At 42.7% G+C, this 72,089-nt stretch overlaps 2 long non-coding RNA genes across 2 annotated transcripts; both read left to right on the top strand.

Moving 5' to 3' along the window:
- Positions 1-41,037: 41,037 nt before the first annotated feature.
- Positions 41,038-42,866, top strand: LOC147683943 (uncharacterized). Its single transcript, XR_015301071.1, has 6 exons — positions 41,038-41,103; positions 41,613-41,676; positions 41,761-41,860; positions 41,950-42,029; positions 42,130-42,193; positions 42,467-42,866. It is a non-coding gene; the product is annotated as an uncharacterized LOC147683943 (long non-coding RNA).
- Positions 42,867-47,247: 4,381 nt separating this feature from the next.
- On the top strand, positions 47,248-49,076 carry LOC147683942 (uncharacterized). The gene is made up of 6 exons (XR_015301070.1): positions 47,248-47,313; positions 47,823-47,886; positions 47,971-48,070; positions 48,160-48,239; positions 48,340-48,403; positions 48,677-49,076. It is a non-coding gene; the product is annotated as an uncharacterized LOC147683942 (long non-coding RNA).
- The last annotated feature ends 23,013 nt before the right edge of the window (positions 49,077-72,089 follow it).

Raw genomic sequence — 72,089 nt, 5'->3', positions numbered from 1 at the left:
TAAGAGTAATGCAAAACCTTGATAAATCCAAGCCAGAGTTTCTCTTGTACTACTTTGGAGAGCTCTGGGAGAAATGTTTGAATGTCTGCATAGCTAGCACGGCATAACCTGACATTATTAAATTTGATTCATAAAAATATAGTGCATGTCCTAATCCATGTTTCTCCTGGAGAAAAAGTATCTGGAGGAAATGTGAAAGCACTGTTACCCATGGTAATGTGTGAGCTGTATGGAACATGGGACCATATTTATCATTTTTTCACATAGCACAACACAGCAAACCACCTTGCCACACTGAGTTGTGAAAGGGAAAGAGCAGGAATGTGTGCGATTTATTATTATACAGTGCATTCTTGTCCTTTCCTAGTGCTGGCGCACTTTCGGCTGCCTAATTCCAATGCAGACACCCTTGTGTCTTGTTGCAAGGGTGCCTGTGTCATAGGTAGGGTTGTTTGTTTGCAGAAAGATACACCTTCATGCACAAAAACAATCCTCATAGGCATTTTGCTCTTTCTACGTGTGCTGCAGGATACACCACACGTAGAAAGAGGAAAAAAAGAGGAGCAATAATGATATTTCTCCTAACCTCACCTGGGAAGGCATATCATTTTGATTAATTCCCAGGTCTACCACTAATGCTAAGTCTGATAATGTGCCAAAATTAATGGGTGAATGCGTGGCAAAACCCATTTTACACCCATGTAACGTCTCCTTGGAGCAGAGTAACGCTAGGGTGGGATTTGCACTGCCTTGCGCTTGTCCATATTTATGAAGTCATCCAGGGCAATGCAAAGTGGCCTTGCGTGGCTTGATAAATCTTACTTAGGTTTTGTGTCGCCCTTACGCCCCCCTGACTGGCACAAGGGTGATACAAAACCTTGATAAATCTGGTCCAGGGTTTTTGAGCGAGCTCACAGTCACATTGCATGTACTAGTTTCCTTGCATACTGTACAATTACTTAGAATTTCTCACTTTACAAAAGAGACACTTTTTGTTGTGGTCAGGTTTATAGTAGGGTGTGTGTAAAATGTGTGTAATATGCTTTCGGGTAATTGTCTAAAATGCAAGGGAAATTACTTGTAATGATGCAAAATTCAAGTTAGTCATTTAAAACTGTATGTTGGTGCAAAATGCGTCCTTACATCAACTCTTGATGCAAGCATGCATTTTGCATTAAACAAATAGCACAAAAAAACACATTTTCCATGAACAACAGCATCTTATGTTCCTGTTATTTGCATTGTTCCCATGCTCCTGTACTATGGCGTTACTGTGAATGATGGCACAATTATTTCACTGGCCTAATGGCATAATTTCAGAAAACAAGAAGGTCTGTGAATTACACAATTTACGTCAGCTTAAATAACATTTAAGACTAGGTTGTAGCTATAGAAAGTTATTCTTAATTGGGAGGGTGCAGTTCGTAAGGTCTCTTTCAATTTGATATAAAGTTCATTCTTTTTTTATTTTACGGAGTTTTATATAGCGTGAACTTGACCTGAAGATATCGGTTATCCAAGCGATTTACATAGCACCAGTTGCGTTAAATGAGGACACATTCATTTTTGTTAGGTACAGGGAGTTTGAGTGATTTACCCAGAATCACACGATGTTCAGTGTAGTTGCCAATAGGGTGCCCAAATGGCATTGTTGCAAATTCAGGACGGTGAGTGTAAAAAATCAGGACAAAGGGTCAAAATTTAGGATACGAATTCAGGACAGGAGGTCAAAATTCAGGACAAAACTTCAGGACAATTGGATAAGTTTTACAGACACATCAGAGGTCGCTCAATAGTATATAAGTATGCCCAGCCATATCCAAACATATTCAACCATTTGTAAACCTATCCATCATGTATCTTCCATCTATCATATCACTCATCCATACCTCCATCCACCCTTTCACTCATCCATCCATTATCCGTTCATCCACCCTTTCACCCTATCCAGCTGTACACTCATCCATCCAGCCATTTACCCTTTCACCCATCCAGCCATCCTTTCACTTACTCATCCATCCACCCAGTCACTCATCTTTCCACCCATTCACCATTCCAGTCATCCAACCATCCTCCCTTTCTCTCTCCATCGACCCTTTCACTTAGCAATCCTTCCTTTCATCCATCCACCCACCCATCCATCTATTCATCCACTCATGAATCCATCAATTGACCCTATCACTCATCCATCCTTCCTCTCATCCATTTATCCTTTCACTCCTTCACTCATCTATTCATCCTTTTGTTCATCTACCCTCCTTTTCACTCACTCATCCATCCTTACATCCACCCTGTCACTCATACGTCCATTCATTCACCCTTGCACTTATCAATTCATCCATCCATCCATCATTTCACTCATCCATCCACCCACTCAAACACCATCCACCTTTTCACTCACCCATCCTTTCACTCATCCATCCACCCTTTTACCCAACCAGCTACCTTTCCATCCATACATCCAGCTATTTACCTTTTCTCTCTTCCATCCTTCCACTCACTCATCAATCTATCCATCCTCTCGCACTATCCATCTATTCAATCTATCATTCATCCATTCACCCTTTCACTAATTAAACTAGCCATCCACCCATTCATTCACTTACTCACTTGCCCACCTTTTCATATTAATTTTGAGCTGAGCCTTTTTGAGAAGAGGCCCATCAAGAACTTCACCCTCGCTGCAGGAGTCCTTCCAGGACTGGGACAGAAGCCACCAAGGACAGAGACAAGATCCACCACAGGGGGGGACAGGAGCCCTCACAGACGGGGGGACAGGAGACACCACATGGGGGGACAGGAGCCATCACTGTGGGGTGGCAGGAGCCATCACAGGAGGGGGAACAGGATCCACCAGGGTTGGCACGGCGTTGGGAATTCAGTATTCTAGTATCATCTTGGTCTCTTCCAGGGTGGGGTAGGGCTCCTCACACCCTCCCCGACAAGACAACGAGAAGACAGGCTCTCTTTCCAAAATATTAGTTTTGCCATCCCTCACTATGGTGTACAGGTGTAATGACGTCTTCATCATTGTTACTGGTGCAATGCTGTTCTGCAGTTGCATTAGCCCCTTATCTTTCCAATCGTACCTCCACAGGCTCTGAAGTTGTCTTGCAATGTGAGACGTGATGACAAACAGGCATGTTTCACTGCAGGCATACTTCACTGCAGTGCTTGTTGTCAGAAAGATTTATTGGTGGCTCATCACGTGGGTTAAAGTGACATCTTCCTTTGAGGCACCTTGACACAGATACAGTCTCTGAGTTTCACTTCACGGCGGTATTCAGTCAGGCTTGAGGAAAAAGATTCCTTTACCTATGTGTGAAAGCACTATTTCTAATGAGTGCATGATAAAAATCCAAAGACACGTCATCTAGCAAATGAAAATGTACATATATGGAGGTACAAGTGGTATAAAAAGGAGGATGATTGGCACCTCTTATTAAAAGTTTTTATGCAATCATAGTTAAGTTTTATGGCTGTGGGTGGCCTTTATGCTCAGAGGAGTACTAAAGTCATGTAATTTACTCTCCCATATCACAACTAATAACAGTAAAAAAAAATCGTCACTTGACGCTATGTTCTATCTCAAAATACGTCGCTGCATGAATATTTGGTATGATGACAAATTTCACTCTAAATAAAATCATGCGAAAACACAATTCTAGTGAGCGATAGCTCCTGGTGTTCTGTTTGTTCTCACTGTTTTTTGCCCCCACACCGTACTCTTACCTTGAACAGCAGTGTAATAATGTGATTGGTGCAATGACGTAATCTGCGAATTTTGCGTACAAGCATACTGGGAGATTTAAATAAAAAGACTTTGGTGTACTTTAAAGTAGAAACAGTGGTGGCCGGGATGGCTCGCTGGTGGCTGGCTGGCTGGTCATACGGGGGAGGGGTCGCGTGGGGCGGTCGCACAGAGGGGGGTGTATAAAAAATTGTATTTTTTTTTAAACGTACCTCTGCGCCGGGTCCCACGTCTCGGCTCCTGCTCTTCCTCTTCTCTGTTGGAAACACAGCCAGGTCCCACTGACCTATCACAAAGCTGCAATGCAGCCTTGTGATTGGTAGGCACCCAGGCTCCCCTGACTAATCACAATGCTGCAGTGCAGCATTGCGATTGGTTCTGAGCATCCAAGTTTGATGCTCAACCAGGGAATGGGGGCGTGGGCTTGCTCTCCACGCAGGCTGGAATACAGCTTGCATGGAGAACGGCGAAAGTGCGCATGACTGGTTTGGATGTCCTGAGAGGGCTGACCAAACAGTCATTGTGCACATTGTGCTCTGAGTGCCAAGCTGCCCTGCCCACCCGCCCACAAAGCTGAAATGTTTCAGCGCTCCATCCATCATCTCCTTGTGTTTGCTTTGTTTGCCCTAAGTTGGCAGGGTATGCCCAGACGAGGGTCCCTTGCTCACTTTGCCACTGGATTCAAGCTAGCCTAGCTAATGAGGGGTACCAAAACCAGCCTCAGGATACTTGTTTCCGGTTCAGGGAAGACCTGGCTTGGCAGTTTGGGCTGGACTGTTCTCATGAGGCACAGGGTCAAGACTGATTTGCATATAGCGGTGTCTCAATTGGTGTAGCGAAGTGAGCTAAAGAACGATGATGGATTCAACCCAGACCCTGGGACTGTGGGTGAGTGTCTGAAACGTTTGAAAACTCCGTTCATCATCTCTTTGTGTTTGCTTTGTTCGCAAAGCAGCAAGAAGCATAAAATGATAATAGCTTGAATTTATTATCATTTATTGCTTCTTCACACTGCTTCAAAGCAGTGGGGCGAAGCTCCTCAGCCATAAATCCCTACAAATCATTTTTGACACTGTGCTATTCAACTCCACTTGAGAAAGTAGACATAAAAGCTAAATCATTATTGGTAATAACAACCTATAGCTAATTTTTTAAAGTCTCTTTGAACTTCGGAAATGGACCTCGAGGTTTGGGATGGGCTACTAAGTTTGTCCTCACTGCCCTTCCTACATTGCTTGCTTGTCAGATAAAGGAGGTGTAACAATACTGATGGGCCATAAACTTCTAGTGATATGCAAATCAATGTGTGCTAATAGCTTATTAACTTCTAACCATGATGTAAGTGAGCCACATTAGTTTAAAGAATCCTAAGGGTCACCAATCATAAATAATTAAATGGACTGGGCAAGATCCCTGGAGATCTTTATTGGTAAGAATCGGTTGTATGGGGTTTTATATTGAATGCTTTATTGAATGCCATAGGTAGACGAGCGGAGATACCAGAATCCTGTTGAGGAGCAGATATCATCCTGATCTATAAAAAGGGAGATAGTAACAACCCAACTATTCACAGACCAATTATCTTGATAGATAATGCCAAAAACAATATATAGTAGACAATTATTGGCTAAAATTCAAACAAGGACAGAGGGATATCAAGTGTTGTCACACCTTCAGGCAGGCTTTTTGTCCTATACGAGCACTTTTGATCAGGAGCTTCTCTTTATTTTGATCCTTTGGAAGACCATGAATTTAGACAAAGGCTTGTGTTAGTGTTTGTGGTCTTATATGCAGCTTTTGATCTGATACCTCGGGCAAAACTATTGGTTGCACTCAGACCTACGGGGATGCCAGTTAATCTGCTTGACCTAGAAATGTGCTTGTACATTGACAACTTTGCTTAAGTGAGATGGAGAAAGGAGGGTGAACTGATGGACCATATTAGTGTTGAAAGAGTGGTCTATCAGGGTTGCGTACTAGCCCAACTTGTTTACATGTTACATTAGTAGGGTGATTAGAATGCTGTATGACTCCAAGGGCTACCCTCCCAAATTGGCTGATCAGAGTATTCCTGCCCTACTATTTGCAGATGATACGTTACTGATTTTGAAAACTCCCATGAGGCTGCAGAACTAAATTGACAAATGTTCTATTACCTGCGAACAGAACAGCTTGGAAATCAATGTTTCTAAACCAAACTGAATGGTGAAGATGAGATATTTTTACTTAGAGCAAGTCAGGGAGTTTGATTATCTGGAAGACCAGATAGTGAGTACACTATACTGGGTTCTTCAAATAATGAAAAGTAAAATCTCAATGCAACATACGGGGTCAGCGATTGTGAAGAAATTGAATGCATCTAGTTACCCACCAATATCTTCTGCTTTAGAGCGTAACTGTGCAAGAGGTCGTGGTGCAGCATTGTACGGTGCAGAGGTATGAAGTATGGATGAAATCAAGAGTTTGGTTAAAAATGAGTGTAGGTTTGCTGACGGCATGCTACCATTTACGAATGTATGACAACAGGGGCATGCCCCCTCATCCCTAGTGCACACTGGTGCATTTTTGCCAGGACATTACATTTTTTACACACAAATATCCCAGAGCGATCAGAAACTCATTTTAGTTCTGTGTTTCATTATAATTTTTTCTCTGTTCTAGGTAATATTCCTTCAGCACCACCCTTTGCTGCTATTCTTCCTTCATTGCAGGTTGATGATGAGGAAAGATGCTTTGATTCATTCTGTTGTTCAATGTTATTTCTTATATAGTCCCTGATGGTATAGATTAGTGTCTTTTACTTTAGGTTAGAATGAAAGATTCACAAATGGGTTCAAAGAATCTCAACACGAGACTCACACCAAAAAAACATACATGATTTTGATACAGAGGTCTGAGAGCTGAAGTGAAAAGCATATAATGAAAGAAAAGAAGAACAATGCTAAATTAGAGAAGCCAACACAAGGGACGAGGCCATTATTGTATACAGCAAATGCAGCATTGCAGGTAGTATTGAGATCTGATGCAGTCTGACAGAGAGTTAATTACTCTGGGCCTGCAGATATCAATACTCAGGGGCTGATTCCGACTCGGGAAAAAAAGCGTCCGTCCGAATCGTATTCAGAGCCCTTTCCGTACGAATCATACATGTCCATCCGAATTCCGTAGTATGATCCGTATCTCGTCAATCCGTCCGAATTGTCACGAACCGTACAAATTGCAAGGCTTAAACCGTACTGTACGACACAAACCCTCACAGTGAACCGTGCGATTCGTAAACATGCTGTATGACCCGACGAGTATGATCCGGACCGGGGTATGAGGACGCGATTCGTAAGGTCCATGTCAGGTAAGGACGATTCGTACAGACAACCACACAATCACATTTACACCGTACGGTGGATACACCCCATGATCGCAGGGGTACGCGTACAGCGGTTCCGAGGGAGAATCGTACAGAGATTTGAGTCGTACGGTCTTTGTACGATTCGTACGGAGTCTTGCTCCCGGTAAGAATCGTACTTCATCGTACATACGTGGATGTTGCAGGGTACGATTTCTGTGGGGAAAATGCTCTGTACGGCTATTCAGAGTGGTTTTTCCTGAATCGGAATCGGCCCCTCAGTGTTTAGGGTTTGGTCTTAGGAATACACACACATCTACTCACTCACCCATACAGCCTCTCATACACCCACACACTCACTAATACAGCCACTGACATATCCACTCATATACCCTTACAGCTACTCACACACTGTCAGTTACCCATAGAGCTACTCATTCACCCATACAGTCAATCACACAGCCACTTACTCACCCATACACTTGCACACACACACCCAATCACTTACTCATTCAGATACTAACACATACCCACTCACCTAAACAGTCACTGACACAAGCACACACTCACCCATACAGCCACTCGCACAATCACTCACTCACCCATTCATTCACTCATAGACCCCAACATTCAACCATACTGCTTTTTATATACTCTGTTACATGCCCATATACCACTGACACATCCACTCACTCACTGACACAGCCATACACATACTCACTCACCCATACAATCAGTCACACACACCCTCACCCAACCACACAGACACTCAGACACCTATACAGGTACTCAGACAAACAATCCCTCACCCAACTAGCCACTCAAACACCCCCTCACACAACCATACACCCACTTAGATACTAACTGACACACTGATACAGACATTCACACAACCAGTCAATAACCCATACATTTACTGAGACACCTTATCACACACTTATACACTCAGTCACACACCCACTGAATTATCCATATAGGCCCTTATACACCCACTGATTTACCAACACACCTTGGTATATGTATGTAATACTCATAAACTTTTTAAAAACACTCACACTCATGGATGACGTCATTAGTGATGTCATTTGAGATGTAATCATTGGTATTACTGGCCATTGCTTGTCAGTGAATATATGTATAAGCATTCTGCAACAACTGTGATGTGTACTATAACATGATTATTAATCACATTTTTTGAGCTTCACTTATATCCCTCTCTATAAGTGTGCCCCCTCTATAACAAAAAGATCTGGCAGGCTAACGTCGTCATAAGTGTGTCTTGAGGAGCCACAACATCCACTAATGAAAACGTTGGGATACTCTTTGACAGTGGGGCCTGTTGGAAAATGGCCCTCTCTGAAGGGCGACCCCAAACTTTTTCCCTTCCTTCTCCTGTTTTTTACTGAATTCTTTTTGTTGGCCTTAAGACTCTGAGCATTTTACCACTGCTAAGCAATGCTAAAGTGCATTTGCGTCTCCCCTAACATGGTGATACTGGTGTATACCTAACTGGCATATTAGGTTACTTGTAATCCCCTTGTAAAGTGGTACTCCATATGCTCAGGGTCTGTAATCTAAGAGTAACCTTTGGCCCTGCAGCACGGGTTACATATAGGTTAAAAGGTCTGAATTATAGTTCCGCAGATGTGTTACTGCGTCACAAATGTGAAGACTATATGTCCACATCAATACATGTGCCAATAAATATAATGCACTTGTAATAGGTTGGACTGGATATCCATCTCCTTTTTAACAGAGTAGCATAACTGTTAAACTATAAATCAGGCCCACTGGAAATTATGACTTTGTATTATCACAGATGGCATACCTATGACATTAATGAAGGAGTGTGCTATCATAAAAATTGAAACCTGGCCTTTCATCAAGTAGCTTATGAGACTCACACTCATGTGGTACTCATAAAAATGATTTGACATGCTCATATCTCTATTAAACAAGATGTGTTGCCATTTCGGACTAATAGTATTCTGTGACATGGCCATTACTTCAGGCTGAATTTTGGATTCAACATCCAAGTCCTGTGCAAGTGTATGAGCACCCCACTGTTACACACGTTGCCTAAACCTTCACACAGACACATATTTTGATTGAGGTTAGGTTATATATCCATAAAATGTTATTGCAGATATGTACAAATGTGAATTCTGGACTTAGACTATAATTATATACTATGAGCAGAACAATACTGTCAACAATATTTAAAAGCAACAAGTGCCTGATTTACATTTTGGCAGAGGGGGTACTCCTTTCCAAACATGACACAAAACACATACACAGTTTTCCAAGTGCAATTAAGCAAACCTAATCTGCAATCCAATGGATGTAATATTTGCTATGTGTATTTGTAAAGCACACTGTAAGAAGCAGATAATACATTACTTTCAATGTAGTGGTAGCTGAGCAATTAGGCTTTTCACAGGGTAGTGTGAATGCATTTGGTGTACATTCTCATGCAAGGTGGTATCACACACTCAATGACTGACCCCAGGCCAATGTTTGTAGAAGGATATTAATTTAGTTACTTTTATTTCTAGGAACCAAGTTGACCTCAGTTACAAGTACTTTTTCGATTTCAATATTCTCAAATTACTGGCAATAGGTTTGTATACTATCAATCAATAATTTGCATGTGCAAGAAATGCGTCTTAGAAATACTTTCAGGCTTGTCAATCAGAAAAAGTAACACTGGGTACTTGAAACAGGTAGGTTGTCAGATACAACACTTAGAAGGCAATGCAATCCTAAGGAAGGCAAGGTAGGGTTATGCATCAGTGGGTAAGTACACAACTTACTTTTCCAGCTCCAGGGTTTTAGACCAGTACTGGGCAAGGGTCAGTTTAAGGGAGGTTCTAGGGCGGTACTGTGGTGGCCAGGTGCAGGGTTCGCAGGGCTAAGGGCTGGTAAATGGAGGCTAGGGGCACCTGAAGAACTGTGGGGTCAGTATCTATGCCGTGGCGGTCTATACCGGCAATTGTATTTACTTTCACGATCAGAGGTTAATGGGATTCAGTAAATTGTCAACTCTGCACCGTCGTGATCGTCGTCAGCAAGTCACTGTAGCCGGAAGGGAGGCACCACCAGCCCAGCAGTTGCGCTTATGGGGATGGAGATGCCAGGGCTTTGAGGAGTTCCACCAAGGTTGGGCCTACTTCGCGAGGCCGTAGTCGAGTAGGCAAGGCCAGAAGAGGCCGACAAGGCCACTTGGAGAGGGTACAGGCTCTCAGAATTGAAGCTGTGATCCGCTTGGGTCATTACGTCGAGAGGATCCCTTTGGGCTGTGGAAGCTGTCCTGCTGCTGTGCTTTCTTCTGGCAGGGCGGAGTCACACTGACAGGAGTGTCAGTCCTCTGACACTGTGGTCTTCGAGTTCCTTTGCAGTATTTAAGCATCAACACAAATTACGGTCATCCGCAACTGTGGTCTTGGTACTGGCAGTCACCAGGAACTAGCACCTCTAGACCAAAGGGAGGTTTTTGGAGATTTGATGAAGGCAGAAAGATCCCCAGGGGTTCTTGGAGGCCTTGCAGGATCTCTGGAAGGACAGTAGGTCCCATTGTCAAACTGGTTACCGGTGGTGGGGTTGTTGTCGGGTTCTTTCTGAAGCTGTTCAGTTCCTAGTTAAGCATGGGCGAATTTTGCGAATCTCGCGTTCGCGAATTTTGCGGATTTGCGAACTCGCAATCCGCAAAATCCGCGAATTCTCGCGAATTTGCGGATTTTTTTTTTTGTGTTTGCGCGGGTTTCTGCCAGTTCGCGAGGGTTTTGTACAATGTCGCAAATTGCGAACTTACCTGTCGGGTCGCAAGTTTCGCGAACTTGTTGTTTCTTAGTGTCCAGCCTGTTTGGGACACTCTTCTTCATCACTGCCACTCTCTGTCACCACTGCCACTCTCTGACTACTCATGCCACCCTCTGGCCCACCCATGCCACCCTCTGTTTCATCACAGCACCCTCTGGTGTACATTATTGTGGCAAAGCAAAGCACACCTTCCCTGCCTCAAGTGACCTGAATTAATTTGGGGCTGATTAATGTGTCACAGAATATTTTTTTAGCTGGCACCTGCTTCCTTAGTGCTTCCTGATTAGTGATCTTTTGCACTTGCTAAGTGCTTTCATTGTTGCAAAATTAGTTACAACACCTGCCCTGCCCCAACTGACAATAATGAATTAGGGGCTGATTAATGGATTTGAACTTCCAGCCTGGCTCCTGCTTGTCTCCCTTAGCTGTAATTCAGGACCTTTGTGGCATATGTGTAACTATTCTAAGGTTCAGAGCAGGGTCACATAATAGTTGCAACTGGCAACTGAACTCTGGAGGGGCCCCTCAGGAAGCACTACAGGAAATGGCTACTAATGATGAGCCTGAACTTTTGAACCTGGTAAGTAGTTTCAGTTTTGCTAAGATCGTATTTCTGCAATTTTGCACTTATTCGCGGGGCGCGAAGTTGTACTGGGAAGCCGCGAACTCACGCGAACAGTGCGAGCAAAATCCGCTGCTCGCGGATTTGCGGATTTTGCGGGAGATTCGCGAATCTCGCGGATTGCGAATTTACCGAAAATTCGCAAAATCCGCAAGCGAAACGGATTTTCCGCCCATGCTTATTCCTAGTCTTCCATCTTCTTCTTTCGTCCATCGAACCCGAGGAACGAGGTTCACGGAAGCCCTTAAATGCTACATTTAAGGGCATTACTGAGGTTGGGGGGAAGTAACCAATGTCTATTGTTCCATATGCTGACTACACCCTTTGCGTGCCCCCTCCCTTTGGGGAGAGTGGCACATCCCTGTTCCTATTGGCCCTAATTCTCCAATTCAAAAATGGAGAATTTCCTAGAGAGGTGTTCACTTCAGCTCCTGGTGATCCTAGGGATGTGCCAGGTTGAGTGGGTCACTCCTCCTTTGGTACCTAGTTTTCCTGCCTGTCCTGCTGCCTAAAGTCGGGCCTAGACATTGGGGGGAGCATCTTCACCATTTGGAGCTGCCCAAATCAGCACATCACAAGGAGAGAGCCTTTGAGGCTTACTGCCAAGTGTTGCTGTTCCTACCAGGGGGAGGTGTGAAGCACCTCCTCCAAGAGCAGGTTTTGTTCCTTGCCTCAGAGAGTACAAAGGCTCTCACCCCATGTGGTCAGAAAACTGTCTGGTGGTGGTTGGCTGTCGGGGTCCAGTCACCCAATACACTAGATGTTGGTCGTTTTTCAGTGGGCATCCCTAAGATGCCCTCTGAGTGTATTTTGAAATAAATCCAACACTGGCATGAGTATGGGTTTATTATGCTGAGACTCAACATGGCTTCACTGCACTTATAATGTCTGTGAATGGCACAAACACTGGAGGTGTATATTACTCATACAGCTATGCCCTCACCTGTGGTAGGGTGCACCCTGTCATAGGGCTGTAAGTCCTGTTAGAGGGGTGACTTACCCATGCCACAGGCAGTGTTGGTGTGTATGGCACACAGGGATGTGTGCCATGTCAAATCTTCAGCTTGGTCTGCTCCAAAACATGCTGTCTGCAATAGCAGTGTGTAGGTGTTAAGGTGAGGGGTCTCTGAGGATTGCATAATACATGCTGCAGCCCTAAGAGGCCCTCTCTGGTCACAAGGCCCTTGGTGCCAGGGTTGCCTTTCACAAGGGACATACGGTTAGCCCAGAGGTGTGCCTATTGTGGAAACAAAGGTGTAGGTGCATGTTTGGGAAAGAACACAGGTGCTGGGGCCTGGTTAGCAGTGTCCCAGCACACACTTATTCAAGTTAGCATCAGATATCATGCAAAAAGTTAGGGGTAAGCATGCAAAAAGGGAATTTTTCCTACACAATCCCCCACCCCTCAAATAAAACAGGATGAGACTATACTTTCACAAGACAGCCTTTATTGTCTCAGTGTAAGAACATAGAAAGTCCATCTGCATTGGCATGGGCAGTGGGAGGTTTGTGTTCCACTGTAAAGTTCATTCCATGTAGGGAGATGGACTACCTCAACAGTGTGGGATTTTCACTTTTCATTTGCATAAGCCATCTGAGATGTCAATGGTCAATTTGGATTAGAAAGTGAGTCCCAAACAGGTAGGGTCTCAGCTTTTTCATGGACCAAACCACTACAAAGGCACACCTCTCAATGACATTACTATGCTGTTCCCTACAGAGTAGCCTCCTGGTTATAAAAGCAACAGGTTTGTCTTGGCCTTCATCATTGGTCTGGGATAGGACCAATCCTATCCCTAGCTCAGAGGCATCTGTCTGCACAATGAACTGCTTGGAGCAGTCTAGAACTTTGAGAATAGGTCCTGAGCACATTGCCTTTTATAGGGTGTCAAATCCTTTTGCCGAGTAACTGTCCAGTTAACTTCCTTTGGCATCTTCTTGGAGGTAAGTTCTGTGTGGGGGGTCACAATGGACCAATACCCCTTCACAGTCCTCCTTTAGTATCTAGTGAAGCCAAGGAATGCCCAGACTTGTGTCTGGGTTGTGGAAGCTTCCCAGTCCAGGACTGTCTGGATCTTGGGTTGTAAGTGTTGCACTCGGCCTCCATCTACAAGGTGGACAAAGTACAAAACAGTTACCTGCTCTATCTGGCACTTGGATGCCTTGATAGCTAAGGCTGCAGATTTCAGGGCCTGTAAAACCTTCCCCAGGTGGACCAGGTGATCCTGCCATGAGGAGCTAAAGACAGCAACATTGTAAAGATGTACTGCAGTAAAGGTCTCCAATCCAGCGGGGACTTGATTCACAATCCTTTGGAAGGTAGCAGGGGCATTCTTTAAATCCAAGGGTAAAAAGTAAACTGATAATGCCCATAAGGTGTAGAAAATGCAGTTTCTATTTCGCTCCTGGGGTCATGCCAATCTGCCAGTACCCTGCAGTCAAGGTAAAAGTGCGGCAATATTTTGCAGCCCCTAATCTGTTTACCAGCTCGTTAAACATGGGTATGTGTTGTGCATTTGTCTTAGTGACAGCACTAAGCCATCTATAGTCCACACAGAACCTCTTATCTCTTTTTCCTCTCTGGGGGTGAGGTTTGGGGACTTTCAGAGGTCTCAATCACCCCTAACTCTTGCTCGCTTCAGCTTTGATGTTTTTCTTAACTTGGTCAGACTGCTGATAGATTTTTGCCTTGAAAGACAAGCTATCCCCAGTGTCCACGTCATGGGTACACCAGTGTGTCTGGCCAGGGGTTAAAGAGAAGAGACAGTATACTGTTGCAAGACATGCCTACAATCAGCCTGCTGTTGAGCAGTGTTTTATTTTGAGTAGATAACACCATCAACTGACCTTTCTTTTGGACTGTCAGAGAGGAGGTCAGGGAGAGGTTCAATGTCTGTCTCCTGGTCCTCATCAGTGACCAACAGCATTGACACATCAGCCCTGTCACAGAAAAGTTTCAGGTGGTTCACATGGATCACACTCCTGGGGTGCCCGGAGGGAATATAGCATGTTACTACGCATGCTATTACCTCACGTTCTATTACAACAACCGCATTGTTAGAACGCAATACCTTTACATCGCAAGTCATTAGATCGACTTGTTGTAGCGGGGATGCTGGACTTAGGAATAGTATAATTTACTATTCCAACTCCATTGTGCGCAACATTAGGGAAGGTGTTGGAATAGTATATTATACTATTCCTTAGATTAGAGCGCCCCCTACAGCAAGTCAGTCTAATGACTTGCGATGTAAAGGTATTGCGTTCTAACAACGCAGTTGTTTTAATGACCAAGTTCTAAAAGGAACGCGATGTAATGGCGGTGTTGTAAAAGCTGTTTCCCAGCTGCACGGCCTATGGTGCCACAGGCTCCAAAGCCCACACCTTCTGCCCTAGTTGGAACTCCACCAGTTCAGCTTTTTGGTCATACCATAGCTTCTGTGTCACTTTCCTATAAGCGAAAAGCAGGCATGGCAAGAGGACATCCCATCTCCTTTTGAGCTTTTCAGGGAGCTCCATGATTGTGCCTTCCAATGTCTTGTTTAGTGTCACATCAAGGCCATTGTTTGTAGGTGGTAAGGTGTAGTACATTTGTAATTCACTCATTCAGTGTGTTTCAGGTAGGCAAACATGAAGTTGGTACCTCTATCTGACACCACCTCCTTAGGAATCCTACCCTGGTGAAAAGACCAATGAAGGCATTGGCTACTGTGGGTGCTATAGTAGACCTAAATGTAATTGCTTCAGGATACCTGGTAGAGAGTTACAAAAACATCAAAATCCTGTGTGTCAAGAGGGACCGAGGGTAAAACCATATGTTTACTAGAGACATAGGTCTCTACCAAACAGCATACAAAGCATAAGCACAGAACTACAAATTAGTGCTGTGTTGTTGTATCCAAATGGAAAGGATTGTGTTTATTCAATATACAGTAAAAGGAACAATACATTAACAATCTAGTGGGAAGCGTATCAGGATATGGAAATCAACAGATTTCCAGACCTCAGGCATTCACTTCTAAAAGTGACATTAGCAATAGATTTTCAAGAAAGTCACAATGCGAAAGGTCAACTCTACTCCACATGAATGATCATACATTTGGAGTCACGGTGTGGGTGTTGATGACGTTTTGATCCCTTCTGAAAAGTAGGGGGATCATCATCAGGACAAGAGCTTATTTATATGACTGAGAGAGCCTAAATAATGGCAAGGAAAGAAGGAGAGGAAAAACAGGGAAAAAAGAGAAGAAGAAACAGGGTTAGAGGAGGGCAGTTAAGTAGTCACAATAAAGTGAGTTACACATGCCGAGTTAAGAAGTGCTGTGATGTAATAAGAGCCGAAAAGTGCTCAAGTACATGGGGAAATTAGAAGTACTATGACCGGTGTGGTGGCGGGCAGGGTGCTCTACTGTGTGTGAAGTAGTCCGTTGGTGGGACCAACCTGTTTTCCAAAACCCTGAGTAGGGATGGAATCCATTGCACTCAGGACATTCGGTCTCTCATCCCTCAACTACAGAAGCATGGTCTTGACAATATTGTGACTACTCAACTTCCCTCCTTCTTTCTAAATAACTTGTTTTCTTGATGATAAGCGGAGGTGTCTAGGTTGTTTGCATAAGGAGGTATGACTGCCCAGATGGGTGGGGCCTGAGTTGTGTAGTGTAGAAGACCACCCCACATCCCTGCCTACCCAACCTTCACCTTCCCCCAAAGTCAGCTTCTGAGCCAACGTTTTTGTAGTTGTTGGTTCCATAGTATCTCCAGATCTAGCAGGTAGTGAGACACTAATTTGGTTCAGTTTACATTATTTCTCTAACAAAGTCATCAGGAGCCGAAATACTGACACATTAGCTAGATATACAAGAAAGGGAAAAACGATTTTATCAATATAAACAATTACACATTTGGGTGTAATAAATTAATTGAATGGACTACCAGTCAGATATAATAATGAAAAACATTGGAGCATCTTTACAAGGGGATAGCGCCACCAAAATGTCACTTTTAGCAACATTCTGAGGGTGCTATGCCTTTTTCCATACCTACAAACTGGCATTAAGCCACTGTTTGTGGTTTATCACCACCTTGTAAATACAGCCCCTTTACACGCATCACTTAGCGTGAATGGGGTATGCAATTGGTGTTGCTGTGATATGCAACACCCATTCTTTTTTGACGTTTGTAAGCACTGGGGGTCTCTAGTTCGCAGAGGTAGGTACCTTTGACCAAATAGGGACCCTTGCTTCTACTCAGGGTAAGAGGGATACACACTTTAGATAAACCCTGCACACCACCTTGGCAGCTTGGCACAAGAACACATGCTTATCCCAAAGCCAATGTGTACAGTATTTGTACCAACACTCACAGTAACACAGTGAAAATACCACAAATGGACACGACTACAGTTTAGAAAAAAAGTATCTTTATCTAAACTACACAAGACCAAAATGACACTAATCCAACATACACAGTTTAAAAATGTAACTTTAGAAAGGTTTCAAGAACTTGTACTATAGAAATCTATGGATGTGTGACTTTGCACCAAAGAACCTGGAGATGTGACAAAAGTTCCCAAGCCAAACAGCTGCAGCATCGAAAAACAAAGAGATGTGACACTCCGGAGACCCCGAGGAGTCAATGTGACAGCCCCGCTTCAAGCAGCAGATAGGTTGCTTGAGTCCGGGCTGTAGGGGGAGCGATGCATCGAGTCTTTGTGCCGGTTCAGGTTCGCAGGTGATGCGTTGGGAAAGCATCTCGCACAGGTACGATGTGTAGATTTTCAAGATGCGAAAGCATTTGATATGGCAGCGTTGAACGGCGTCAGTCCTCTTCAGTCGCAATCCGCTGATGCGTCGGTTCTTGCAGCGGTGACAGGCGCTGCAAGGATCTTTGCAGCAGCACTGCGATGGAAATCTTCAGAGATGCAATGGGTTTTGCAGTTCTTTTCTCGCTTCTTCTTCTTCCAGCTCCCAAACAGCAGCAACAACCTCCAGAGGCCCCACAACTTGATCATCACTCTAGGCATTTCAGAACTTACACAGCAGAGTTCAGGCGGAGCTGGGAGTGAAGTCCTTTTGTTACTGGGACTTCAAAACAGGAGGCCAGCTCTCCTCAAGCCCTTGGAGATCTTCTTCAAGAAGGGGACACAGCACACAGCAAAGTCATTCCCCTAACCTTGGCAGAATAGCAAATACAGGTTAACCCCAGAACACACAGGAAGGGAATTCCTTCTCTTCAGTTTCTCCAGCTCTTCTCCTCTGCAAAGGTTCCGCTTGAATTCCAGGATGATCTACACTTCAGGGGTTTCAGATCTCATATTTATACCCCAAAAGTCTTTGTTCTCTAGGTATAAGGGGTCCTAGACCCAGTCCAAACCAGTTCTGGGTGCACAACTTCTTCCTTTGTGAATGTGGGCCAGGGTCTTCAGACACACAACAGGAGGTAAAGCCAGCATTGTGGAAGGCAGGCACAACCCTATTCAGGCCCAGGTGCTTCTCCTCCCACCACTCCAAATGCAGATCGGTCTATTGAGCCTAGTGCCGACTCACCCAGACTCCTGGAGCCACCCCAGTTCCTGTCACTCTCAAGCCAGACAGTCAATCCACAAACAGGCAAAGGCACACAGAAAGTTTGAACAAGAAAATGGCCACTTTCTAAAAGTGCTACTTTCAGCACAGAATTAAAAAAACATCATTACTAAACAATGTGTTATTAAATTCTGAATTCAGGGATATCAGACTCCAACTTTCCATCTCACTCCTATGGGACGATATGCAGGTAAACATGTTACGCAGCATTCCCCATTCTGTCCTATGGGCAACATAGCCTTTCAATAGTGAAAAACAAAATTGGCAGTAATTCACTATCAGGACATGTTACACACACTGGTACATGTTCTACCTTTCACATACACTGCACCCTGCCCAGGGGGGTACCTTGGGCCTTCCATAAAGGTGTCCTAAGTGTAAGAAAAGGGAAAGGTAAGGCCTGGCATGTGGCCAGGTCGACATGGCAGTTAACAAACTGCGCACAGTCACTGTGGCAGCAGGCCAAAGACATCTTTCAGGGCTACTTATGTGGATGGCACAATCAGTGCTGCAAGCCCACTAATGCGAAAAAGAGAACAAGGGAAACCCTACTCACGACGGAACCAGGGTAATGCGTTTATCCAGAAAACAATGGGTCCTGTGGCATTTTACTTACATAATACTTGGTCAATGTAACAAGCTCAATGGCAATTCAATTATTGGAGGGAGGTTGGCAAAAAGAAAAAAACACACTTGTACCAGTATAAAATGTTTTTTTGTATTTCAAACAAGACAGATAATACTGCAATTATATCTGCAACATACACACAATACATCAAAGTGCAATGTGTCCCAAGTGATATTGTGAGCGAAACAAAAACGCGTAAAATTAAGTGAACTATACAAGTTTCAGCTGTGAATATTTACAAGGAAGGAAAATTGACCAAGAACAATCATTTAACCAATTATTAAACAGCCGCTATCTACAGTCATAGACACTGTATTAGTCTGGTTCGTTTCCTATTACGTCGACGGCGTTTCGACCCTTAAAATAGGGGTCGTCAGGACTGGGCAGTGAGGGACATCTAAAAGAAAAAATGTGTAGAATAGTAACTTCATGTGCAGTCGCCCTGAATATTATGTATTCACGGGTAGGGTATAAGAAATGTACCTTGCAGTGGGGTATGTTCCAATATGTAACCCATGCGTGAAGAAGTAAAATAAATTTACTTACAGTGAACCCAGCCGGGCACTGTCGAGAAGTAAACAGAGGGATACACAGTTAACCACACGTCAAGAGGTGTAAATTGCGTGAGGACAAAGTGGGACTAACCCAACCGCTAGACTTACCACTGTGGATAACAACGGGGAGTCGTCCTATTTTAGATATGGTGGTCAGTGCCGTCAGTACGAAGAGTATTCAGGGGAATGCCTGTGGTAAAAAACGCTATTTAGATAAAGTAATCGAATTGTTGGAATTACTAAAAGTCTGTGAGTAAAGGAGTTGTATAAATTGGCCTAATAATATTGTTATTGTATATATATACTTTAATGGTATATTTGTGCTGCACGCCTTGCCCTGCTAAAACGAGATGATCTACACAGTACCCGTACATGTGGTCATTAAAATATGCCGAGTATTCATAATGCACAAATCTGTTGGACCCGACTTGTAAACAATGCACCCGAGTCCTTTACTCACCGCGACTGCGCACGCATTTTACGTATCACGTTATAACCGTGATGACGTGACACCACGGAACACAAACTCTGTAATCTCACAGACGATCGGAAGAAGCGATTGAGCTCAACCGAAATTGCGCACAGGTACGATAGTGACTTTAATCTGAAACAGAGACTTTTAGTAATTTCACCAATTCGATTACTTTATCTAAATAGCGTTTTTTACCACAGGCATTCCCCTGAATACTCTTCGTACTGACGGCACTGACCGCCATATCTAAAATAGGACGACTGCCCGTTGTTATCCACAGTGGTAAGTTTAGCGGTTGGGTTAGTCCCACTTTGTCCTCACGCAATTTACACCTCTTGACGTGTGGTTAACTGTGTATCCCTCTGTTTACTTCTCGACAGTGCCGGGCTGGGTTCACTGTAAGTACATTTATTTTACTTCTTCACGCATGGTTTACATATTGGAACATACCCCACTGCAAGGTACATTTCTTATCCCCTACCCGTGAATACATAATATTCAGGGCGACTGCACATGAAGTTACTATTCTACACATTTTTTCTTTTAGATGTCCCTCACTGCCCAGTCCTGACGAGACCCCTATTTTAAGGGTCGAAACGCCGTCGACGTAATAGGAAACTAACCAGACTAATACAGTGTCTATGACTGTAGATAGCCACTGTTTAATAATTGGTTAAATGATTGTTCTTGGTCAATTTTCCTTCCTTGTAAATATTCACAGCGGAAACTTGTATAGTTCACCTAATTTTACACGTTTTTGTTTCGCTCACAATATCACTTGGGACACATTGCACTTTGATGTATTGTGTGTATGTTGCAGATATAATTGCAGTATTATCTGTCTTGTTTGAAATACAAAAAACATTTTATACTGGTACAAGTGTGTTTCTTTCTTTTTGCCAACCTCCCTCCAATAATTGAATTGCCATTGAGCTTGTTACATTGACCAAGTATTATATAAGTAAAATGCCACAGGAACCATTGCAAGCCCACTAATAGCATTTGAGTTACTAGCCCTTACACACTCAGTGCACTTTACTAGGGACCTACTGGTAAGGCTAACATGACAATCATGGATAACCAATCACAATAACAATTTACCCCGGGAGCACTTGCACTTTGACACTGATCAGCAGTGGCAAAGTGCCCAAAGCATCTATACCAGCAAAAACGAAATTCAGCTTAGCATCAAAACACAGGAGGTAGAGGCAAAAAGTCAGGGAGAACCACGCCAAGGTTGCCAGGTCTAACAACGCTGCTCCAGATTTACAAGGAGGTGTAAATCTGAGGCAGTGTCAAAAACTAATGCCAGAGCAGGAGTTAGAACAGCGAAATGAGGAGAAATACTATTATTTCTCCTAATGTTTGCTTTTTCTATATGTGCTGCATTCTGTAGCACACTTAGAATTAGCAAAATGTCATTAATGATTGTTTATGTGCAGGATGGTGTCGCTTCCTGCAAAAACCACATTTGATGGACAGAATGCAGAACAATGTCATACATTCACCCCAGTACAGAGATCTGGGCCTAAATCCATCGTTTTTTTGCACTCCACACCACCCCAGTTGAGACATGGCCATATGCAAATCAGTCTGACCCTGTGCCTAATGGGAACAGTCCAGCCCGAACAGCAAAGCCATGCCTTTCCTGGACCAGAAACAAGCTTCCGAGGACCGGTTTCTGGCATTCCAGCCGTCTTCAGCCCGGCTTGCTTGAATCCAGTGGTGTGGAGTGCATGGGACTCACGTCTGAGCATACTCATCCCACTCGGGGTGACAAATGCAAAAACCACAGTTGATGGACAGAATGCAGAACAATGTCATACATTCACCCCAGTACTGAGATCTGGGCCTAAATCCATCGTTTTTTGCACTCCACACCACCCCAGTTCAGACATGGCCATATGCAAATCAGTCTGACCCTGTGCCTCATGGGAACAGTCCAGCCTGAACTGCCAAGCCATGCCTTCCCTGGACCGGAAACAAGCTTCCGAGGACTGGTTTCTGGCATTCCAGCCGTCTTCAGCCCGGCTTGCTTGAATCCAGTGGTATGGAGTGCATGGGACTCACGTCTGAGCATACCCATCCCACTCGGGGTGACAAATGCAAAAACCACAGTTGATGGACAGAATGCAGAACGATGTCATACATTCACCCCAGTACAGAGATCTGGGCCTAAATCCATCGCTTCCTGCACATAAACAATCATTAAATAATGATGATTTGTTACTTCTGAGTGTGCTGCAGCACACACAGCACAAAGGCACACAGAAGTAACAAATCACCATTATGGATTGTTCAAGTACTGGAAGGGATGCCTTCTCCACATAAACAACCATTCTCTGCAACGCAGGCACCTTGCACTATGAGGAAAGGGTGCCTGTGTTAGCACTAGGCAGTCAATTTTGTTGCCAGCACTAGGGAAAACGCAGGGGTGCACCATATTGTTGTAAATAAGGCACATCCGAGCATGGCCCTGCCAATTTCGAGCATCTCCTCTCTCCTACATTTCCTTGTACATATGGTCCATAGGTTCCAAAATGTAAGTGACAAACATTTGGTAGATAGTGTAACAACTGCCAGATGCCAGATGTCATTATTAATGTGCTGACAGTGGACAACAGTGGTTGCTTTATGGCAATAATCTGACCGGAGACAGAGAAATACATAGGGGAGTAAGCAATAAAAATGTTTACAAGGTGATCATATATAAAGGGTTAAAATTCTATTTTGAAAACCCACAAAATTTGATTTCCAGCAAGTTACGATAATGAGTAACAGATATCTTACTACCCTTTCTGTGTGAAGTCTAAGAGCCATTTAATAAGATAATAGATAACAACTAACACAAACGCATAACATATTGAGCATGTTGCCAATAGGTATGTGTAACAAAAGACATACACCTATCCTAAACACAGTTGTTAGATCCAAAGGGAAAAGAGCAGACATGTGTTAGCCCTTCTGTGCAAAAAAAAAAAGTCGAAATGTTCATTAACCATAGCGTGCAGAGCAAATAATCTACAATCGAATTCACATACGCATAGTGTCATAAAGCAATTCTAATTGAAACGCATTTGCTGTGACAATGTAAACGTATGTTTTCCTGGCTTAGGATAGTGGGCCTCAATGTCATCTTGTCAAAAATGGATGCCACATCATCATTTTTATTCTCTGTATTTCTGCCTTGAACTGCATGCAGCGAATTAAGGATTTTGTTTATTTCTGAATAAAACTATAATCATTATCAAATATACACCACTTTAGTATTGTCGGAAAAAGGAAGCCCATATAGCAGGCGGAGAGGACAGCCTGCTTGAGGGGGTTGAGACAGAGACATAATCCAGTTGGCCCTCCAGAAAATACTACAGCTGGGTGACTCCTGGAGAACTTCTCCTTAAGCTGCCTCCTCTCATCTTGTCCTTTTTTAATGTCCCTCACAGTATAGGCCTCCTCCCGAATGCTATGCCATGAGGCTGTCTCCTGTGTCCCACTAAGAGTGGATAGAGGTAGCTTATGTACTTATTTGTGGTGTTTTACCACAAATATCAACACTTTGAATGTCTTCTCCTCTGTAAAATTCAATTTCCTGTTTGGGTGGTGATCTGCATGCGTCTTTCTAGGTGGATTGCACAGACTGAAGAAGTTGAAGAGGAAAAAAACATATCCTCTGGTGAGATGAGTATTTATATTATTAGAAGTAAATGTGAGTCAAGTGTGTAGAATTGGATTCAGGTGTAATTATCCTATTGCCTTCTATTTTGAGGTCTCCGTTTCAATAGCGGAGGTCTCATAAAGTGTGCAAAATATAAAAATATGCTCTGAAGGTCACTTGAAGTAAGGATACAGTCAGATTTTATGTTTTTTCAGGCTCCAGTCCTTAAATTGAGTGGATGGAGTCACGTAAGTCAATACTTAGTATTAACTTTACCCTCAGATATGGTAAATAGTTCAAAGTAGTAAAGTTACTTCAAACTGTGACAGTAACCCGTTGTTAGACCGGTCAGCCTTAGGGTGGTCTTCCCCCAAATATTTTGCTTGCTTGCCTCCAATTTTTCAGAATTTTTTTTCGTTGGCCTTAGGACACTGTGCAGTTTACCACTGCTAACCAGTGCTAAAGTGCTTGTGCTCACTCCCTTAAACCTGGCTTGATTGACTTATCACAATTGCCATATTTATATTACCTATAAGTCCCTAGTTAAATGCTACTAGTGGGCCTGCACTGATTATGCCACTCACTTAAGTAGCCCTTTTAAACATGTCTCAGGCCTACCACTGCAGAGGCTGTGTGTGCAGCTTACACTGCCGCATCAGTGTGGTATTTTAAGCCCCTGCCAAGCCTTAAACTCCCCTTTTATCCATATACGTTACCCCTTAGGAATGCCATAGATAGCCCATGGCACAGGGTGCGGTGTAACTAAAAGGTAGGACATGTACTTTTAACATTTACATATCCTGGTAGTGAAAAACGCCCATATTTGTTTTTCGATACTGTGAGGCCTAACCCTCCCATAGGGGATTCCTTATTACATTTAATAAGCTGTATTTCCTGATTGAGAGTAGGTAGATCTCTCATGTTTAATAGGTATGGAATTGTAATGATAAATGCTCTTTAAGGGCAAATTTATCATTACAATTTTGACAATGCCACTTTTAGAAAGTGTGTGCCTGTAGCCTGTTTTTGATTGCATGTCTGAGTTGGATAGCAGCTGGGTATGTGTATTCCCCCTAGACAGCCACACACAATGATAATTTAGGTGTTACTTGATGGATCATCCTAGGAGGACGGAAGGGAGGAACTGGGCACAACCTCACACTCACACCTGAATCGGCTATGTCCTGTCTCCACATAAACAGTGTCCATTTGTAGTGCGTTTGGAGCCAGGATAGGAAGGGAGGACCTCTGTGCATTTTATAAACCCTTCTTTGAAGTCTCCTTCACCTCAAAGGCATGAATGGGTTTAAAGAACTGGACTTCGGACCCTACATATTCCATACACTTCTGGACCTATGGATATTCTGCCTGGAAGAAGGACTTCTGTGCTGTTGAAGGACTGGCACTCAGTTGGGCTGCTGCTCAGGACAAATTGCTTTTATTCTGTACTGACCTGCTGCCCTTCTGCAGTGGGCTAGAAGGACTGGACCTGCATCACTTGACCCCTTGAACCCAGAGTGACTGTTAGCTGGCCTGATTTGAAGTCTCAGGGACATAAAAGACTTTAAAATATCCTTCTTCTGCACCTGAACTCTGCCATCTGTGAGTCTACTCTGCCAAGTGGTTCCACCCCAGTCTTGGACTCCTGGAAGTGGGCCTTAGGTAATTGATCAACACTTTACCATCGCTGCAGAGACAAAACCGATGCATTGGCGCTACTGCATGGTCAGCAATTACGCATCTTTGACGCAACATGGATCCGAACCGGCACATCGCCCCTGTTGTGAGGACCAGAACTGACGCCTTGTTTCTTTTTCATGGCTCGGAGCCTCCGCTCTGCTTTTCGAACCTCCACTGAGCGATGCTCTGCAAATAAAGTCCTTGCATCCCCATTGACGACAGCAAAGATGTTGAAGCTTAACTTCGCATTGCATTGGAGCCGACTCATCATCGCTGTTACGTGACCAAGACCAGTGCATCGCTAACGACGACCCACTTGTGGGACACCCCCGCGCCGCACGGCCACCAGCTGCTGCGTGTGTTCCCCTCTGCCTGCCTTCTGCCTCGCTGACGCCGTGGTCGCTCCCCTCTGGTTTCCCAGTTGTTTTGCCCTAAATTTGTGCTTGTCTGTTTCTGCCGTCTGCTCGCGTATTTTGCTGTTTTTCCTTGTTTTGCCCTAAATTTGTGCTTGTCTGTTTCTGCCGTCTGCTCGCGTATTTTGCTGTTTTTCCTTGTTTTGCCCGTAATTTGTGCTTGTCTGTTTCTGCCGTCTGCTCGCGTATTTTGCTGTTTTTCCTTGTTTTGCCCGTAATTTGTGCTTGTCTGTTTCTGCCGTCTGCTCGCGTATTTTGCTGTTTTTCCTCGTTTTGCCCGTAATTTGTGCTTGTCTGTTTCTGCCGTCTGCTCGCGTATTTTGCTGTTTTTCCTCGTTTTGCCCGTAATTTGTGCTTGTCTGTTTCTGCCGTCTGCTCGCGTATTTTGCTGTTTTTATTTGTTTTGCCCTAAATTTGTGCTTGTCTGTTTCTGCCGTCTGCTCGCGTATTTTGCCGTTTTTATTTGTTTTGCCCTAAATTTGTGCCTGTTAATTTCTTTGTATCCCCTGTGCCGTGTCCAGTTTCCTTCCTGATTGGCCGCCTACCTCGCCGCCCTCCGCTCTCGCTTCCCGCCACCGACATTGGCCCCGCCCCTTTTTCTCTTCTGTTCCCTCCCCGCTCCCGCCTCCCAGCTGCTCCGCCCACCCGCGCACTTCGCCTTAAATGGCGACCGTGCGGACGCGCAGCGGTCACGCGCAGCGGGCGCGCCGATTGTGCGCCGAAGGCGCGCCAAAGGTAAGCCCGTCTACGCCCGTCCGCGACCGGATCACGACCAGCGCCAGGACCCCTGGCCCACGAAGACCCCGACCGACCCGCCTGACGTACTCCGCCGCCACCCTCACCGCTCTCAACACCGGCCGACTCCCAGAATGCCATCAAGCCTCTCCACGACGTACCCACGGACCCTTCAGCTGCCACGCCTGCAAGTTCACCTCCATCCGGACCTGCCTCGCACCAGCACCCACCAAGCCGAACACCAGCAGTACCCACCTCAAGTGCATCCTGCTCAACACCCGCTCCATCCACAGACATGCCATCGAACTCTGGAACCTCCTCGACACCACAGCTCCAGACGTTGCCTTCCTCACGGAGACCTGGATGAACGCCTCTTCAGCTCCCGACATCGCCATCGCCATCCCAGAGGGCTACAAGATCGTCCGGAGGGACCGAAACGCCAACCAGATGGGAGGAGGCATCGCCATCATCCACAGGAGCACCATCCGTCTCACGACCAGCACCGACAACTCCCTGACCACCGCCGAACACCTGCATTTCCAGATCCACACCAACCCGAACACCACCCTCAGAGGCACCCTGATCTACCGACCCCCTGGACCACGCACACAATTCAGCGAGGACATCGCCGACTTCGTCAGCCCACATGCCCTCCCCTCCGCTGACTACATCCTCCTGGGAGACCTCAACTTCCATCTGGAGAACAACAACGACCGCAACACCAGCACCCTGCTCGACAACCTCACCAACCTGGGACTCAAGCAACTGGTGTCCACCCCCACCCACCTCGCCGGACACACACTCGACGCTGTCTTCTCATCCAGCAAGGACATCAACTTCAGCCACACCACAGAGCTTCAATGGACGGACCACAGCTGCGTCCACTTCACCTTCAAGAAAACAACGACCCACCACCACCAGCAACAGACCGCCCGCAGAAGCTGGAACAAGATCACAGCAGACCAGCTCGCCACCTCCCTGAGCCAGCACCCTCCTGCCAGCTCAGCGAACCCCAGCCAGGCCGCCGACAACCTCACGAAGTGGATCAGCAACTGCGCGGACGAACTCGCCCCACTGAGGACCCCGCCCAGCAGACCCGGCAGCAAGAAAGCCCCATGGTTCACCGACGAACTCAAGAGCTCCAAGAAGAACTGCCGAGCCCTCGAGAAAGTCTGGAGAAGGGAACCGACACCGGACAACAGGACCTCCTTCAAACTTGCCACCCGGAAACACCACCAGCTGATCCGCGCCGCCAAGAAAACAGCATTCAAGGACCGGTTGGACAACAACGCACACAACTGCAAGGAACTCTTCAACATCGTCAAAGAGCTTTCCAACCCCAGCGCAGGAAACAACGACATCACCCCATCGCAAGACCTCTGCAACTCCCTGGCTTCATACTTCCACAACAAGATCGCGGACATACACAACAGCTTCAACAACCAACCAACGCACACCATGACCGAACAACCACCCCCCACCACCACCCTCCGCGCCTGGACCCCGATCAGCACCAAAGACACCATCCGCACGATGAACTCCATCCACTCCGGATCACCGACCGACCCCTGCCCTCACCACGTCTTCAACAAAGCCGACGCTGTCATCGCACCCCACCTGCGAGACATCATCAACACATCCCTCGACACCACCATCTTCCCCGAGAGCTGGAAACACGCCGAACTCAGCGCCCTACTCAAGAAACCAACAGCGGACCCCACCGACCTCAAGAATTACCGCCCCATCTCGCTCCTCCCGTTTCCAGCCAAAGTCATCGAGAAGACCGTCAACAAGCAGATGGCCGCTTTCCTCGAGACGAACGGATCCCTCGACCCCTCACAGTCCGGCTTCCGAGCCAACCACAGCACCGAGACCGCCCTCATCGCCGCCACCGACGACATCCGAGCCCTGATGGACAATGGAGAAACAGCGGCCCTCATCCTCCTAGACCTCTCCGCGGCATTCGACACGGTCTGCCACCGCACCCTAGTACGGCGCCTCAGCAACGTCGGAATCCAGGACAAGGCGCTGGAGTGGATCACCTCCTTCCTCGACGGGAGAACACAGAGAGTCCGCCTACCACCGTACAAGTCAGAGGCCACCGAAGTCATCTGCGGCGTCCCCCAAGGATCATCTCTGAGCCCCACCCTCTTCAACGTCTACATGAGCCCCCTCGCGGCCATCGTACGCAAACACAACCTCAGCATAATCTCCTACGCCGACGACACCCAGCTGATCCTCTCCCTGACCAACGACCCCGCCGCCGCCAGAGCCAACCTGCACGAAGGGATGAAAGAGGTAGCCGAGTGGATGACGACCAGCCGCCTGAAACTGAACTCGGACAAGACGGAGGTCCTCATCCTGGGCTCCTCTCCCTCCGCCTGGGACGACTCCTGGTGGCCTCCCGCCCTGGGCACCGCACCCAAACCGACAGACCATGCACGCAACCTGGGCTTCATCCTGGACTCCTCCCTCTCCATGACCAGGCAAGTCAACAACGTCTCCTCGGCATGCTTCAACATCCTACGCATGCTACGGAAGATCTTCTGGTGGATCCCCACCGAGACCAGGAAGACCGTCACCCAGGCCCTCGTCACCAGCCGACTGGACTACGGCAACGCCCTCTACGCCGGGACCACCGCCAAGCTCCAGAAGAGACTCCAGCGGATCCAGAACGCCTCAGCCAGACTCATCCTCGACATCCCACGAACCAGCCACATCTCTGGACATCTGCGAGACCTTCACTGGCTCCCCGTCAACAAAAGAATCACCTTCCGCCTCCTCACCCACGCACACAAAGCCCTACACGACCAAGGCCCGAGCTACCTCAACAGCCGAGTCAACTTCTACGCTCCCAAACGCCACCTCCGATCAGCCAACCACGCCCTCGCCGCCGTCCCCCGCATCCGAAGAGCGACTACAGGAGGAAGGTCCTTCTCCCACCTGGCCGCCAAGACCTGGAACTCCCTCCCGACCGACCTGCGCCTGACCCAAGACCACCTCTCCTTCAGGAAGAAGCTGAAGACCTGGCTGTTCGAGCAGTAGCGGCTCCCCCCCCCCCCAGCGCCTTGAGACCCCACGGGTATGTAGCGCGCTTTATAAGTGTCACTGATTGATTGATTGATTAACGAACATGTGGATTGACATTGGCACATTGCCCTGCTGCACTCTGCAGCTTCTCCGTCTACAAGATCTTCGACGATTAAGCAGTTCAGACTAAGGTACTTTTGCTCAGGAGGCCTAACCTGGTCCTTGTAGCCAGCCTGTGTTCGTTCACGTTTAGCTTGATTTTTTGACTTTTTCCTGGTCCAGCACGACCAGATATACCTTGTTGGTGCTTACGGCCACATGCATCAACCTATTTAGGAAGTGCAGACGGTGCGAATCGGTAAATTCGGCCGTTTGCGATTCCTAAATAGGTTTTTGGGATGCATCAAGCATTTTTGGAAAAATTGCTATTTTTAGCGAATTCCAAAAATGCGATTGCTTTTAAGGAATCGCAAATTTGCGATTCCTTAAAAGCAATGCATGATTACTTTTAAAATTGCAAATTCGCAATTAGGGTGTGCAAATTACCAAGAGGGTGAACCTCGTGGTAATTTGCAAAAATGTATTAAAATGCTCAAAATGGCATTTTAAAACACTGTCATGTTACAGACACACATGTTCTTAGGACATGTGTGTGTGAAACATGCACTTCAAAATACATTTCAGGGGTGCAGGGGGAGGTCCTTTAGACCCCCCCCCTGCACCCATGGAATGCATTAACATTTTGCGAATCGCTAATTGAAATTCGCAAAATGGCAATGCCTTCCCATTGATTCTTATGGGCCTTTTGGCCCATAGGAACCAATGGGAATTGCGAAATCGCAAATTGGAATTCGCATAATATTTGCGATTCGGTAAAAATTGCGATTTTTACCGAATCGCAAATTTTATGCGATTTAAATCATGCATCCCGTTTTGCGATTCCTTATTTGCAATTCCCTAAAAATCGCAAATAAGGAATCGCTAAACCGGTCTTTGATGCACGTGGCCGTTAGTGCTTTTGGGCGCTATTTTCACTTAATTCTTTTAAAACCCATATCTCCAGTTCTACTCATTGGATTTGTGTCATTTTGGTGTCAAACTATTCATTACATTACAATCTATTCTTCCAACGTGGTTTGGGATTTTCTTGTGTTGTGCTTTCACTTTATTACTATTTGTGTTCGGCATAAACACTTTGCACATTGCTCCTAAGCTTAGCCCGACTGCTTGTGCGCCAAGCTACCCAGGGCTAAGCACAGGTTAATTTAGTGGCTTTTAGTGGTTCACCCTGCAAGGGATTGTGGTTGTTGTCTGACTAAGGTTTACACCCCAGTCAGCCAGCAACCCCATTTCTCACACATATAATTTACGCACATGTGTAAGTTATCTTTGTGATTAGCTCCCAAAGGTTACTCACTTTTTATGCTTCTACATTGCGTCTGAGCCATCTTGTAGTTATTTTTACATTTTACTCCCTCTAAAAGGCTAAATTACACAGTATTTCCCGCAATGGAAGACTAGGTAACACATTTTTGCAGGTCACTTCTTTAAAACAATAAAAGATGCATTTTCGTAAAGGATGGGATGTCAGTCTGTTTTCAGCACAGCAGTGGAATGTTTAAGCTACCGTTCACCCATGCACAATCTACTCGAGGGCCCACATTCTTTGTATTAATAGAGAGCTCTCCGAGTCTTTAAATACGCGAGTGGGATGAGATCATGAAGACAGTAATATAAACATCTGTGGGACTGTTCTATTATTGTAAAATGTTTCCCACATACTGGTGAATCCATCATTGCACCATCTGTTCAAAGCAGCAATGTCAGAGACTATTGCTTTTTTTGCGAAGCGTGATAAGTACTTTTTATGTCCTTCCATATGCTTACATTACAAGTGCATAATGTATATATGTTTACTTATTCATGCAGAAGGGGGTAGCAAACATACTGTACTCTTAGTAACCAAGCTGTGAAGCACGTATCTAGTATTAATACATTAGAGGCGGAGCAAGCCTTGTCATACAACACAGGTTGTTTGTTCTTGCTGGAAAAAGGCATACTTCCTTCTTGAAACTGTCAAATAAAACCAAATTATTGTGTATTTTTGTTAAACAAGCTTAGCTACAAATATTTCACTTGCGAAGGGCTAAAAATGTATTAACTTAGGGCTGTCACATCCAATTCAAGTTGAGGGCAGGATTCGGACTAGGTTTTTATGATATCCACGTAAGATACATTTGTATTAAACGGGGCTCAGTGGTGGTAGTTCTGAAAAGTCTGGCCTTCGTGTACCTACGTTGGACACCCCTCTCTTAAAGATTAACTAAATAACAATTTCAATGAGTATCCTTTCACCTGTGTATTTCAAATGTTGCCATTAGCGTGTAACTCTTGCTAAATGTAGTGGTCTGCTACTTTCTGTTCTTTGTACAACACAAAGCAGAACATTGCTGCAGTTCTTCAAGCAAGTAACGTAAGATGTGTACCAATGGCATAGTTAGAAGGGGCGGTCCTCCCAGGACGTCACCGTTTTTTTTGAGGTGCCAGAGGTGAGCAGGTCGTGTCTGTCAACTACCACCATCCCCGCCCACGAGAACAAGTTGTCCGTCGACCGCCAGACCCTCCCTCCCCCTGGAACAAGCCGTCCGCCAAATGCCACACGTGCTTACCTACAATGGGCAGCAAACGTAGGGTCCACCCAGGGTGGCAGCAAGTCTAGCTACTCCACTGGTGTGTACACACACATGCTATACTTTGGTAGATCAGGTGATATATCAATTGGCCCCCTTCTTGCACCTGGTAGCCAGATCATGCTTCCTTAATATATATTTCTTTTTGGAAACCCCTTTGGTTTTTGTATTGACTGGCCTTCCGACACACCACCCTTGCACACCTTAACAGAAGGTAGGTGGAAAGAGGTAGGAGTGCTGTTTAAGGATCATCTCTCAGTCCACAAGAGCTTCTCAGTGTAAAAGCTGATGTGTAGTGCAGCTTTGCGTCACAGAAGAATCAGAGCAAAAAGAACTATAGTCAACTTGTCCTTCAGACTGAAGCTGAACTCGGACAAGAGGGAGGTATTCATTCTCTGACCCACCCCCTCAGCCTGGGATGACTTCTGGTGGCTGACCACACTGGGAACAGCACCAACACCCACCGACCATGCACGCATCCTAGGATTCCTCCTCAACTCCTCCCTCTCCATGGCTAAGCAGGCCAGCGGTGTCTCCTCCTCCTGCTACAACACCCTCCGCATGCTCCGCAGGATCTACAAGTGGATCCCGACCGAAACAAGAAGAACGGTGACACAGGCCCTCGTCAGCAGAAGACTGGACTATGGCAATGCACTCTACATAGGAATCCCAGCCAAACACCTACCACAACTACAATGCATCCAAAAGACCGCCACCCGACTGATCGTCAATGCCTCCGCAGCCACATCACCCCCCCACCTGAGAGACCTACACTGGCTCCCCGTTGATAAGAGGATCACCTTCAACTCCTCACCCACGCACACAAAGCACTCAACAACGCCGGACCAGCCTACCTTAACAGCAGACTCAGCTTCCACACCGCCACCAGCCAGCTCCCCTCTACCAGCCTCCTCCTCACCGCTGTCCCTTGCATCCAACAAACGACCTCCGGTGGCAGATCCTTCTCCTACCTCGCCGCCAAGACCTGGAACACCCTCCCCACCCACATACGGCAGACCCAAGACCTACTCGCCTTCAGAAGACTCATCAAGACCTGGCTCTTCGAGCAGTAGCAGCACCCCTTCCCCTTAGCGCCTTGAGACCCTCACGGGTAAGTAGCGTGCTCTACAAGTACTCTGATTGATGATTGATTCAGACCATCCTATTGCACCATCATCATGGCAAATCATTATGGGTTAGATGTACGTACAACTGGTGTCAAAACACTGGTCGCACTTTGAGACTAGAATTTTTGCACCTAGTGTGGTAATTTGCGAAGTGACCTATGTACTAATAGGTAATTTAGCAATTTACCGAATTGTAATGAGACGCACTTCGACCTACCTCATGAAGATTAATAACGTAGATCGAAATTCTAACCCACTAGGATTTATTGGCATCACAGGGATGGTGGCCTGCTGGGGTTGACACACCACCATGTCTTTTGATGGTTCTTAAATAAACGAATCATTTTTCTTTAAATGCAGCCCGTTTTCCCTGAAGGAAAATGGGATGTGTTTAAAAAAAAAATGTAATGTTTAATTTTGATATTTTTTAAGACCAGGCAGTAATCCATTGGACCACTGCCTGCTCTTAAAAATATTTCAATAAAAAGTCTTAAAGGGGAAGGGGTCCCAGACGGACCCTTTCCCTTTTTCGTATAGGTTACCATCAACTTTGAGTTGGTGGTAAAGGATGAATGTTGTGTAACTGTGTTTAGATCGCAGAACATTAGTGCATATTGCTACAGTTTGGTATTTTGAAGGGAGGCCCTAATCATGCCCCTTCCAAATACCGACTCACTATTAGGTCGCAAACCCAAACTGTGATTTGGTAATGTGTTACAGAATCTCAAGTTGGGTTTGGTACGTCAGAAAAAGCCTGTTTGCATTTGGAAACAAGGCTCGATTCTGCTAATCGAGCTGTTTATGACTGCAAATGGGTTTGTACTTCTAGCCCCAATTCCCACTGCTCACTTCCACTTTTTGTCATGGACATAGGACACATAAACCTAGCCAGATTCCCAATTTTGCTCGCTTATAAATGCCAAGTTGCCCAGTCAAACCAATCCTGCTCCTTTTTTCTTACTTTTGTTGGTGCTCAGGGGTCCATTTAAGCGCCAACCATCCCAGGACTTGATGGACATTTGAAAGAACACATCATCGACCAAAAAATAGAAGACATTAGAGCTCTGTCCTAAAGAGTAATGAGATTAAAGCAGGCAATGTCAGAAGACTAGGTTGTCCCTCCTCCAAACCTCATTATAAGGTGTAAAATTTTGCTCATATCAAATAAAATTTTGCTCATGATCCTAGACATTGTCAGTGCTCACAAAACTATTTCAGCATTGCCCTCAGTCTGGGCCTTAGTAGTGATCATTGTCATGGTAGAAACTCATATCCAAACTCTTGGGGCCCGATTCACAGAACTAACTTAAGACAAAATCCTAAACTTACTACTTTTGGTATTCACAGAAGTTAGAATTTTGTCTTAAGTTTGTCTTAAGACAGGTTTGAGACAAAATCCTAACTTAAGACTGTCTTAAGTCTGTCTTAAGTCTGTCTTAAGACAAACGTAAGACAAAATCCTAACTTCGGTGAATACCAAAAGTAGTAAGTTTAGGATTTTGTCTTAAGTTAGTTCTGTGAATCGGGTCCTTGGACATCATACTGGCACTTTTTTGCCTAGGAAGACACACATTGCCAGCGTATCTCCACCATCCTATGTTACAGCATTATTTTCAGGCTACCATCAGAGATCTTGCTCTCTAACTTTCCTATGCGATTCAAGATGACTGAATACAGTATTTCAAGCATACACATTCCTACTGAGAGACACAAACTTAGCCTGCAACCTTGTATCCAGTTCATGAGAAATAATGTTATCCTCAAAGCCCATAAAAAAAATCTGTACAACTTTGAAGATACATTTGCCATCTTCTGATGATAATGTTGCATAGTGTGTGGTCCAAAGACTCATCAATAAAATGACATGGGACCTGACGCATGCATCACAAAAACTGGTCACAATTTGCAACGAGTATTTTTACAACCGATGTGGAATGGTCAATTCACAAACTTCCAATTTCTCATCAATATTCATGCAATATTTCACACATTGAGACTCAGGGACCGAGCCAGGAACACTGCCACTCTATGGTCATCATGGGCATGACTGTTAACTGTCTGGAACTGAAAGAAACCAAACATGACATACTATAATTGGTAGGAGTGTCAGGTGGTCAGCAATGTGCTGTTTTTAATACTACAGTGAGGGGTCTATTATAAGAGCCTTTTTCTCCTCTTCTCTCCCAAGACCTCTGAGAAAAGGGCAAATTTATTTGAAGTTACAGGTTTTTTAGAGAATCAAATATGGAAATATGTTTTTCTGGATCAATTCACATTACCAACCCTGTTAGGTATATGTATGGAGGGCTGGAGTATCTGTTAGTAATTGTTTGTCACAGGTCTGCAGGGACCTTGACAAACTAGAAATACAGCTGCATGCAGCATCTTGAGGTGGTGAGGTGTCAGACTAAAATTGAGATGAGCTTGTAATCACATTTCACCAAATGTAGACTTCAGCCATCTTTCCATAGAACTACTAACTCCATGGTAGTTGGTATATTGCTTCCACCTCAGAGGGGCTGATAACAAAGCATTCCAAAGCTCCCCATGGAAACCGACATCCAGGACACTTTGAAACTCTCTAGACACGTTTCTAGACTCTTAGAAACCTCCATAAATAAAGAGCTCAACAAGGACTCATATCCGGGGACATTACTGTAGCTCTATCTGTATAAATTGTATTCAAGTGATATGTTTCATGGGTACAATCACTAGACTGTCATGTTATGTAAAGTTGCAAATATCGATCACTTGTGCAAACATGTGAATAGATATGCAAATGCGATGCTACAGCTCGCCTAGCCGTGGCTCCTCCCTCTCTTACCTTTTCTTTTTCTTTCCTTTCTCCTTTCCTTTGCCTGTCCGTTTTTTTCCGGCTACCAATGGTCGCCGGGGTAGGCTTGCGATGTCCATTAAGGCATATTACCCTCACGGTATACATGCACATGTAAAAATTTGCCTAGTAAAACTTTTCCTTGGATATCCTTGCGTACCCTGCTATACGCTCTCTGTATACCTTTTGAAAACCAATAAAGTATTTTGAAAAAAGAATGTATTCAAAGTAGACGGGTAAGGGAGTTCTTTTGGCAGCGAGTGTGGTGCAAACATATATTTTTGCTTTGGGAGAACTAGTGTGAGGACCTCATTTTAGAGGATGCAAGATAAATTATTTGGCGCTTATTAATGGAGCTATGGTGCAGCGCAGCAGGTCACCTTGATGCACTGTGCCATAGGGAAAGGGCAGGAAAGCACAGTATTTAAAGGAATATGGCACATTCCTGCCTTTTCCCCTGCGCTGGTGCACTTTATGCACCATGGAACAAGGGTGTCTGTGTTGGAGGCAGGATTGCTTTTGTGCAGGAAGGGACAACTTCCTGCACAGAGTCTATCCTGGGAGGTATATTCCTCCATACATGTGTGCTGCACAATGCAGCACACATATAAAGAGGAAGTACTGAAAAGATATAAAGGAATTTCTCCTCGTTATGCCTCCCCTGGGAAGGCATTACATTTTGGCGCAATCCCAGATTTACAAGTTCTTGTAAATCTGCAAATGCGTCAAAATCCATGGGAGTTGCGTGGGAACACCCACCGCAAAGCCCATGGATGACTACCCAGGGCAGAGTGGTGCAACGCAGTGTTTTGTGCTGAGTGCACTACTCAAGATATATGGAGACACTCAGAGCCAAGCAAAGTGGCCATGAGTGGCTTCAGAAATCTGTCTTAGAGGTTTGTGTCATGCATGCATCACATTGTGTGGTGCAAACGCAGCACAATCCTCTTATAAATACGCCCCTCTATTTTGAGGCGCAGGCTGACAATCTTAATATGCTCTGAAATAAACAGTACAATGTATTCTTTTGAACGAATTCTAGATGTGGTACATGCATCTGTACACTCTAAATATATCCAATATTTACACATATGTTCACCTGAAGTGCATTTTATTTATTTAATTGTAAATGTATTTATGGGTTTTCTATTGCACTCCATCAGTAGAGAATATATGGGTGCTGTTTAGTTAAAATAAATACTACCTGTAACGATAGAGGCAACAAACAAAAACAACAGAAGAGGTGTCAAGGGTTCGGACAGCTACCAGGTGGGAAGACACACGTATATATACAATATATCCAATATATGTATGTATATATACATTTTCACATTCCTGTGGAAAGGCATAAGTCTGTGTTTCAACCAGTTACTGCACTCAACAGAGTGGTCCTGAAGGTGATAGGCCATCTTTTCAAATATTTCTGTTGTTTTTGGAAGGTTCTCTAATCAAGTCTTCCCTTGAGGAGTGTAAATCTCTTTTGGCACCTGATATTCTGAGCATGTCTGAGAGATAGCAGAGGGCTTATTGCACAGGGATTTGTATGTGAGCCCACCTTGCATGAATTGACTTCTGTAAAGAAAAACTGTTTTCTTTTCTCAGTAAAGTTCAGGAGCACTCATGTATCAGCATGAAATGTTTAATTAATAACCACAATGATCATTGGAGAGCATTCTATTACGAATCACACCAACAGCTCTCTCAATTACACAAGCATTAACATTTGTATGCATTCTCAATAGAATATAATGTGATTTCGCAGCCATCTAACAGCTACTATATGTGCAAATATTTATATTTAGTACCACAAGCATCATTGCAACATGAGACCTTCACAGCACGCATCAAATTGATTATGATTGGTTTACACAGAACAAGGCACCCTGCATTAGTATGGCAGTAAGATATCCTTTCCAGTTTCTGGATATAGATATGCATGCAGGTGTTGTGCTTGCCAGTCCCCTTTTGTTCCAGTTTTTCCAGAACCATTCTTTCTCTGTTTCTCTGAATCCCAGCCCTGGGATCAGTTTGAACTCCCTCTCTTCCTTGTCCAGCTCATTTCCTGTGTATATCCAGGATGCTGTCCAATATCTTGATCCACACCACATGCTTCGTGCCTGCACACATCACTGTCACGTCCAACATTTTCACACAACAATGTAATTAAGTTATTTCTTAAGAGAGAGAATGCAAAAATAGGGAATGTACAAGTTGCCTTATAATTTTTATTTACTTCTGCACCAGGCGCAGCCGGTTCATGTAAGAGCGGTGGGGTGGGGTGGGGTGGGGGGTCGACAGACGACGGAATGGGGAAAATAATTAATAAATAAATAAAAGCACTTACATTCCGCTCGATAATGCGCAAGTGCAAGGTAAGTATTTTTATTTATTTATTTTATTTTCCCCATTCTGTCGTCTGCCGACTTCACCCCTAACCCCCACCCGCCCCGTCCACTCCACCACTCTTACCTGAATCAGCTGTGCCGGTTACACTCTACTTACCTTAATGGGGAGCTAATGCAAGCGGAGAGAAGGATGGTCATATGATCATATGTACTTGAGGATGAAGGGAGTCTGGCAGTGGCATGAGACAAAGCATTCAGTGGGTTGCATGTTTACTGTGGCAGAACCCCATGACTGACTTGCCAAGGTTCAGTTGTGATGCAATCAAAGCTAGTGCTGCAGCCTTGGGTTGGTCAGGTGTCAAAAGTGGCATCACCTTTCTTTAGGGCATGGAGGTAGATGTTAGATGCTTGAGAGAATTTATGACTGTGTTTTATCCACTGAAAGGGCAGTATTGAGCAGGAATCCCAATGAGACCGATGAGAGAATGAGAAAAATCAGCAAATGTCAGCCAGTGGCTTAATGCAACTTTAGGGGGTCCCCTTGTAAAGTACATGGTGGGATCTGACTCATGCCCTTTCTCTCTGAACCCACAGGGATCAACTGCGGAGTACCCCAAGGATCATCGCTCAGCTACACGTTATCAACATCTACATGGCCCCCCTCACCGCCATCGTCAGACAGCATGGACTCAGCATAGTATCCTATGCCGAGGACATCCAGCTCATCCTCTCCCTCACAAAAGATCCCTACACCACCAAACTCAGCTTCCAGAAAGGAATCAAAGACGTTGTATCCTGGATGAGCAGAAGCTGCCCAAATCTCAACTCGGAGAAGACAGAAGTCCTCGTCCTCGGACTTACCCCCTCTGCATGGGACAGCACCTGGTGGCCACCGCCCTTGGCACTGCCCCCACTCACACGGACCATGCCCGAAACCTTGGCATCATACTCGACTCCTCCCGCACCATGACCCGACAGATCAACGCCATTGCCTCCAACTGCTTCAACACCTTCTGCATCCTTTGCAAGACCTTCATATGGATCCTCCTAAATCCAGAAAGACCATCACCCATGCACTCAAAACAAGCTGACTGTACTACAGAAACACCCTCTACTCCGGAATCAACAAATCCCAGCTCTGCAAACTCCAGACCATCCTAAACACCATGGCCAGGCTCTTCCTCAGCATCCCATGACATGAACACATCACACAACACCTGTGAGACTCCACTGGGACCCCTTCGAGAAGAGAGTAACCTTGAAGCTACTCACCTATGCCTACAAATTTCTCCTCAACACCAGACCCCAATACCACAATGAAAGAGTCTCCCTTCACGTCCCCAAGAGAAACCTCCGCTCCGCTGACCATGCCCTTGCCGAAACCCCACACATCTGCAGAGCCAGAGCGGGTGGAAGAGTCTTTTCCTACATCACGGCAAAGACCAGGAACCAGCTCCCAATCGACATCAGACGCTCCCCCCACTCTGCACACCTTTAGAAAGAGCCTCAAGACCTGGTTCTTTGGCTGACTCGTAGCTGCACCCACTCCCCCCCCCGCCCCAGCGCCTTGAGACTCTCACGTGTGAGTAGCGCTCTTCACAATTCACTGATTGATTGATTGATGGGGACCGCATGCTCTGGACCTAGTCAGGAGCTCACAGACCAGGGGCCCACCACCCATGCACAGTGCCAGTGGGGACTCCCTGGAGTTCGGGCCACCGCACAGCGGGCTGCTGGGGCTATTGCTACACCAAAGTCATCAGCTCCATGAGACATTCAGGTTCAGGGCTTTTGTGTTTGGGAGAAAATAGTATGCCTTCCGCCGGTTTGGGTTGAGTTTCAAGAGGTTATTTGCCATCCACAATCGGAGGGAAACCAGGATGTCATTATAAATTAAGTGTATATAGAAGAGCATCCATGAGAAATTTCTGCAGATACACAATGTGTAAAGTGCAGTGCCATCACAGCTGGTGATACCCATTTCTAGTAATGGTTGACAATCCTCTTTTTGCCTAATGTGTTTTTAAAAATGTGACTCAGATACAGTGGACATATAGCAAGAATGTCATGAAGGAGAAAGTCAAAAGCTTCTGAATTTGTGCCAGTAAGTTATTGCATTTATAAAACCATTTTGACCATTGCATGATGGAGTTCAGTTTTCCACCTTATGTTTTGGCTTCAGTAGCCACTCAGTTCTATAAAACAGGGCCTTCGGAGACCTTACAGCTAGAGATTCAAATTATACTAAGGGGGTTATTAGGATAGCGGACTGACTTTAGTCCGTCCACCATCCAATCGTATTTGGGACCGCCCGCCTATGAGGTGGGGGTCCCACAGGGCAAATTGGGAGGCGACCGCCACTATTGTGGTTGCAGTGCCCATGTTTTGCATTGTGGCGGGTGCTGTGCTCTGCAACAGCCGCCACAAGCCAAAACAGACACCCCACACATATCTGTGCATTACCTGGCAGGCACCATGCGGTGCCTACCACATGGTGTAGGGATACGTAGGGGGGCACCATAGGTGCCCCCCAGGGTCTATGTTTATGGCCCAGCAGGTAGGGGAGCCCGCTACAGTCCTCCAATCCATTTCTGCCCGCTGTTTTTCTGTAGGTTGACCGCCGCAGAATGATCGGCGGTAAGGGCTATTGTAATCCTTACAGCGGTGCCTGACGGGCACGCCGCAAGTCTGGGATTACAGGGAGGTTCGACAGACGGTTGGATACAAACCGCCTGTCCGGGAAGTGGCAGTAGAGTAAACTACGGACGACGGCAGAGGCGGCTTGCATTGGGGACCAGGATCTTTGGATCTTGCAAAATGTAAGTAAACGGCGGGATCCAGATCGAATAATTGTTAGAATATGTATCAGAATTTTGTGGGAGGTACTGACCGCTTTGTTTAAACTAAAAGGGGATGGTATACTCTAATTAAAACATGTGCGTCTCGAGTTTCGAGTCTGCCAAAACGGGATGGTATACTTGAACCCAAATGTGTGTGCATTTAATTTCGGCTTTGGCAGAGCACACACGCTGGGTGCAACAATGGAACGTTGGTCCCAGAATGATTGGTTTCTAGAACAGATGTCTGTTTCCTGTAGGAGACCTTGACCAACCTATTGTACCAAAAGGGGATGGAATACTCTTACTAGAAATTTGTGTTTCTCTAATATCGACCCTGCCAAAAAGAGATGGTATGCTCTAACTCAAATGTATGTGCACTTAATTTTGGCCTTGGCAGAGCACACATGGTTGGATGCAAGTCTTGCATTTTCTTAATGTAGAAGAGAATCAGTTTCCTCTTACATATTTTACATATGTTCTTGTTGTAGGTATCTACATGATTAAAGACATACCATTTTATGAGGATTATACAACTAGGAAAATTATTTAAAAGTAAGTAGCATTATATGCACTTTAAAACAGCGATTCTCACTTTGAAAGGATATATGTCATGTATCTACAATTATTTTATTTTAGATGTGGCGTCCCCTCCACACCACCAACGAAAAATAAGTCGACCTTAGAGACAGTTATAAGCCCTCCTCTGCCGGGTTCTGTCCCCTTGTATACAGTTCAGGTAAAAAGGTTTTTTCTTTGGTAGGCATATAGTTCAATATGTGCTAGGATGTTATCAGGGTTGAACAGCAACTTTCGTTATTGTTATAGGTTCCTAAAAAAACAGCTGCCTTATCCATTAATAAAAAAGGAATATAAATCTGGCCTGGTGAACATCTACGTATCTCCAGGTAATTATGAGTGTCCATGCTTGTATAGTATACAGTAAAATGTAAGGTTCTGTATACAAGCTGAAAGATTAAAATAATTTCCATGCTTTCCCTGCATTAGATCGGGCTTAAGTGTTTGGAAACGAGTAGAAACACCCCTAAATGCCTGTACGTGTCCTAGAAAGGTACATACTGAAGAGGTTCCTTCTTTGTGCTAGATGATATGTATATCAACTGCATTATAAAAATAAAAATAAAAATAAATTGCTCTTTCGCTTGTGTTATTGGATATCACACTGTGGCTTATGGGTTATAAGGTTACGTTTGTTAGTGTCAAGTTGGATGAACTTTTAAGTATGTACAATGGTCCATTCTGTTGTCTCAAATGTGATTTAAAACAGACTATGTATTGTAGGGCATATTAGTAAATTACTTCTTTCTTGTGCATATCGTTCCAGATCTGCACCCCAGGTTGAGAGATCCTATACCATACTGTCTGTTTGGTCCTGATGAAGGTGGTCCCTTATGCGGCATTTCCACCGAAACGCGTCGACCTTTCTTCTCCTGTTGAAATCTAAATGACTTTGGTCATTTACTGGACTACAGTCTCAATGTTATAGGAAATCTCCTTTTTTGCTGTCTTTGTGATGGAATGGATGTTTAGGAGGATGTCTGTGGTGTGTGCGTGGCTCTTTACCTGGTGTGCTTATTTAATTGATTTCATGTTTTGTATAAATTTGAAGAAATAAGGACAATTTGATTGTGTTGTAAAATGTTTTTTTGTAGCTATTGTGTAAAATGTATATATTTTTTATAACTGATGAATTTTGAAAAATATGATATAAAAAAGGAGTAATAAAAAAAAGAGGAGAAAAAAATGACTTTTTAAACTGCTAAAATGAAATAAAATGAAAAAAACTTTTCATCTTGTGTAGACATTGTTGGTATATGCCCTATGTTTGAGAGGTTACTCCTATAGTTTAAGTAGTTATAGGTCAAGAGGGAGTTCTTTTCTTGTTCTTGTTATTGCCTTCCCCTCTACTCCCTGACCTGAAAGCAATTCCCAGAGGGGGTCCCCTTTCCTTACTTATTGGTATCGCGGTTATTTAACTGTGGGATTTTGTGTATGAGTAGTAGTATGAACATTTGACACAACCTTTGGACCATAGTTAACTACTGATATGAGTGATAACTGTTTGTGATATATGTGGTGGTGGTTTATATTTGTTCTCTAATTTTTTTCTGAGTCACTCATTCCTAATTATAGATAGTCTAAAATGGAAGGAATTAAAACCTTCGGATTCACCGATGAAGACTTTTCAGCATTGGTAGGCAGAGCCCTTACTAGTGATAGTGTGATCCCAGTACAACAAAGTGAAAATCCGGAATGGAATAACCTGCTCAATATGAGGAAGAGACTGAAGCGCATGGAATCACATGCACATTATATGCTTCAATACCTAAAATCTGGAGTCATTCCGTCAGGCCTGCGAGTTAGGAATGTACCGGCCCTGTTTATAGAAGTCAGAAAGTTCCTGGAGCGGTGGTCGCTTATTGCCAACCGCTGCTCCAGGGACTGGATGATGCTGATTATTGAGACAGCTAGAGATATGATGGAAGCCTTGAATAAAGAAATTATATCGTTGGAGGAAAAATTAAATACGTCCACAGCACTTGACGAGGCAAAGGCCAGATTGGAAAGGATTAACACTGATATGAAAGATTTTGAAATATATCTTACTAACAAAAAAACTGATAAATTAAAAAAGGACATTAGATGGTATACTCAGGAAAAGGCATATCCCTACCTGCAGGCCAACTTTTATCAAGAACCTAATTACAACCAAGGGCAATCAGGAAACACAAACAGATATCGTAGACGAGGCATTAATTTCTCCGATACATTTTCTACTGATTCCGATAATGAGATAGGCCAGGACAATGACGGACAATACTATGAGGGAAGACCTTTTCGAGGTAGACCTATGGGACACCAGCCATACCGAGGGCAATCATCTCCTTTTTTAGGGAGAGGTCAGTTTCGTGGAAGGAACAAACGCTGGGATCCAGACAGGAGGGAACCACAGCAGGGAGCCCCTCTACATCAACAGCCATATGTAAAAACCAGACACAACCAATACTGGCGTTAAATACTGATGACATGATCACACTAAACAGGAATGATGATCTACCAATCTTTAATCTGTCATCTATACAGTTGAACAATGAGGAACGTTCTGTGTTGAGCAGAGGCCTCTCGTTTGTTCCCAGTACCCACCCTAACATCTTCAAAATATACCAAGATCTATTTTCCTTTTTCAGGAAGGTCCGTTTGAAAAAGTTTTTTTTAGACCGCCCAGCAGTAACGAGCGAGACCAACCGCTCAAACTGCAAACCCCCATCACAATTTACCCCAACCTTGGAAATGGTTGGCCCGGAGGTTCATGTCTTTGAACAAACTGTTTTAAAGGAAGTTGGTAGGCTAACTAAGACATCTCAATCCGTTCGTTATAACCTCACGATAACAGAAAATAAGGCACTTCAAACCTTAAAATCCAACAAAGAATTGATTGTGAAACCATGTGATAAAGGGGGAGGGATTGCTGTTCTTGATAAGGTGGATTACGAGAAAAAGATTAATAACATGTTGTCAGTGACCCACCATTACAGGAAAGCACATCCAAGGGACCTAATGAAACTCAAACGAACTATTGAGGATATAACTAGTCAAGCTCTGGAGAGAGGTGACATCTGCCAACAGGAGTTTAATTTCCTTAATAAATCTTGTCCTGTAACCCCAGCCCTCTATGGACTCCCAAAAACTCATAAATGTGTAATTGACCCTCCTATGCGGCCAATCATTTCTACCATTGGCTCCAGCACCGAGCCACTTTCAAAATTTGTTGATTCCTTCTTATGTCCGCTAACCCGGACTTATACCTCCTTTATTCGCGATACTGGTGACATTATCTCGAAATTGGAAGGTATGGCATTTAATCCTCAGACGGAGATACTCGTGACGCTTGACATTGAGGCGTTGTACACCAACATCCCTCAGTGTCAAGCGTTACAGTCAGTTGCCGACCTCCTCTCCAGGACTCCGGGTGATAGACCTGACAGGTTTATACTTGAATGCCTGGAAGTTGTTTTATTTAACAACTTTTTTGAGTTCAATGGGGCGCTCTTCCAACAAATTATGGGTACCAGCATGGGGGCATCTTGTGCCCCCAGCGTAGCGAATATCTATATGGGGGAGTGGGAGAGGAGAAATATCTTTAATGAAGTGGCTCCATTCTTTGATAATGTTATCACATGGAGGCGCTTCATCGATGATATTTTCCTGATCTGGAGAGGTGATGAAGAGTCCCTAAAAGAATACCTATTATGGCTTAATGCCAGCGACAGCAACTTAACCTTTACTGCCAATAGTAGCACACAAAGTGTGGAATTCCTGGATATTTGTATATCCGGAACCAACACTGTTCTGGAGGTAAGTCTATTCCGAAAACCCACAGCCAAAAATACAATCCTACAATATCAAAGCTACCACCCCTCCATACAAAAAGATTCAATCCCGTTTGGAGAATTTCTTCGCATTCGAAGAAATTGCAGTACTATGTCGGAATTTCATAGACATGGAGATGCTCTGAGATCTAGGCTGCTAATCAGAGGTTATCCGAAACGACTAGTACGCCATGCCTATAAGAGGGCTAAGTACTATGATAGAGATGCCCTATTAGAAGGCAATCAACGAGCCAAGAAAGATCAAGTGGTCTGTGTGGTGAACCATTCCCCGTTCAACTTTAAACTTAAGAATATCATTCAGCGAAACTGGAAAACATTGAACATAGGAGATGAAGAGTCCAATTTAGAACCACCCCTAGTAGCATTCCGCAGGAATCGTAACCTACGGGACATTTTGGTCCATACAAGAATGGAAGGTGCTAATAAGATGAGACAAAGTACCATCACAGGATTACCACCTGTTTTAGGAAATCACAGATGTGGCGGCTGCCATGCATGTGATACTGCCCAAGTTACTGATTGCCTTGTACATAAGGACAAACAGATTGTACTTAAGGATTTCACTAATTGTCGGAGCAAAAACATAATTTACAGTATTCTTTGCCCCTGCAATATGATATATATAGGGGAAACAGGACGTGAATTCCGTGTCCGCCTGAGCGAACACAAATCTGCAATCCGTAACAAGCGCATTGAAGCGCCCCTTGTTAAACACTTCAACGAAAAAGGTCACTTGGAAAATGAAATTCGTTGGTGTATTCTCGAAAAGGTAAAGGGTAGTGTTGGTATCCCTATGGATATCTCACGCAAACGACGTGAGTGCTTTTGGATTTTTTTCCTCGACTCTGTAAAGCAGGGATTGAATGAGGAGATCCAGTGGATTATAACTAAACCCTGGTAACTATTAACAACTTAAATTACAAGGGCTCTGGAATACTTCTCTGAATACCTGCCAGAAATTGAGGTTAGAAATTTAGGTATCATGTAGTGAAGTCATGACATTATCTGTGCTGTGCTGAGATTCAGATATGTCTTTATTACTTTTTGTGGAATACCGATAATTGTATTATTTTCCTTGGGACGAATCAGTAACAAATGTGTGCGAAAACAATAAATAGAAGTACCTCCATCCTCCCTAGCATTGTAAAACTATTTTGCACCATGAGTGCAGTTTGTGTAACTGACTAATGTTACCATTTTCAATTGTATATTGACATCGTAGGTACCAATTTGGATGTCTGGTCTAAATACTCTGTGCACGAGATGAGCTAGGGAAAGTGACGCTTATCCAGTTATTATACTTGAATCTTGTGCCTTTCTATAGGGACCATTAGAATAAGACTGCAGTCCTTTATTGCCTTATTGACATCACCTCAAGATGGCGGCTCCGGTTTAGTCCGTTTTCTATCTTTAGTGCTCTTGTCAACGTATCGAAGTCGAGATATTGAATATTAGTTAGGTATTTGCTTTTCTCTACCCAATTTATACATGTAGGCAGTTGCTGCTTCGGTGAATGGAGTTCCTAGTAACATATTGTAAGCGTTTCTTCAAAGTTCGCTAAACACTACTCTAAGATGGCGGTAGCGTATGGTCCGTTTTTTATGTCTTCGCGTCTTGATTCAGAGCAATAGATCACGGGCAGTCCCCGCAGCTGTAGCGTATTGCTGGACTCTGGCGGGCTATTTAAGAGGGAGGTTACTACCTATAATCGCGGAGTAAACTACGGACGACGGCAGAGGCGGCTTGCATTGGGGACCAGGATCTTTGGATCTTGCAAAATGTAAGTAAACGGCGGGATCCAGATCGAATAATTGTTAGAATATGTATCAGAATTTTGTGGGAGGTACTGACCGCTTTGTTTAAACTAAAAGGGGATGGTATACTCTAATTAAAACATGTGCGTCTCGAGTTTCGAGTCTGCCAAAACGGGATGGTATACTTGAACCCAAATGTGTGTGCATTTAATTTCGGCTTTGGCAGAGCACACACGCTGGGTGCAACAATGGAACGTTGGTCCCAGAATGATTGGTTTCTAGAACAGATGTCTGTTTCCTGTAGGAGACCTTGACCAACCTATTGTACCAAAAGGGGATGGAATACTCTTACTAGAAATTTGTGTTTCTCTAATATCGACCCTGCCAAAAAGAGATGGTATGCTCTAACTCAAATGTATGTGCACTTAATTTTGGCCTTGGCAGAGCACACATGGTTGGATGCAAGTCTTGCATTTTCTTAATGTAGAAGAGAATCAGTTTCCTCTTACATATTTTACATATGTTCTTGTTGTAGGTATCTACATGATTAAAGACATACCATTTTATGAGGATTATACAACTAGGAAAATTATTTAAAAGTAAGTAGCATTATATGCACTTTAAAACAGCGATTCTCACTTTGAAAGGATATATGTCATGTATCTACAATTATTTTATTTTAGATGTGGCGTCCCCTCCACACCACCAACGAAAAATAAGTCGACCTTAGAGACAGTTATAAGCCCTCCTCTGCCGGGTTCTGTCCCCTTGTATACAGTTCAGGTAAAAAGGTTTTTTCTTTGGTAGGCATATAGTTCAATATGTGCTAGGATGTTATCAGGGTTGAACAGCAACTTTCGTTATTGTTATAGGTTCCTAAAAAAACAGCTGCCTTATCCATTAATAAAAAAGGAATATAAATCTGGCCTGGTGAACATCTACGTATCTCCAGGTAATTATGAGTGTCCATGCTTGTATAGTATACAGTAAAATGTAAGGTTCTGTATACAAGCTGAAAGATTAAAATAATTTCCATGCTTTCCCTGCATTAGATCGGGCTTAAGTGTTTGGAAACGAGTAGAAACACCCCTAAATGCCTGTACGTGTCCTAGAAAGGTACATACTGAAGAGGTTCCTTCTTTGTGCTAGATGATATGTATATCAACTGCATTATAAAAATAAAAATAAAAATAAATTGCTCTTTCGCTTGTGTTATTGGATATCACACTGTGGCTTATGGGTTATAAGGTTACGTTTGTTAGTGTCAAGTTGGATGAACTTTTAAGTATGTACAATGGTCCATTCTGTTGTCTCAAATGTGATTTAAAACAGACTATGTATTGTAGGGCATATTAGTAAATTACTTCTTTCTTGTGCATATCGTTCCAGATCTGCACCCCAGGTTGAGAGATCCTATACCATACTGTCTGTTTGGTCCTGATGAAGGTGGTCCCTTATGCGGCATTTCCACCGAAACGCGTCGACCTTTCTTCTCCTGTTGAAATCTAAATGACTTTGGTCATTTACTGGACTACAGTCTCAATGTTATAGGAAATCTCCTTTTTTGCTGTCTTTGTGATGGAATGGATGTTTAGGAGGATGTCTGTGGTGTGTGCGTGGCTCTTTACCTGGTGTGCTTATTTAATTGATTTCATGTTTTGTATAAATTTGAAGAAATAAGGACAATTTGATTGTGTTGTAAAATGTTTTTTTGTAGCTATTGTGTAAAATGTATATATTTTTTATAACTGATGAATTTTGAAAAATATGATATAAAAAAGGAGTAATAAAAAAAAGAGGAGAAAAAAATGACTTTTTAAACTGCTAAAATGAAATAAAATGAAAAAAACTTTTCATCTTGTGTAGACATTGTTGGTATATGCCCTATGTTTGAGAGGTTACTCCTATAGTTTAAGTAGTTATAGGTCAAGAGGGAGTTCTTTTCTTGTTCTTGTTATTGCCTTCCCCTCTACTCCCTGACCTGAAAGCAATTCCCAGAGGGGGTCCCCTTTCCTTACTTATTGAGTTCAGTTTTCCACCTTATGTTTTGGCTTCAGTAGCCACTCAGTTCTATAAAACAGGGCCTTCGGAGACCTTACAGCTAGAGATTCAAATTATACTAAGGGGGTTATTAGGATAGCGGACTGACTTTAGTCCGTCCACCATCCAATCGTATTTGGGACCGCCCGCCTATGAGGTGGGGGTCCCACAGGGCAAATTGGGAGGCGACCGCCACTATTGTGGTTGCAGTGCCCATGTTTTGCATTGTGGCGGGTGCTGTGCTCTGCAACAGCCGCCACAAGCCAAAACAGACACCCCACACATATCTGTGCATTACCTGGCAGGCACCATGCGGTGCCTACCACATGGTGTAGGGATACGTAGGGGGGCACCATAGGTGCCCCCCAGGGTCTATGTTTATGGCCCAGCAGGTAGGGGAGCCCGCTACAGTCCTCCAATCCATTTCTGCCCGCTGTTTTTCTGTAGGTTGACCGCCGCAGAATGATCGGCGGTAAGGGCTATTGTAATCCTTACAGCGGTGCCTGACGGGCACGCCGCAAGTCTGGGATTACAGGGAGGTTCGACAGACGGTTGGATACAAACCGCCTGTCCGGGAAGTGGCAGTCAGTGTTTCCCACCACCACCGGTCAAAATGCCATTATTATATGGCAGACAGAGATCCCTGGTAAGATGGCTGAAAGACCGCTAGGACAGCCTGTCGGTAGTGGTCCTACGGACATTGAAATGAGACAATAAATTGTGAATACCTGGAAAGCCCTTTATGGTATCCCTTGCTATCGCTCTTAGTGGTATCATAACATCTGGTTTAATTATCATCTGACAGATCTGAACAGTCTATGAAGAAATGCCTGATTAACTATAGGCCCCAAACTATTGACCCGTTGGTTAATTTTGATCTTGTAGATGTGTAGAGAACAGTACAACCAGCTATTCAGGAGTATACTTTATTCTCGAATAGATTTGAACTTCTCTTGGGATAGACAATTTTTATATTCTGTTCAGAGATCAATTAAGTTATTGCAAAGTGTTTTGACAATTTCAATTTCTGATAATTCCTCCATGGTAATCACTGACGTCATTAGTGGGCCTCAAAAAATTCCAGGGGCCTTATTTATGAAGGCCTTGCGCCGCCCGTGCGTCACTTTTAACATGGGAAAAAGTGACGCACCGGTGGCGAAAGTCCTTCATAAATAAGGCCCCAGGTGTTTTGCTTTGATTTTCCCATACAACAGGACAATAAATATTTATACCTAAAGAGGCAAACAAATTAACTAGACATGCTTGTAGATTTACTATGAATACTGTAAGAACAGAGAGGCCATGGTATGGCCATAAAAATCACCTTTAGGTAAATGGTAAACTGCTAAAAAGCAAAAACAATTGTAAACAAAATGGAAGTAAGGAGGATATTAACAGATCAGAAAAACCTCCACCTAAAAACCAATGAGTAGATGTAGACATTTCCACAGCTGCCCCATGACATTTCTGGACGTATGAGATATTTATTGGGTAATGACAGCATTCCATTTTAACGAACAGTTGAACATACAAATCAAAACTTTAAGAAGCACATTAGTTGTCCATGTATAAAAATGATCAAGAAAGTTACACTAATAAATGACTGAGATGCTGAAAAAAATCAAATAATAAAAAATCATAGGGCCGGATTTACAAAAATGTGGTGTAATAAAGCTCCCCAATGAAAGACGCTATTCTGAGTTTCGTCACCTGGCGAGAGCAGAATTGCACCATGTCATACTGGTTCTGCTCTCTCCATTCGTTGGGACACTTATGGCTGTCTAGTGTGAATGCAAACACCCTTGCGCCATAGGGCAAAGGTGTCTGCACTACGGTCAGGATAGTTTTTTGCAGAAACTATCCTCTGAGACTATTTCATCTTTGTAGGTGTGCTACAGAATGCAACACACATGCACAGAGGAAAAAAGGAGAAAGACAATTATTTCACCTCATTAGGCACCATTTTGGTGCAACCCTATGTCTACAAGGGATCACTGAAATAATATCGACTACCAAAATATTGACTACCCAAAATATCGAGGAAAAAATATCTACAACCAAAATATCGAGTTTGTATGTACAAACAGGTAAGTACAAAAATATCGAGTACAAAATATCGTTTACAAAAATATCGTTGTAAAAAATATCGACTTTACTAAAAACAATGTGTAATTACATTAATATAAAAAATGAATTACTAAAATATAATTAACAATACTTAATATAACTTTTAATAATTAAATAATTAATGAAAGTAAAAAAATAATTTTTTTTTTATCATATTTCTTAAAACATATATATATATAGTAACAACATTTAATTAAATAATAGGCAATATTGTATATGTATCCAAAAAACCCCAAAATGACCCTGAACCCTAAAAATACCCCTTTACCCAAAAACTAAAAACTGACCCTGAACCCTAAAAATACCCCTTTACGCAAAAACTGAAAACTGACCTTAAACCCTAAAAATACCCCTTTACCCAAAAACTAAAAACTGACCCTGAACCCTAAAAATACCCCTTTACCCAAAAACTAAAAACTGACCCTGAACCCTAAAAATACGCCTTTACCCAAAAACTAAAAACTGACCCTGAACCCTAAAAATACCCCTTTACCCAAAAACTAAAAACTGACCCTGAACCCTAAAAATACCCCTTTACCCAAAAACTAAAAACTGACCCTGAACCCTAAAAATACCCCTTTACCCAAAAACTAAAAACTGACCCTGAACCCTAAAAATACCCCTTTACCCAAAAACTAAAAACTGACCCTGAACCCTAAAAATACCCCTTTACCCAAAAACTAAAAACTGACACTGAACCCTAAAAATACTCCTTTACCCAAAAACTGAAAACTGACCCTGAACCCTAAAAATACCCCTTTACCCAAAAACAAAAAACTGACCCTGAACCCTAAAAATACCCCTTTAATTTAACATAATTAGCAATTAATCAATTAAATTAAATTAATTACCAATTAAATTTTAAATAATTAACATATATTAATTAATTACCAATTAATTAATTATTACTACCAATTAATGAATTTACATATTTAATTAATTATAATTAAATTACTTCCCACCCCTATAAACCCACAACCCGCTACAGAATAAAATTACACAATAATTAAAAAAATCATTAATTAAAAATAATTATAAAATAAAATGACACTTTTCACACATATTATAACATGAAAACACTATAAATAATTAAATATTATTTTAAAAACTATATTTTTTACTATCTAGATTATATACTTGGATATTTTCACTGTCTATATTATTTACAGTCGATATTACTTCACTTACCTTAAAAACGATATTTTGGCTGTCGATATTCTGTCTAGTCGATATTTTGTCCAAACAATATTTAAAACTCGATATTCTGTCCAAACGATATTTTGGAGTCGATATTATGTCTGTGCACCGTCTACAAGGTGTTGTAGATGTTGGTTTGTTGCAGGGTGAATGCATAGGAACGCCCATGCAGCACTAATAGACCACCTCCATGATGCAAAGTCACACAAGTCTGCTCAATGCGCTGCCTTGCATAGCTTTGTTTTTTGCAAAGCAACACAATTCAATATCTGTATTGCTAGGTAAACCGCAAAAAGATTTTTATGTTGGGTCGGCCTCAAATAGTAATGCAAAGCCAAAGCAGAATCTTCGAAAATCTGGGCATCAATGTTTTTCTTAAAGCTCCTTCTGCAATTTCAACACCTGGTTCTTTGGCTGACTCGTAGCTGCACCCACTCCCCCCCCCCCCCCGCCCCAGCGCCTTGAGACTCTCACGTGTGAGTAGCGCTCTTCACAATTCACTGATTGATTGATTGATGGGGACCGCATGCTCTGGACCTAGTCAGGAGCTCACAGACCAGGGGCCCACCACCCATGCACAGTGCCAGTGGGGACTCCCTGGAGTTCGGGCCACCGCACCGCGGGCTGCTGGGGCTATTGCTACACCAAAGTCATCAGCTCCATGAGACATTCAGGTTCAGGGCTTTTGTGTTTGGGAGAAAATAGTATGCCTTCCGCCGGTTTGGGTTGAGTTTCAAGAGGTTATTTGCCATCCACAATCGGAGGAAAACCAGGATGTCATTATAAATTAAGTGTATATAGAAGAGCATCCATGAGAAATTTCTGCAGATACACAATGTGTAAAGTGCAGTGCCATCACAGCTGGTGATACCCATTTCTACTAATGGTTGACAATCCTCTTTTTGCCAAATGTGTTTTCAAAAATGTGACTCAGATACAGTGGACATATAGCAAGAATGTCATGAAGGAGAAAGTCACAAAGCTTCTGAATTTGTGCCAGTAAGTTATTGCATTTATAAAACCATTTTGACCATTGCATGATGGAGTTCAGTTTTCCACCTTATGTTTTGGCTTCAGTAGCCACTCAGTTCCATAAAACAGGGCCTTCGGAGACCTTACAGCTAGAGATTCATATTATACTAAGGGGGTTATTAGGATAGCGGACTGACTTTAGTCCGTCCACCATCCAATCGTATTTGGGACCGCCCGCCTATGAGGTGGGGGTCCCACAGGGCAAATTGGGAGGCGACCGCCACTATTGTGGTTGCAGTGCCCATGTTTTGCATTGTGGCGGGTGTTGTGCTCTGCAACAGCCGCCACAAGCCAAAACAGACACCCCACACATATCTGTGCATTACCTGGCAGGCACCATGCGGTGCCTACCACATGGTGTAGGGATACGTAGGGGGGCACCATAGGTGCCCCCCAGGGTCTATGTTTATGGCCCAGCAGGTAGGGGAGCCCGCTACAGTCCTCCAATCCATTTCTGCCCGCTGTTTTTCTGTAGGTTGACCGCCGCAGAATGATCGGCGGAAAGGGCTATTGTAATCCTTACAGCGGTGCCTGACGGGCACGCCGCAAGTCTGGGATTACAGGGAGGTTCGACAGACGGTTGGATACAAACCGCCTGTCCGGGAAGTGGCAGTCAGTGTTTCCCACCACCACCGGTCAAAATGCCATTATTATATGGCAGACAGAGATCCCTGGTAAGATGGCTGAAAGACCGCTAGGACAGCCTGTCGGTAGCGGTCCTTCGGACATTGAAATGAGACAATAAATTGTGAATACCTGGAAAGCCCTTTATGGTATCCCTTGCTATCGCTCTTAGTGGTATCATAACATCTGGTTTAATTATCATCTGACAGATCTGAACAGTCTATGCAGAAATGCCTGATTAACTATAGGCCCCAAACTATTGACCCGTTGGTTAATTTTGATCTTGTAGATGTGTAGAGAACAGTACAACCAGCTATTCAGGAGTATACTTTATTCTCGAATAGATTTGAACTTCTCTTGGGATAGACAATTTTTATATTCTGTTCAGAGATCAATTAAGTTATTGCAAAGTGTTTTGACAATTTCAATTTCTGATAATTCCTCCATGGTAATCACTGACGTCATTAGTGGGCTTCAAAAAATTCCAGGGGCCTTATTTATGAAGGCCTTGCGCCACCGGTGCGTCACTTTTAACATGGGAAAAAGTGACGCACCGGTGGCGCAAGGCCTTCATAAATAAGGCCCCAGGTGTTTTGCTTTGATTTTCCCATACAACAGGACAATAAATATTTATACATAAAGAGGCAAACAAATTAACTAGACATGCTTGTAGATTTACTATGAATACTGTAAGAACAGAGAGGCCATGGTATGGCCATAAAAATCACCTTTAGGTAAATGGTAAACTGCTAAAAAGCAAAAACAATTGTAAACAAAATGGAAGTAAGGAGGATATTAACAGATCAGAAAAACCTCCACCTAAAAACCAATGAGTAGATGTAGACATTTCCACAGCTGCCCCATGACATTTCTGGACGTATGAGATATTTATTGGGTAATGACAGCACTCCATTTTAACGAACAGTTGAACATACAAATCAAAACTTTAAGAAGCACATTAGTTGTCCATGTATAAAAATGATCAAGAAAGTTACACTAATAAAGGACTGAGATGCTGAAAAAAATCAAATAATAAAAAATCATAGGGCCGGATTACAAAAATGTGGTGTAATAAAGCTCCCCAATGAAAGACGCTATTCTGAGTTTTCGTCACCTGGAGAGCAGAATTGCACCATGTCATACTGGTTCTGCTCTCTCCATTCGTTGGGACACTTATGGCTGTCTAGTGTGAATGCAAACACCCTTGCGCCATAGAGCAAAGGTGTCTGCACTACGGTCAGGATAGTTTTTTTGCAGAAACTATCCTCTGAGACTATTTCATCTTTGTAGGTGTGCTACAGAATGCAACACACATGCACAGAGGAAAAAAAGGAGAAAGACAATTATTTCACCTCATTAGGCACCATTTTGGTGCAACCCTATGTCTACAAGGTGTTGTAGATGTTGGTTTGTTGCAGGGTGAATGCATAGGAACGCCCATGCAGCACTAATAGACCACCTCCATGATGCAAAGTCACACAAGTCTGCTCAATGCGCTGCCTTGCATAGCTTTGTTTTTTACAAAGCAACACAATTCAATATCTGTATTGCTAGGTAAACCGCAAAAAGATTTTTATGTTGGGTCGGCCTCAAATAGTAATGCAAAGCCAAAGCAGAATCTTCGAAAATCTGGGCATCAATGTTTTTCTTAAAGCTCCTTCTGCAATTTCAACACCTGGTTCTTCTCTCAGTTATGTGGGAATAACTAGTTTGTAGAAAGAGGCTTAATTTTCGTCTTGTTGTTTTGAGAAGAAAGTGGAAAGCCAGAACCAGAGCATGGATTCAATTACCCTTAAATAAATTAAAGGCTGTATTACTGTGGTAAATAAACGTGAGGACAGCTGATACTCAGGGCCAGACTGAGAACCAAAACCGGCCCCGGCAAAGTGCTCAGCCGGCCCCCCTGGGGGAGGGTGAGGGTGCGACGAGCTCTATGCCAGGGCCAGTTTTCGGCCGATTTTGTTACAGGGCCGATTTTGCAACTATGCTGCAGAAACGGCCCTGTAACAAAAACGGCCCTCAGGGGCCCAAAACAGGCCCCCACCCTTGCGGCACACCGGGGGATTTCCCAGTGCCCGCAATGGTCAGTCCGGGCCTGCTGATACTCATTGTATTTAAAACATACACAAGCTTATGAGAGGAATGCTTGCAATAAGTCTAGCCACTATCAATCGATCGGGGTAGCATCCCAACCCATCGTTCTTTTGCCTAACTAGTTACCTCAGTTTAGACTCAAGCACCTAAAAATCAGTCTTTATCCAGTTCCAATAGGAGCAATCCAGCCCGAAGTGCCAGGCCAGTCACTCCTTGCACCAACACACAAGCAAATCCAAACTGGTTGTGTCATAATTTGCATTTGCCAGTGGCACTGTGAGCATGGGACACATTCGGAGCATATGCTACTTAGAAAAGTATGTTAAACAAACCAAAGGTGATGGGAGCAATGCTTCCAATTTGTCATACCCCTTCCAATTGCTCAGGGAAGCATTCCAGACCATTATTTGTTTGCCCACTATGCCACCTAAGTTGGTTGAATGCCTTACGCATTGTGATAGGGCTTTTTTAATGAGGCAGAAATATGTTGACCCCTACACTTTAATCGGGTTGAATTTTTTATCCCTCTCTTAGTTTCACTGTATCCCTTGGGGAAGAAGAATAAAATTGGCTGTTAGTCCACCAAGAGATAGTTTTATTCCACTTTCCCACTCATCTGTACTCTGCACAACCCACCCACAACTATAGTTCATATTGGGATTCCCCTGAACCATCTTGTGGCCATCCTGTATAGAGCTCCTTCCCCATTGGGGAAGTTGTAGTCCATACCATATACCTTGGTAAATGATGTGAGGAGGATCTCTATGATGAAACGTGCCACCTAAGGGTGGGTGAGGGTTTCATTCTCACACAGAGAAATAGTTTGGAGTAAGAAGGACAGATACATAATAACCCATCCAATGTGATTAGTCATCGCACTTCAAGACCATGTGCATTCTTGATATTTTTGTGATTTATATGGGAGGCATGCAGTTTGGTCTCTTATCTCTTAATACTCCATCACAAACCTCCCTTGTGTTTGATTTACCTTTTCATGTCATAGTTGCATTTCAGGCTCCATTTACAATAGTGTTATAGAGAAGTTAAACAGGCTAAATAGGTAGCTCTAATGTACAACATATGTTTAGACGGGAAAAACGGGCACTTTACTCCTGCTTAGCAGTGATAAAGTGAACACAGTTCCAAATCCAGCAAAAATGAATTGGTGAAAAATCTGGGGTGTCCACTCTTTTGCTGAATTAGGTTCTTCCTCTGGCACTTTCTCGGATGCACACATTTGTTTAATACCTAAACCCGGGAAAGATGTCCAATATTGTAAAAACTACAGACCCATTTCCCTAGTTAATATAGACTACAACATTTTTGCTAAATCATTAGCGATTAGATTAGATCATTTGCTTCCTGACCTTCTAGGAGATGAACAATCAGGCTTTGTTAAAGGACGTTACATCACTGATAACACAAGACTCTTATTTAACATCTTAACAAAATCTTCACATCTCCAACACCCCCTCGCGGCAATAGCCTTAGACGCTGAAAAAGTTTTTGACAGGGTAGAATGGCCTTACCTCTTTCATACTCTTAATTGGTTTGGGTTTGGTCCTAAATTTACTTCCCTAATTTCGTTATTATACTCCCGTCCACGAGCCGCAGTTTTTGCTAATGGCCAAATTTCTCCTTATTTTGACCTTGGTGGAGGTGTTTGTCAAGGATGCCCTCTTTCACCTTTTCTATTTAACCTGGCCCTAGAACCCTTTTTGTCCAGGCTACGTCAAAATCCTGATATTCATGGCTTTCAGACTAAGGATCTTTCCATAAAACTCGCTGCGTATGCAGACGACATTTTACTTTTCATCTCGAACCCTACTGTTTCCATACCCGCTTTTTTGGCAGAAGTACAGCATTATTCCTCAATCTCTGGTTATAAACTTAACCATGATAAATGCGAAATCCTGCCTCTGACAAAGTTCACTTTTAAGAATGACTTCAGCACCTCAAATTTCACCTGGAGTTCTTCTCATATTAAATATTTAGGATTGCATATTACGCCCTCCATCCCTGATACTGTTTCCCTTTGCCTAACCAAGTGCATCCAGAAATTATCCGACCTTATGGCTAAGTGGCACCCTCTTTACTTGTCTTGGTGGGGCCACTTAGATACTATCAAAATGATGCTCTCGCCTGTTGTTCTTTATACTCTCTCCAATATTCCCATCTCTATTCCAGCTAAGTTTATAAAAAAAATAAATTCAGTCTTATCTTCCTTTTTATGGCATAATAATAAACCCAGAATGTCCCTTGCTAGACTCATTCGTCCTGCTTCTGAAGGTGGTGCTAATTTTCCGGATTTCCTGGCCTATCATAGGGCTTTTTTGTTGCGTCAATCCTCCTTTTGGCTACAAGATCCTGATTCTCCTTGCCCTCTGTGGACTAAGGTGGAGCGCCCTTTTCTCTCACCTTTCTCTTTTGCTGAATGTATCTCCTTTTCACGCAAGCCCTCTTCAATTCTTACTCCTATACATAAATTTACTCTCAAACTCCTCTTATCCTCTCATCCTCCTCCTCCTGTTTGTGTTACTGATTTCCTTTCCTCCACTATTTGGCACAATAAATACCTTTTACTCCGAGGTAAGCCTATTCTCTGGAAATCTTGGAGAGCCAAAGGTTTGCTTTGGATCTCACAATTGTTTTCACAATCCACTTTCTTGCCTTTTCACACTCTTCGCTCCACTTTTGACTTACCCCTCTCTTCTGCTCCCCAATATCTCCTCCTTAAAGCATCAATTTTGGAGGCCTATAATAAACTTCCCAAGTCCCACCCCTCTTCATCTTCCCCTGATCCTATTACTCAACTTCATTCTACTTTACTAACCCTTCCAAAAGCTTCTGTCCTCTATAAACACTTTCATACACACACTCTTCCCAGACTCAAAAGCAAAGTGGAGGAGCATTGGGAGAGTGATCTTTCCATATCTTGGCCAACTTCTTTTTGGGATAAGATTTGGATGAAGATTTGTAAAACTTCCGGAGCTGCTTCTCTAACGCAATCTATATTTTTTATTTATAATCGTTTATTACATACTCCTTCCACCCTTCACAAACGTTTCCCTACCACACCAGATACATGTTGGTCATGCTCTTCCCCTAATGCTACTTTGTTTCACATGTTGTTTCTTTGCAAGGAGGTACATGCCTTCTGGTTACAAGTTTGGGCTAAAATTAATGTTATTTTTTCCACTAGTATTCCATTTTCCCATGCTCGAATCTTTTTGGGAAGTCTCTCCCCTTGTTGGGACCAGAATGATCTCAATGTTCGCATTGTTGACTTATTATTGGCTGTTGCATTTCAACAAATTACTATTAATTGGAAGTCTACGTCCAGTATCACTTTCAAAGCTTGGTGGTATAATGTTTGTCACAACCATAGACTTGATAATGCTTTTGTTTTTCCTGCCCAGTTGGCAGCTAAACGTGCTGAGTTATGGCTTCCTATTACGTTGTATTTAGATAATTGTACCACCCGCTCTTTTCGTACAGGACCTGCTCAGCAGGAGGTTCCTAAACCCCCTTGATACCCTTTCTATTTCCTCATGTTCTGCTAAACTGTTTAACTGCATAGCTCTAATTGCATTTGTTTCTATTGCATATTTATTACACCCTTTATTTTTTACCTCTTGATACCCATGATTAATTCATTATGTTTCGAATTGCTCATTTCAAATTTTTCACTTAATCAACATATGTTTCCCTTTTCCTTCTCATCCCCTTATTGTTTTTCCTCATAATACTCCGTTCCTATTTAGTATTATTACCTTGTATTCCTTTTAATAAACTTATTTTTTGAAACTGAAAAAAGCAATCTGGGGTGACCATGTAGAAAAGGGGGATTTACTGCAGAGGTTTTGAGCATGCAAAAGACACACAATTGATGGACGGAACGCAGAACAAATCAAAACATTCACCCCCAGTCAAGAGATCTGGGTTAAATCCAGTTTTGGGTTTTGAGCATGGACAGTGCTATAGGATTAGTAAATGGGAAACATACATCAGTGAAGTGACTTTCCACACATATGTAGCTTTTTTGGGTGCATCAAAAATTTGCAGTGCATTTCAAAAATATGCTGTATATGAAGACTGACTAAATTGTCAAGGTGTAAGAGTTACTACAAACATAGAAGAGTATGCCAATATCCCCCCATTTTGATATGAGTTGTCAACTTCTTTTTATTGTTATCTTTGTTTGGGAATAGAAATAGGAAATTAAGTTTTATTTGAAAAATACTTTCCTTAAGAATTTCTTAGGTGTGAAGACACGACATTATGGCTTAGGAACTCAATGGAAAGCCAGGAATATATATGAACACCATCTCTGTTTCTGGCTAACGCCCAGAACTCATCTATAACCCAGGCACAGGTCTGCGAGTTAATGAATGAGGGAGACATGCATACATTTTGAAAATGCATAGAAGTATTCTAGAAATGTGTTACTCTTTATTTGTGAGTCAGGCCCATTATCTGGGATCTATTCATTAATTTTAATTTGCTAGTGAAGTAATTACTTTATTAGGGTGTTTAAGAAGAATGAGATGTTAAAAAAAAACAGCTATAGTTATCACATGTGAATCGAATCCGCTTAAGTAGTATTTGAACTTCTGCCGAACATCAAATCAAGGTAATTGTGTATGCTAATCAACCGTTAAGTAAGTCCTGATTATAATGAAAGCTTCTATCAAAATATAAGGAGAAGCGTGTTTGTGTTTGTCATGGAAATGACAAGCACTGTCCTTGCTGCTTTGAATCCTTTGCATTAATGATTGGATGTGAATCATTTTCACGTGTTAATCATTATGACATGTGAATCCCTATCACATATGAATCGTGATCAAATGTGATGTGAATCTAGGACTGCGACAAGCAAGCTTCCCTGGGGTACAGCAGCTTGCCCATGATTTCCATTCGATTCCTTGGGGTCTACATGCTGAATACAATTTGTGCTAGATGGAACACATTTATATTCAAAGAATAGAAAATTCCTCCGGGGAATAATCTAAACATTTTAAGGCAGTGCATTGTTCTTTGCAAAAGGTTAAAAGAAGAAAAACAAGAGCTTCACACGAATGAAACTTTCAGAGAAGGTCAGGGGTGTTGCAGGAAGAAGGAACAATATTGAGCCACGAGAAGCAATGTGATCAGACGTTTGACCATGGAGGCATGCAGACAAGAATTCAGACCATTCTGAGAGTTATGTTGACAAAAATTCCTTTGCTAATTAGTGTGCCAGTTTATCATTCTCTGAATGTTCGAGCTCCCTGCCATGGCCTTATTTAAATCCGAGGACAGCAAAGCCAGTCGAATAACTCTGCTGTATTCACTCCTCAGGGATGGAAAAGTTGTGTATTATTAATCTCACAGCTAGAATGTTGACAGTTAGATATATGATAAAATAGACATATGGAACATATTTCTTGTTGTCGTTTTTAGTGCAGATTATGTTCATAAACAACAAGCGTGTCAGCAGAGTGGCTGTTAGTTGCAACAGATGCAGGAAAAAGAATCCAGCAGAGAAAACACACTTCTTCATTATTTAGTTTTCTTTTCTTCTGTATTGAGAACAACAGTCAGTTACTTTTCTAGAGATCCGAACAAAGGTGATATAGTAATGCAGATTGTAATAGAAATAGTCTGCTAAAAGGGTGCTGTGAGCAGAGCTGTGAGCCAATCCAGACATGTGTGGCTTACATATTGCTAATATTCCTGACTCCATTTTTCCTTCAGCATATCACTGCTATTATCATGATGATGATTCCACCTTCCCATCCCAGAGCCCACTAAGTCTTTTTTTTTTACTCTTATGGAAATCTGAACTCTCACATAAAATGCACTTCCTCCCTGAAACTTTCATTTTTTTAATGTTTAAAAGCCCCCCAAAAAAGAACGGTGATAAAGAGCTGAACAGAAAGCAGTGCTGGATTGGCTCTAGCGGGTACTGGGCATTTCTCCAGTGGGCTGGGGGGGTGGGGCCATTTTTGTGCTGTGGGGGCTGTTTTTCTCACTGGGGGCTGGTTCTGCTCAGTGCTCCAATATGGGCCCCCTGTAGCAAAAGCGGTAGTGGTGCTTCTTGCTAGCACCCCCACCCGCACGCCCCCCTCACCGCTCCCAGGGCTGGTAGAGGGGCAATCTGCAAGGGCTGGTTGTTGTTCCCAGTCCAGTTCTGAGAGAGAAGGGGGGAAGTAATGGAACAAGGAAGTAAGAATTTGAGTAATCAAGATTACTGGTAATGAATCCACAAATTACTTAATCTATATTCGTGTGCAGTTCCTTACTATAATGAGAATTTAGCCAAGTGGTATGTCTTCATTCTAAAAAAACTAAGGGTCAAAAGTGCTGTTGACACAAACAAACGTTATTAAATGACAAACACAAAATATAAAGGATGACTTGTAAATGTATCACTTTATCACCCTACTGCATTTAGCAAAAAACCTGTTTATGACAATACATTAAAATAGAAAGTGCATCCCAAGTGTCTGCTTTGCAAATGCCAATAAAAGACTCACCAGACATCACACTCCATGAGGTTGCCCTCTCTCTCGTTGTAGGGCAAGGGCTGAATCAGAAAAATCTTTCCCTTCATGCTAGAAAATTAATTACTGACTTAACCCACTGAGCCAAAGTAGATTCGAATGACCTACATTCAGTTCTCAATTTGTAAAACAATAAGTGCCAGGGCTCTCGTCAGGCGGCCACTGCAGCTTGCACTACAAATTGCCCCTGCCATGCTGACAGTGATAGTACCAACACAACTACTAATCATCACAAGTGTGACTATTCGGATTATTCCAGGTCTCCAAAGCTATAAGAACGGCTTGGGCGGCAAGTAATAGGAATTTTTCATGTATATTGAATTAATGATACCCGTTGATGTGGTAATCCCTAAATTAACCAGACAGCGCCACCTTGTGGCAGGCTGTCAAAAGTGCCAGTGTTGACAATTAAGTGTCAGCGCCTAGTACCGGAACCCACTGACTCAAATTAAGCAATCACTACATTCCTTCCCTGGAGTATAAATGTTTACAAACAAACTGTCTGGGTGTTTGTACTCAGTAGATCTGTGCAAGCATACCTTGACTGCTCCATCTCCATTCAAAAAATGCAATTCTGCATCTTCTTCAGAATCCAAATTAGGATCTAGAATGGGCAATGCCTGTTCTGTATAGAACATAGAGTCAACTGTGGAGATAAACTAGGATCTAATGTTCAAAAGATTCTTAAGTACGGAAAAGCCAGCAAAACCCTAATATACTGCATTTACATATAACCTCCAGAAAACCACTTTCTAGTTAAGAGACCTTCCTGATGCCTACCCCAAAGGCGTATATGAAGATTTATGTAATGATGTTCAGACAAAAGATAAATCCAAATGGGGGAAATACCTCCTTCACCTTCATTCGTAGTAACTCAAGGCCTTTAAAAAAATGAGAAATTAGACATTCAGTGTTAGAAAAATAATGAGATTTGATGCCTGACCATTGTAACACCAAAGTTGCCAGAAGCAAATACTTTCAAAACTCCTCTTGCATGAACTGCAAAGTAGTTTCAAGGACATTGAAATTAAGAAAAAATATTAAGCTGAGACAACTTGCTAAAAGACGACCAGTGCGGTGATGAATATATGACTTTCTTGGAGATTCTCTTATGGATGAGTGATCTTTCATATAGAGATTAATACACTATAAGAAGGTACCCCTTACTCATTCTTGGTGGCAAACTTCATAATTGTGACTCCCTCCGGCAGCACCTTTGTGGTATCCCATTGGTTCAGCTTGAGCTCCATAATTAGAGGTTTCTTGTTTTGTATAAGAGGGTTTTTGAAAAATATAATTATTCAAGGACCAGGCTATGGCACTCCAAGGCACACTGTGGCACAAGGTGAACCATGTTTGTAACTATCTAATAAGAGTAATTGGCTCCACAAGACTGAAGTTCTCATTCAGTAATGTAAGGTGGAGGCACTCCAAGACACAATCTTTGAATCTGAGGGAGTCAAATCTTCTGAGCCTGGTGCAAACTTATTATTTTCACTTGAAAGGTCTGACATTCTGTGCTTTCTTTGAATACACCAACAGCCAGTAGGATCCTGTCATTCTTATGTGCCAAAAGTAAGCCTGTCTGCCTGGGACCAGGGGTAGCTACTATTCCTGAGGAGGGAAAAAGAATAAGATTGTGATGCAGCTAAACCTCTGTAGCTGCAACATGGTGCTGCAACACTTCCTAAGCACACTTGGGGTAAGCTTGTGGATTTTAATATACTTTCCTACAGTAGCTTCAGTAACAACCCTCACCAGTTTTGTCCTACGTCAGAAAAGATTTTTAGTAACTCGTCCAGTATACAAGACGTATCATATGGGAATAAGGGCCTTAAGGCTGCCTACATAATTGTGCATTCTTAGATAAAACATAGCTGTAATGATTTGGAACTTGTGGAAAGGCATGATCTAGACTTTTTTAGCATTGTAGAAACCTAGCTCAAGAAATACTCAAAAAGTTATAATAATGATTATCTGTCATCTGAGTTTTGGTCGTGAGGAAGCACTACCCAGGGATTAAAAAGAGTGGCAGAGTAGCTATTGTTTTTAAACATAATTATAAAATATAGTTTCTTCTAAAAAAGAACTATTGCTGAAGCTGACATACTTAAGATTTACTTAGCTCCTAACTGATTGCAGTTTGTGCATATAATGTCAATGTGTTGCTCTCCTTCTCCCTCGTGATTTTCTTGAAAAGTTTTTGGATGTCATAAATGGATTTTCTTTGGCACATAAGGCTGCTATTGCACTAGGACAACTGAATATTCAACTATATGAAGTTTGTGACTCTCATACCAATTTACTTCTATCACCCTTTGCTCATTGTGAGTTATCACAGCTCTTAAAGCCAGATACTTAAACTGGAGGCCACACAATTGATTCCTTAGGTCTCTGCTTGAGTATACAAACTCCATTCAAATTCTTATGCAAGTCTGGATGGATCACTATTTCATTCTGTTCTTAGTTGTTGTACCTTTACTAGATCCCTCAAGATTCTACAGTATCCATTACTTGAATTTAGGTAGGCCATGGCATATAATTGATTCCATGACCTTCTATGGTGCTCCTACCAACTCCCCAGTTCTGTACTGACCAGGTTCTAATTATGCTACTTTTAGGAACTTGCCAGAAAAAGTAGTGGATCAGGTTGCTCTGGATGGACAGGTTAGGATGAGCAAACCTTAAAGGATGATACAATGGTTTAATTAAAGAACGCGAGGCTCAAAACTGGAAATAAGTTAGGTTAAAAGGAATTTGCAGAGACTATATCAAGATACAATGGTTTAATTAAAGAACTTGTAGCTTCAAAACTGGAAATGAGATTGGCTGAAAGGAAATTGCAGAGACAATATGAAGATACAATGGTTGAATTAAAGAACTTCAGGCTTCAAAACAGGAAGTGAGATTGGCTGAAAGACAATTGCAGAGACCATAGGACCCAGAACCTAAAGTAACATATAAACAGGATCTCCTGGAGCTTAAAAACTGCATTACAAAAGTGAGGGATTGCTAATATACTGGGTGTATCTACTGCTGGGCATACTCAGGGAAAGCTTTTATAAGTATTAAATGAATTAACAGGCAGATCTTCCTCTATTTAGAAGAACTATGGGTCGCAAGGTTTCTGAAATCAGATTGCCAACTAATCTGAAAGCAAGCCTATCTATATTCAGGATGGTAAAATATGGTGCTAGCTTGAGACAAAGCTATTTTGTCATTTCGGTGAGGGATTAATGCTGCTAGTTGAAGTATTCTTTCATGTAGGCTGATACAGTTAGAGACCACAGCTAGGCAATCTATTTCTCATTATTAAATCTTGTAAATCCTGCTCTCCTTTGCATATTGTACCCATGATAAGCCTAGTTTAAATGTTCCCACTCTCACCTCGTCAACATAATTTGTAATTCTCTGATCATCCTAAATTTCCCGAAAGAATTTAAAATACAAATTGTTAGACCTTTGTTAAAACGGCTAATCCTGTTCGAGGAAATCAAGCTAGTTATTGTCCAGTTACATTCCTACCAGCAGTTACAATTTGTTTTTTAAATCATTGCTAAACAACTTGATAACTATTTAGAAAAATACACATTCTGAATTATGTCCACATTGGTTTCAGGCCTTGCATTAGTACAAACTTGGCTCTTCTTGCAGTTCCGGGTGAGCTTTAAAGGTCTGTTTATGGGAATTGCACAAGTGTTTTAGCTCTGCATGACCTGTCAGCAGCCTTTGACGCAGTGTACCAGAACATTATTATTTCCCACTTGGCTGAATATAGTATTGGCTCCATACTTTATGCCCTGCTCTTTAACATGTATATCAGACTTCTTTTGTATAATGTCAGAAGCTCCAGGGGCTTAATGTATTTGTTTGCTGATGATTCTCTACTTACCTTTTGGGTAATCTGAAGCTAATAAATCTCTTGTTTCTTTACCTGAATGTATCAGCAATATCAGGAGATGGATGTTTTCCAATCAGCTCAAAATCAATCTGGATAAGACCGAGGTTTTGGGGCTGGGAACCATTGCAGTTGGTCGCTTTGCCTTCTGACCATGGCACACACCCTCACCCCAAACTGCTGGTCAAAAACCTTAGGGTTGGCAGCTTAAAATGTATTCCCCAAATATCATCTGTTCTATCAATGTGCCGCATGATCTTGCACAGCCCTCGGCCTATCCTTCACCTTCAATAGACAGACAGTCAAAGAAACGTAGTTGGAGAGTTAAACTGAGCCTGCTTAGGCTATTACAGTTTGTTATATGGCTTGGTGTCTAAAATACAACTTAATAGACTGTAGGCCATGGGTAATGGCAAACATTTTTCCAGGGCCCGAAAAGATTAGTCTTTGGTCCGACGAGGGCCGCACTGTTGCTAGCAGTGTGGTGGTCAGGGTGTGCTGTTGGGGGGGGATAAAGCGGTTGTAGGGCAAGCAAAGCATGTACATCTAGTGGCTGTACTGAATTGCACAATGCAGAACCAGAAACCTGGGATGATCCTGGTTTCCCCACTCAACCAAATTGCGTGATCCTGGGCAATAGTTTTATTTCAATTTCCTTCCTTTTTCTTCATTATCACATATACGTAGACCTTGAAATCCATGCCTTCAGGATGCGTGCTGAACAAAACCTTCTCCTGTGATTGAATTTAATCACTAATGACATTGTTGTCCGGGTGGAGGGAGCGTGAATGTTTTTAAATTCAAGTTTGAAAACTATCACTATAAAAAAATACTTTTAAATGGACTGCTATAATCTGATTTACTAAGGTAAAAAAGTTATGCAAGTTGATGAAATACACTTTTTGAATTCTGAAAAGACTACCATACATGTTTCCTGTCTTTAAAAATGAAGGTGGTCCTAAAGTTAGGGGGTGCAGTAAACCCTAGGTACTTCCAGTTTTTTAACTGCAATTAACCTTTAAATAAATGTGTTCTGTTTATTTAACATGTTTTTAATTTTATAGCTGGGTTGAGTAAACAGCAGCCCAGTGCTGCTGTTGCCTGGAGGGCTGCATCAAAAGTTCAGGAGGGCCGTATATGACCCCTGGGCCGTACTTTGAGAATCACGGATGAAGGGTATACAATATCAAGTGGCCCAAACAGTTGCTCAAGCTCCATGGTTTCCCTCAGCAAAATCAGTTTAGCTTTAGCTTCACTGGCTACCCACTTTTTCAATGATTCTTTTTCAAATATATGTGCACTGTACGCAAATGCCTCCACATAGATGCTCCCCTGTTCTGTAAATAAGTCATTCTTCTATTTGCAGATCATCAATTGATTCGGCTTGTGTAAAAAACGAGGGTAATTCCTGTCCGATCTTGTTTTAAGAATGAGCTTATAACCTTCCTCTTCCATCTTTGACTTTCTTTTACCCAGTCATGTTCTACAGATAGCACCAAAAGACCACTGGGTTTAACTGCGCTCAGTATATTTCCATAATATAACATGCGGCTTAATTAGTGTCTTATTCATGTTTGTATTGATGCAGCGGATGCGGGGCAAAAATATTTACCAGCAATAACCAATTTCAATAACCATCTGTCTTTTCCCCGCATAAACAAAAATGTGCCCAATACCTATAATAAGTGGGTCCTCCGATGAATTTTTTGAGAGTTGTTAGGGACTGACTATTGTGAAGACGGAAAATATCCCCCTTATGAGGGCCTACAACAAAGGGAATATTCTACGAACAAGCTAAATATTACAATGTGCAAATCACATTAACCATAATCATCAATAATGACAGACTCTGATTTACGTATCACTTTGCTTTTATCTATTTTATAAGTATATCAAATTGACATAGCATTAAATCACAGATCATCACACAAAGTAAAGTAAGTAATTCACAACAACATCTCAATTAACGAGCATGAGTAAGTGAATAGGAGAAGAGACAGAAGAGCATTGTAATAAGAGCAATGAAATTACAGAGTAGCATATGAACCTAGAGGAAACTATAGCACAGCGAGCTAATAGTCTGAAGAGCTAACCCTCCGGCCGAAAGGGAAAGCTGGGGCAACCTCACAAATGTATGAGGAGCAAAGTTAAAGAGTCAGGATCAGACAGCAGCAGCCAAAGAGAAGCTTAAGGAAACATCAACACAACTCTCTCCTCACAGGAAACAGCTTCACTCTCGCCTCAACGCACAAATGCGCTTGCTCTCACGGAAACAATCTCTCCAAATGCTCTCTCCAGTAAATTCTAACACCAGTAGTTATACCCTAAATGTTAAAGTCCATCCCTAATTTGTATCAAAAGCCCAGACTTTTCATAGTTCTCACTGGTCCAGGAACGTAGAGTGTTCAGTCGCACCACTTCCATCACACATAACTTACAAAAGTTCTTTGTTAGAGCCAGGCTGTCATCATTGTCCTTCAGCAGAGAAAATCACGACATTCTCCTTCCTAGGCCCACACAATTTTTTTAACATTTGCAACATTTTATTTGAACAGTTATCCACAAAACTAAACATTTCCTTGGACAGTAAGGAAGTGCCAATGATATCTCTTCCACGCAGGCGTAAACAAGAAAATAACAACAATCATTATGAAAGGCAAAATACAGTTCTTTGCAGCCTATTTTTAAAAAGCAAATTAATCCTAAAAGTGATTTGAGCCCTTCTTTGTAATGCATGCAATTTTCTCTAGGATTAATTAACAAACTTAGTTATTTGCACACATAAAAGCTCCATTACATTATTCATTTTAGTCTTCTATTATTCTAATATAAATGCAAATATTCTCAACAAGTATTCTATGCAATCAATATCACTCACGTAAAGCTCTTTTATTAACACATTTCATTTACTTTGCACTTAAAAGATCAAACTTCTTAACATTATTTCTCTGCTATCTTTTGTGCAGAAATCATTTGCGGCCTACAGAAATTATTTGTCATTTTCCCTAGCACATTTCTCAATTCCTTTTCCAAATACCGCATGTTAATATTTTTCTCAGTTAGTTTCACGACTCTTAGCAATAATTTTCACACCAAGGGAGGTTTAATCTGAGTAGGTCTAATTTGCGAAAATCCTGCTCCATCAATACCCCCTTTGATGGCGACTTAAGCAATCATAAATCCAAAAATCTGATTACAATCTGATTTGCCTAGGAGATTATCAATCTCATCTGCTTCAACATAACCCATCTGTATCTTTCAATTCTTCATAATAAGTTCTTTTTCTATCTTCCATATCTCTTCCTTCTCTCTTTCTCTTCTTAGCTCTTCATTTTGTCTCTAGTGTTTTACCCTTACACTTGCAGCATTCATATATTGGAAACAGCATTAGTATTCCAGTAACAGTAGGAATAATAGGTGTTAGTATTCTCCCTAACAAGCTGTTACCAAAAGTTAAAAACCAGTTTCCTACAGAGGAGAAACCCTTACCAAGTTTCTCCCAAGCACCATCAACCTTCAGTTCAGTCAAATCTTCCCGTAAATGCGTAATATTAGTAATATATCCCTCTATTCTTACTTTTATCAGGGATATATGTACAGCATTGTTGAATTTTCTACATGCTACAGACTCCACCCTCTTTTGCCAATAATACATCATGGGCAAGTATATTTCGCAAAACCATAGACCTTTTAGCCACCATTTCAGTATCAATTAGTAAATACCCACCAGCAGTGTCTGTTGATAAAAGATCAACCACCGTGGACAACTTTCTAATCTTGTGAGAATTTCAAATTACCCCAACCGAAGGTATCAATGTTTCAAAAATACCACCCACAATCTCTACAGCATGAATTACCGTTTTCCTTTGTATTAGTCAACTCTTACCCTTTTCATTGATTCCTTTATTCTTATCCACATGGTAGAATTTTGGAAAGACAATCCCTATATAACAACACCCATACCAACGTGCTGGCAACCCATAATAGGCATTCTTACCACACACATAATAAATTCAAGGAAAAACAGGATCTGTACCACCTTTTAATACGCAACCCCCTGTCATTAGAAAGGTATGGTAATATTTACTAGAACTAATGAAATAATTATTATAGTCAGTCTTTTTTCTAAGTGAGCAAATCTTTTCTCTATGATGCCAGTCTAAAGTCATTGCAGCATATGTTTCACCCTTCTTGTAATCCCCTTCCCTATGAGCCCTAGGAGGTATGTGACTCTTTTTCTCAGTAGCCTTTTTCTTAAAAACTTTTTCTTCTATCCTCTGCAACATTTATGAATTCCATTTCCTCACTTTGTAAACTACATGTTAAGTTATTTCGATGCGCATAAACAGTATCGATTGTTTTAGTAGTATGAAAAAACTCTCCCAAATACTCAGCATTCTTTGCACTACTTATTATATTCATATTATTTCTAATAGGAACTTCAGAAAAAACAAATTCAAAATTCGAATAATAATATTGCAGTTCGGCTTTTTCATAGGACCAACTTGTTCGTACACTACAGGAAATTCCATATGTTAAAGGAAGGTGGTGATAAGTCACCCCTTCTGACACAGAAGACAGTAATTGCATGCACACATAACAATCTCTTGCATCCATGGTGTTAACATATTCATACAACATTTTAGTAAAAACATTCAACGAAAAATCATAGAATTATCTTGGTGTAAATCATTTCCAGTTTATCTCTTAATGTTATTCTGTGGATCTTCTTTAAGATTTTCTCCCACATTCATCTTTATATCTACAAAATCATTAGTAGTGTTAATTTAACGCAAGTATTAATAATAACCAAACAAACATCATTAGAAGAACACATATAAAGCAAGAATTAATACATTTATGCCTGGCTGATCCCTGAATCTGATTACCAGTCTCCTGAATCCTAATCATTTTAAAATTATCAAAAATTATATAAAAACCCCAATAATATATATTTTTTTATAAAGTATGTGTGTCCAAACACGTTTAAGCCTCAGGCCTTTGCAGAAATTAAAATCCCCTCTTTTTTTACTTTTATTTTTTCACTCTTCTTTCAATCGTCTAGTACAGTTCCAGTTTAGATTCTAGTCTCTTTTTATGCACCTTTCAGAATAGTACTCAATCTTCGCACCCTGATTTTTAACTCAGTTCATTTAGGGTGGCACAAAGCAATTATTGTGACTTGATTCAACAACTTTTTTCCCACACTTGTCTGTTAGAACAGCTGTTTCTGTAACCAAGAACG

This window comes from Lissotriton vulgaris, chromosome 11 (assembly GCF_964263255.1).
Source record: "Lissotriton vulgaris chromosome 11, aLisVul1.2, whole genome shotgun sequence".
In the NCBI taxonomy this organism is placed as follows: Eukaryota; Metazoa; Chordata; class Amphibia; order Caudata; family Salamandridae; genus Lissotriton; species Lissotriton vulgaris.
The sequence above is the reverse complement of the archived record's forward strand: the minus strand, read 5'-3'. Positions and strand labels throughout refer to the sequence as shown.